This window comes from Abramis brama (genome assembly GCF_963993115.1).
Source record: "Abramis brama genome assembly, chromosome: 4".
In the NCBI taxonomy this organism is placed as follows: Eukaryota; Metazoa; Chordata; class Actinopteri; order Cypriniformes; family Leuciscidae; genus Abramis; species Abramis brama.
The window spans coordinates 38950001-39022089 of NC_139966.1; positions in this window are offsets into that span (position 1 = coordinate 38950001).

A 72089-nucleotide genomic window follows, 5' to 3' on the forward strand; every position below is an offset into this window, starting at 1 on the left:
TTTTACGTTTCCATGACTTCATTACATTGCATGATAAATTCAGCTAGTGTTGTCCAGTTATCATCTTCAGTTATTAAAATTAAGTAAATAATAATAGTAATAGTAGTAATAATAATGAATTATTATTATTATTATTATTATTATTATTATTATTATCATCATTTATTTATTTTAAAACAATATAAACAAAGTGTAATTTAAATTAGATATAAAATACTATAAAATAAGATAAATGTATATATAGTATATACATTTTATATTGTTAAAAAACAATTAATGTTAATTTTTACGTTTACATGACTTAGTGTTCTCCAGTTATCATCTTCAAAAAATATTCTCTTTTTAAAATGAATTATTATTATTTGTAGTAGTATATTTGAGACAGACATGTATATGTAGTCACACAACTGATATTGATTTTAATGTGGTTGGTATTGCATTTGACTGGCTATGGAAGTTCAAGTCAAAAGCATTGCATTTTGGGATACATGTATCTCATGCAGTGCTATGACCTTATACTGCACAAATAATGCTAACATAGTGGCTCATCAACATCTTAAACAGCATTTGCACACTGTGCACACACTGCACACTTTCTTCCCGAGTGAGAGTGAATGTCAGTGTGGCATATGTGAAGTATTCAGCAGCACGCTGTCTTAACACAACACGGCCAGTGCCTGTAAGCTATTCCAAATGCCTCTGGCGTTCTGTGGGTACCCATAATGCTTTGAGGTTGTGAGTGTGCCCGTGAGGTTTTAAACGTGTCTATGAGGTATTGAGCGTGCCCCTTGGCTATCTGGTGCAGTCTGGTGTCTGGGCACTGAGGGCTTTTGGGCAAGCCTGATTGGAAAATCCTTGCGGTGGGCAGGTGCCAGCGAGGGTGCCAACATGGTCAGCTGCGGTCCAGAGGTAATCCACAGCGAATTCCAGCAGCGGCGAGGATATTCTCTCTCTCTCTCTCTCTCTCTCTCTCTCTCTCTCTCTCATTCCCCTTTCCCAACTTGCTCTTATTTTCTTCCTCTTTCCTCTCCTTTCAGCATCTTCTGTGCATTTTTGTCTTTCCTCTAACTCTCATCTAGTTTTCCCTCTCTAGCCCTCCTTCGATTTCTCCCTGTCTCTGGAGCGAGTCCCAGCGTGTTGGAATAGAGGAGGTGCTCCATTCAGCCGGGGTGAAACATTTTCCTCTGCTCTCATTCCTTTGCCTTAAAACATTCGGCACTTTAACTAAAGGATTGCAGGAAGAAAGGATGAAAGAAGCAGCACGTGTCTTTTCCTTTTTTCGCAGAGCTATTGGTTTTTTTCCGCTTCCTCATTTCTCAATTTTTCCATTCCTCCCATCGTTCACCTGGGATGCAGTTCCTTTTTCTCATTCCTGTTTTAGGGAGGTAATATTGGATTTTGGATCCGGCCCACTTAATTAGATTTACAAAACATTCTGAAGTGTAGCACTATGTTTAGATGTCATGATTTTTTTTTATTGACCGCTGTGACCGGAGAGCAGGGGATGGAAATGTTCCCAATTTGTTGGGAACACCAAGCAGTTTATGATTTTTAGACAAATGTTTAGTGAAGAAATTAGTTTTTACAACTAAAAATGTTAAAACTGTTTATGCGTTTTGGCCTCTTTTTTACTGAAAATGCAAACTTTTGGAAACTGGTTTCAAAGTAAAAAAATTTGAAAACGATACCATTATTGTCTCTGTGTAAACTACAAAAACTTGAATTTGTGAAAACGGCACATGCGTATTACGTGTTGAGTCTATTAGGCGTGTAGTGTTTCATTGCAAAGTGACATCGCCAACTACTGGCCTGGCATGAATAGTATAGCGTTTTTAGTTGTTTTCGCGGATCATTGTGAACGGGGGATCGTTTTGACAATGTTGTCATCTGTTCATGGAAAAACGCAAAGGAAAAACTTTTTCGTTTTTAGTACATAATTGTCCTGTTATGTCTGTTAGCAAGAGCCTTTCCTAGTCTTATTATATTATAGTGTATAAAATATACACTAATGTTCAAAGTTTGGGGTCAGTAATATTAATATATTTTAAATGTATTCATATATTAATACATTTAATAATAAATTATTAATAATTTTATTTTATTACATTTCTTAATATACGTTAATATTAATATATTTTAGATTATTTATTTCTGTGATGGCAAAGCTGATTTCCACAGCCATTACTCCAGTCTTCAGTGTCACATGATCCTTCAGAAATCAGTCTAATATGCTTAAGAAACATTTCTCAATATCACAGATGGGCTGCTTAGTATTGTTTGTGTAAACCTTAAAATAAGGATTCTTTGATAAATAGAAAGGGCAAAATAATCACCTGTAATTATTTTTATAACAATGTAAAAGTCTTTCCTGTCAATTTTGATTTATTGAATGCATTCTTGCTGAATAAGAATATTAATTTACAAAAAAAAAAAAACTGCCCCTAAACTTTTAAATGGTAGAAAACATTAATTCATGAGTCTACACCCTTCCATGGTATACTGTAAAAAAATATTTTCATGCTTTATCGCAACTTTTTTACTTTTGTCAAATCAACTTCGATAATGAATGTGGTTCAGATAACATAATATTGAGTTTCTATTTGTTAGACCAATCTCCATTGTATTAACTAAAATTTTTAATTTCAATGAACTGAAAATTTTACAGTAGGGTAACATTTGCACTTTTTTTTTTTTTTACTATTTAAATTACTATTACTATTTTCTATTAAAATTTCTATTAAATATTTCTGGAAATGTGTGCACTGTAGCATGTTCACATCAAGTCCAAAGCAGCTAAACATGACAATAGTAAATATTCACAATTTTGTGCACCAAAACTATTCACAGCTTATTCAGAGTGTAATGTAAAGAAAATATTGTATACAACTAGGAAATGTGTTTGCTTTTATTCTTTATGTAGCAGTTTGGCAACACTATATTAACACATTTATAACACATTAGTTGATAGTTAACTAACCATTTATAACACATTGCTCCTTATTATTACATATACCTCCAGGAACTGTGTCTTTACAATTCCATGTCTACAATGAGTAGTACATTAGTGAGAGAGCACGATGGAATACGATGGATGGAGTTTTGTATGCAGTGGGTTTGTCAATCATCTTATGTAATAAAATGCTGTCGGATTCTTCAGAGATTATTGTTGGCAGTTTATAGACAGAAACCTGATCATTATTGAGTCTGGATGAGAGACCTCATGATCCGTTGTGTGTATAGACACAGTGGATGCTGTCTTGAGTTAAGATTCACTTGATTTGTATACATCTTCATCCGAACACACACACACGCACACACACACACACACACACAGTACTGCGATCTCACAAATGGATTTCATTTAACAGTATTTTAGATTTGAATGGAAGTTAGAGCTTGAGTCATTCTCGATATGAAAACCTGATCTCTGTTTTGTCATGTCTGTCCAGCATCCAACCTCTTCTGCAATGTGAAAAACTAGTTTATTTTGGATTTTGGACTGAGAGACCCCAGGAACCGATCTCTAAATATCCCATCAGTGAGCGTCTGACCATGATATGCTTCTATTGGCCCGGGGCATGACCTATCACATACACACACGACAAGCCCAAACACGGTGACGTAGCCCAGCTACAGGTCCGGTCTCTTGGCTTAGTCTTTTTCAATCATGGGGGGTTTGTATAAAATGTCGGCTAATGCAGTGTGTGCTGGCGCCAGCACAGTGTGTGTATGAGCATATGAGTGTGTGTGTGTGTCAGTACGGTCGATAATGTGTTTATATAACATCCTTCACATTCCTACACTAAGAGCCTTTCCATTCTCCCACACTCCTTCAACCTAGCGAGACTCCATTCTCAAATGACACACACACAATACACACTTCATCATTACATCAACCAAATACACACAGTCTCATTGCTATGGCACTGCTTAGTATATACAGTACATAGTGCTGTAATGCTGTATAGCTCTCACACACTTTCACTGTATTTACACTTGTGTACCTTCCAAAATGTGGTAAAATCTGTCGGCTCAAGAGGTGAGGACTGCTTGTTTTGTGTTTTAATCCATCCGTTGTTCCCTTCATCTGTCTTTGTCACATTCTTACTTTCTGCATCCTATCATCAACACCATTTCAGACTGTTCATAATGCTTTTGCTATATTTGTCTGATTTTTGGCTCACATAAACCATTTTTAAAAAAAAGATCCCTTTAATATCTAAATTATTTCTCAAAGAACAAACTTAAACCTGTTTATCCTGAGAAAAAGAGAATTCATGTATTTGTATCTGTTTTTAATATAATTAAGAGTTTAGAAGATCCATATGAGATGAAGGCGATTCAAAGTTGAATTGCCTCAAACTGACTTTTGATATTTTCTGGGAAAAAAAGTGATTAACTTATAATTGGCAAAACTTACCGCCATGATGCTAAGGTGATTACCAGGGTGTTGCTATGTGGTTTCTATAGGGCTAATACAATTTCTAGGGTTATTAAAATGAATCAAAGGATAAATGCTTAGGTTTAGGGGTTCATTCAAATTGATATACAAACTATTAAAGCTCCTGAACTTTTAAGCAATGACATTTTAGCTTGTATGGGGTGACTAGCCTAATATATTGAATTTCCCGTTCCTCCTAAATATGTTACTTAAAAAGTTGCAGATACACACACAGCAAACTCAGGATGATATACTGTATGGCCTTCTTTTTCGGATCTTTGCCGAAGGTACAATGCCACACGCTCACTGCCAGGTGCATCAAGCTGCGAGTGTCTGCGTAGCGTCAGCATGCGTTTCTCTGTGCTATGGAGAGGGTCCACTCTCTGCTGTGTGCTGGAGAGAAGGAAGAAGCTCTTTGTGGCAATGCCAGCATTCTACACCGCCCGATTCTGCCAACGTTTCTGCGCCATCTTGCCAGGGTTCCGCTTTGCTTTTCCAAAGCGCTGCCCCATCTGTTGCTTTGCAATGGAGGTCTTGCTCTCTTTTATTCACTCCATTTCAATCCCACACTCTCAGTCTCTGGCAGGAGGAACATTTTCGCTCCATTCTGGTTCTATGGCGGCATGGCAGTCAATGCTGACCCGATCTTAGCACTTCCTGGACTTTAGCCACAACAGAGCGGGAGCCATCTTGGATCATTGGCAGAGACACAAACGTTGTGTTTTTTTTTATTTTTTTTTATCTCAGAGTAAAAATGTTTATTTTATGTGTGAAAAACACCATCTATTCTTCTGAAATGGAATCTTATTTCATTTAGCAGTGATTCTTTACCTAGAATTGCTTGTTTAGTGAACAATTTCAAAGCACTGATCAGCTCTTTTATATCATGACTTATTTGAGTAATCTTTAGATAGCCTAGATAAACTTTTCTAAGAGCATGAAGTCCATGTGTCATACAATCAAGATGCTATGCTTCTGACCACAGGTCAAGAACGGTAGTTTCAACCAAACATCTTTGGGATGTTTGCAAATGTTCATTGGAACTATGGTTTCGGGAAACAGCAAATCGTCGAACCATATCAGTAACAACAAAACGTGCGACCACTTTGCTAATGATTTTGGGAAACGCAGCCCATTCCTCTTTATTTCAGGTGTGCGTTTTCAACATATCAACATAATTTGCTGCTTAACTACCGTAGTCTGATGCATTGTTGGAGAAATTAACTACTTATTTCCAGAAACAGTGCTATTTGTTGCACATCCGTAGTTCAAACCACATTGCTTTAATGATATAGAACTATCATTAAGACTGCCATGCAGGTAGTGGAGTAATAACTTCAGCTAATTGATGGGTTTGATATCAAATTAGCGTCACATTATTGCTGTAAATAATGAACATGGCACCTAAGGGTACGTTTACACGACAACAATATGCTTAAAACAGAAGATTTTCTGTGGAGTTTTTCACGTACAGACGACATCATTGTCAAAACGATCCCCATTCACACGAATCCGTTAAAGGAGAACTTGGTAACTTTTTTAACTTAATAAAACTGTCTAGAAATCATTTGGATGGTTAAACAACCTGTTCTGGTGATATTGGTGACTTTCCCCGCTCCCCCCAGCGTTCCCAGGCGGAAAACCAACCTTGCAACTTGGGGACTACCGTCCCGGCAAGATAGAAATTGGAAGTCTTGTGAGAAGCGAGAACGAGAACGAGCGCGAAACACGAATTGCTTTACGGCAATTCGACATAAACACACACGCATGTATGATGTATTACCAGATTACCCACCTTGGTAGACATAGCTCCACACATACAGTTGGCTTGCTCCGATCATAACAAACGCACATGAGCAGCGGTAGAGAGGGGGAGGAGGCCGCCGCAAGTGAGTTTTTTACGACCGTGTTGTGAAATATACACCCTCCCACAGCTGTAGGGGGAGCTCGTGGGGAAAACATGCGACAACAAAAGGGAAAATCAGTGAAGAAGTGACTAGAGTTCGCTAGAGTTGCCGAGTTCTCCTTTAAAGCGACTGCAAACCCTGTACTCTGCTGCCAGGCCACTAGATGGCGATGAAATGCTATAGACTGAACACATAATAAGCATGTGCATGACGTCATCGTCTTCAGAGATTAGCATTTTTTTTACAATAACTTTTTCAAAAACTTGCACTTTGAAACCCGTTTTCAAAAGTTTGTGTTTTCAGGCACCCAAAACAATATTGTCGTGTAAATGAACGGCCAAAACGCATACAAATTCTTCCGTTTTTTTTGTCGAAAACGGTTTCGTGTAAACAGCCCCTAAGGATCGCTATTTTGCTGTCCATCTTTTTACTTTTCGTACAGATGTTTGATTCCATCGCGGAATCAAATACCATAAGCAGGGCTTGACATTAACTTTTTGAGGCACTTGTCCTTCGGACAAGTAAATTTATGTTTTACTTGTCCGTGCACAAAAGTCACTTGTCCGGGTAAAGATTTATAATTTTATCATTTATTTTTTTGTGTTTTGCTAATGCAGAATTCGAACAAACCGTTGAAAGCACCCAAACACTATCAATATTAATAAAATTCAGTTGAAACAGTAGAAAGGAACGTGTCCCAAGAATAGAGTTCCCCTTCAACAATAAATAAGGATCTCCAGACTCCATAATACAAAGTAATACTTTGCACGCTGGTTTGCAGTGTATCACCAGAGGTAGTGGTGACTCTTGTAGGTATCCTCTAAGCTAGCTAGACTTACTGTATACTATATCTAAAATAATTTTGTAGACATAACAATTAGAGAGATGCACCGATTACAATTTTCTAGGCCGATTCCGATTTTTCATTGAGTTTGACCTGCTGATACCGATTTAAGCCGATTCCGATTTAAAAAAAATTCTAACCACTTTACAGCACACACAAATATTTATTTTCGATCTTTTCTTTAACCCTTTCACGCGTAAGTTTAAAATATTCTAACTGACACCCTCACCCCCAGAGTGAGTTTTTTCAAGGCGAACGTTCCCTTTAATGTTTCCATGGCAACGCGTCACGCGATACACCGCAGCCACAATAATACTGTACGACAGATGTGTCGCTTTTATTTCGCTTTTCCTTTTTTATTCAAAATATTCACAAACTTGCTTACCATGTCATCAACTAGCCTGTCTGATATTCCGATTCTCAAATACGTATGAGTGAGTGTGTTTGGTCGTTTAAAAACCTTTATAAATAATCTTGATCTATTCTATAACATGAGATGGGCGCCGCAATGTTGTCCTGTCAGTCGGATTTACAGCACGTGAATTCATCAGTTTCTCCCGAAATAAATGCAAGAAAGCGGCCGGTGAACTGAGAAGAATAGAGTAAAATTTATAGTTACTTCCACTATGTTCGTCTGATATGAATAACACATGTCGGCAAATTATATTTGAATAGATTGTTATTGCTGCTTCCACAGACATCAGTGTGTATTTTACAAACTCCAAATGTATTGTTTTACTCATGCTTATGTGTATTTAAATATCTGAAACCTAAAATAAACATTATGAGGTTGAAAACACTGCTTAGTTGTGATATATGACAGCGCTGAACGCGTCCGACTCTGGCTCAGCGCCAGGCAACGCGCGAAAACACAGTTTGAATCTGGCAGCTATGCGAGCGAGGGGCACATAACGTGAAGTAACATGGCATTTTATTTTGTTTGAAATGTAACTTGTCCAGTGGGACAACTAATTTTCTCTTCCACTTGTCCTACAAAAAAATCGAGCCCTGTCGAGCCCTGCCATAAGGAATACCATTCCTTCTTATGTCATACTTCGGGGCTCCAGAGCAGATGTGCTCTTTAAAAATGGCACATTCATTCTACTGACAAACTCATAGAATTAAATCTGCATATACAGTGAGGAAAATAAGTATTTGAACACCCTGCTATTTTGCAAGTTCTCCCACTTGGAAATCATGGAGGGGTCTGAAATTGTCATCGTAGGTGCATGTCCACTGTGAGAGACATAATCTAAAAAAAAAAATCCAGAAATCACAATGTATGATTTTTTAACTATTTATTTGTATGATACAGCTTCAAATAAGTATTTGAACACCTGTCTATCAGCTAGAATTCTGACCCTCAAAGACCTGTTAGTCTGCCTTTAAAATGTCCACCTCCACTCCATTTATTATCCTAAATTAGATGCACCTGTTTGAGGTCGTTAGCTGCATAAAGACACCTGTCCACCCCATACAATCAGTAAGAATCCAACTACTAACATGGCCAAGACCAAAGAGCTGTCCAAAGACACTAGAGACAAAATTGTACACCTCCACAAGGCTGGTAAGGGCTACAGGGAAATTGCCAAGCAGCTTGGTGAAAAAAGGTCCACTGTTGGAGCAATCATTAGAAAATGGAAGAAGCTAAACATGACTGTCAATCTCCCTCGGACTGGGGCTCCATGCAAGATCTCACCTCGTGGGGTCTCAATGATCCTAAGAAAGGTGAGAAATCAGCCCAGAACTACACGGGAGGAGCTGGTCAATGACCTGAAAAGAGCTGGGACCACCGTTTCCAAGGTTACTGTTGGTAATACACTAAGATGTCATGGTTTGAAATCATGCATGGCACGGAAGGTTCCCCTGCTTAAACCAGCACATGTCAAGGCCCGTCTTAAGTTTGCCAATGACCATTTGGATGATCCAGAGGAGTCATGGGAGAAAGTCATGTGGTCAGATGAGACCAAAATAGAACTTTTTGGTCATAATTCCACTAAATGTGTTTGGAGGAAGAAGAATGATGATGAGTACCATCCCAAGAACACCATCCCTACTGTGAAGCATGGGGGTGGTAGCATCATGCTTTGGGGGTGTTTTTCTGCACATGGGACAGGGCGACTGCACTGTATTAAGGAGAGGATGACCGGGGCCATGTATTGCGAGATTTTGGGGAACAACCTCCTTCCCTCAGTTAGAGCATTGAAGATGGGTCGAGGCTGGGTCTTCCAACATGACAATGACCCGAAGCACACAGCCAGGATAACCAAGGAGTGGCTCTGTAAGAAGCATATCAAGGTTCTGGCGTGGCCTAGCCAGTCTCCAGACCTAAACCCAATAGAGAATCTTTGGAGGGAGCTCAAACTCCGTGTTTCTCAGCGACAGCCCAGAAACCTGACTGATCTAGAGAAGATCTGTGTGGAGGAGTGGGCCAAAATCCCTCCTGCAGTGTGTGCAAACCTGGTGAAAAACTACAGGAAACGTTTGACCTCTGTAATTGCAAACAAAGGCTACTGTACCAAATATTAACATTGATTTTCTCAGGTGTTCAAATACTTATTTGCAGCTGTATCATACAAATAAATAGTTAAAAAATCATACATTGTGATTTTCTGGATTTTTTTTAATTTAGATTATGTCTCTCACAGTGGACATGCACCTACGATGACAATTTCAGACCCCTCCATGATTTCTAAGTGGGAGAACTTGCAAAATAGCAGGGTGTTCAAATACTTATTTTCCTCACTGTATATATGGAATGAAACGTATACATTGTACTGCATGTTATCTTTCTTATTGGGCCCTATTTTAATGATCTAAGCGCATGGTCTAAAGCGCACGGCTCAAGCGCACTTAGGTCTAAAAGGGTTGTCCTTATATTCTTACATGTTGCTCACATATTATGGTAGCCCTGTTTGTGCTGAATAGTGTAATGACACCTTTGCCATTAATATGTTTATAAGCAACTGAAAAAAGCACAAATGTCAGGGCATGTCAAAACATCTCAAGGACCCATGAGTAATGGGTGTGTTTTTGGCTTTACGTGCAATAAACCAATTAGAGTCTCATCGCTCATTACCTTTAAAAGCCGGTTGCGCTCGCGCCATGGCGGATTCACTATTTACATGGCGGAATTTGCAAGCGGAAAAACTGAACGCTTCTCTAGCGAGGAAACGGATCTGCTTGAGCGCAAGGTTAAAGCGCGCAAGCAGACCATCTACGGGACAAAATGTATGCGCGTAGTGGACCTGCCTATAGGTGCACATTACTAATGAGCTCTTTAAATAACAAAAAAACATTGCGACATTGACTTTAGACCAGGTTTAGACAATCACAGTCTATTTCAGTTGCCTCAAAATAGCAACACTCCAACAATGCGCCTGAACACACCTCGTTTTCAGACCAGCACGCCCATGGGCGCTCAAATGAGCGCAAATGCATTTGCTATTTAAACAATGTGGCGAAAGATGTGAAACTGATAACTGCGTCGGGCTGAAACTAGCAAAAAACATTTGCGTTGCGCCTGGCGCTGCAATGACAGGACCCATTCTGTTCAAGAGCCACATGTCATACTAATGAAAAACTAGGCTTCTAGCCACAGGCAGAGCGCTGTAGTTCCAAGCACACAACTTTGCAATGCAGTTTGCAATTGTTCGGTTGCAGTTAATCAGGTTTTGGAAAACACTGATTCATTGCTAACAACTGAAGTTGCTACCATAGTTTGCTAACGTTGCTTTTAGGAAACACACCCTAGTGTGGTGTTAAACAATTTAACTCAACAGAAAGGTTAATTCAACAAACTGCAAACACATAGCAGTGAATTGTAGGAACTGATGGAGTCAGAGAGAATGGTAGACATGTTCAGGATTGTTCAGTCACTCACACACACACACACGCACGCTCTAATCCTACCGATCCGCGGCAGGGTTTCGACAGAAAACAGGATGCCAACGTGCCAACCAGATCCACCTTTCATTCCCCCCCCCCCGCCCGATGTCTCAACAGCACTTCCCCGGATCAGTATTTCACCTGTCACATGCACAAATACACACACACATGGATCCCTTCACCCCATTGTACGTGTGTATTGTACGAACATCTCTCACACACACTCCTGTCGGCGTGCCTTTTGCCCATAATGAGGTCTTATTAAGCTCCTTTGCCGTTGAGAATGGAAGTTGTCACCGGGACGCAGGTAAGCCAGCCGCCACAAAGGCCGATGTCTGACGCTACACAAATGGCTGACATCGCTCGCGGCTCTGCTCAGCCATGGTGCCAGAATGAGCGTCACTTCAAGTATTTCTGACGGCGCATTTATCGAATACAACAAGAAAATGTTTTGAGCTGTTGGGAAAATGGAGTGAGAATAGAAAGGTATTTATTAGAAATCTGTTTATTCTATTATTCTGGCTATATCTTATTGTCACCTTGACATGCTTAAAATTCCTGTCAGTGCTGGAGTCAAGCCCACTGAAATGACGGTGGATGGATATGTTTACCTTTCCCAGAGCGCGTGGAATGAATAACCTGCTGAGGGAAAGGTGCCTTATTAAATTTGATGAGGAGAAAAGTGTCTTAACGTTTTATCGGAGACAGAGTGTATTTGTGCGCCACTATCAGCTTCGTTACAGATGCCTCTGTATCCCACGACACACTCGTTGCACCGATAACCAGGCTTCAGCGTGTGTATGCATACAATTTTTTTTGTATAAAATGACGATTGTGTGCTTATTGAATCAGTGTACGTGTCACAATGAGAAAAACGTGTCAGTCAGGATGATGGGTTTGTGGAAGGATGTTGAGAATATATTCTAGAGTAGTCTAATCCCGATTTTGATTCCCATTGTATTCAGGCAGGTAATGTATGGCTTTGATTGGAGAATTTAGATACATCTGAGGCAATTACAGACAAATATTTTGGCGAAACTTTGATTTAATTGACGTTTTTGTAAAAAGCACACAATTTGTGAAGATGGCAACAGTGCGATGACGTTAACTAGCTGAAGTTTAATTAATGCAACAGCATTTTTCAGTTGCATGTCAGTATCTCTCTTTGATGATTTTTAAGTATCTTACAGTATGATAACTAAAAAGCTTTAACATTGTTACCGACTTTTTGTTAGGAAAAGGGTTAGTTCACCCAAAAATTGAAATTATCCAATAATTAACCCGCACTCAAGCCATCCTAGGTGTGTATAACTTTCTTCATTCAGCCAAACACAATCAGAGTTATATAAAAAAATGCCCTGGCTCTTCCAAGCTTTATAATGGGAGTGAATGGTACAGTACATTAGATTTTGAAGCTCAAAAAAGTGCATTCATCCATCGGATCAAAAGTAATCCATACGGCTCCAGGGGGTTAATAAAGGTTTTCTGAAGCGAAGCGTTTCTGTAAGAAAAATACCCATGTTTATTACTTTATTCAATTTTAATGACATCAATACGCGAGTCTAGTTCTGGCGAATGAGTGACCTCTGACCCTACGCATGACTCATTGACGAGCGCGGAAGCAAAGAGGATAGCAACACAGTAAAACAAAACATTTGTTACGAATTAGAAGTCTAAAACGAGAAGTTTTAAAGAGAAATATGGGAGGAGCTTGAGTTTGTTCCCCAGGCCTATTTGTTTGAACTGCGAAAGGCGTTTACTCTCACCTAAGCTTACGTTGCTCCTACATCCTACGTCATATGTCGAAAACTCGACTATCTCGTGAATGCGCAGACGGCCGTTACCGTATTATTTTGAAATTTGCAGTCAATAGTGGAGGACTATTCCCTTCCAGGACCCAATGCTTTAAAACCTAAGCATTTGACATCAGCTAAAGACATGCTGATGAATCGTGCACTATAGGAACAAGAGCGTGCACATTCGCGTTCTGCGGTAGTCCGTATGACGTTATTTTCGTTGCATAATTTGCACTGTCAATATGGCGTAATTTTCGTCATCAGGAGGGTCTATGAATGCCCGCGCACACCAGCGCATGTGCAAGTGACTTGAGCGCTTGAAAACAAAGTCTACTGTTTGGACTTGTAAATTGTTGACTAACGCGTCTTTCCGCACTTACGGCCAAAGGAGTATACTTTGAAAAGCTTGCACGCTCAACTGCGCACGAGATGGAACGGATCGCGGAAAATAAAGAATATTTGAGCCTTAAGAAAGTAACCTTGGTAAACTATGTTTTCAAGTAACTTCTCCTACACTGGAGGTGGCCACATTTTTTTTACTGAAAAAGTATGGCATAACCTAAAACTTTGTTAGATTAGTTTTACACAAACTTAAATCACACCAGCTTTTAATTCTTTAATTCTCATTCCCATATGAAAGTGTTTTGGAAGCACACGTTCACCGACACAGGCATGTAAAAAGTGGTCAAGTTGTGTTTATGTAAAATGGAAAGAATTGACTGCCCACAAACTTCTCTTTATCTCAGGAAAACTTAAACTCTTAAAGATGGAAAATGAGAAATCGCAGACACACACTCGTTTGACGCGCACGGTTATATCTGTGAGATGCAGCGGCCGGGATTGTGTGTATGGTATATAAAAGATTAAAGTGTGTGTATGAGGTGATGCATTGCCATTGTCAGAAAGAAATCCGGCAGGGCGGCCCACCACTATCAGCTCTGAGATGAGAGAAGTCCTTAATCCTACACACACACACTCACACACACACACAGACACACACACACATTTACATCTGCAAACAACAAACAATACGCCCACATAATTCATATAGAGAATGACAGGAGGAGAGAGGAAGAGGAGGAACGGAACTCTATTTTTCCTGCTTCTGTCAGAGATTTACGGTTGAAGACTTTAACTTGTGATGTGCTATCACACAGTTTGTGTTTGTAATGGAGGGACTCAATCCCCCCAAGAACAGAAACAACGCCAGAGTGCTAAAAATAAACTGTTTAAACAATACTTCATAAATATACCTTGAACACCTTGAACCATTTTTTTAAATCAGATTTTTACTAGATTTTTACATTTTATAGAAGAAAATATGAGACAAGAAAATATATGAGTGTTTTTTGCCCAAGCTAAGAATTCACTCACTCACTCACTCACTCACTCACTCGAGCACATCCCCAAACTTCTATACCCTATGTGTGTGTGGAATTGCTGTTCAGCAATTCTATGAGTCCTTGCTGAAAAAATGTCCAGAATTAATTATTATTATTTTTTTTAATTAATAATATAACATCTTACTGACCCTAAACTTTTGAAAGGTTATGCATTTGATTCATGTTTAAAAGCATAGACAAATGTAGCAGTAATCTAATAAATCTCATTTCAAACTCACAAATATATAAGCATATTTAAAAATGTTTATGTAATTCATGTTTAAAATTTAAGTAAAATTAAACAATTCTTCAATTTTAAATAATACTTATTTAAATGCAACTTTTACATTGCAACTTTCTTTTTTTCCCCTTTTTTAAGTGTTGCTCAATCAATTTTATTAATTCATTTGCCAGCTGTTTTTCTTTATTCATTTGTCGAATGAGTTCACACTCGGAAGCAACCAATACACTTTCAACTGCATTTTAAGACAAAGTTTGGCACACAATAGAGATTTTTGTCCTAAAATCTATATAAACTGATCTACACACTTCAGAGCTGAATTCTATTAACATGCCGCTTCATGAGGTAATCTAATCATGTCTTTCATGGCTAACCGCGTTTATTTAGATCATTTTCCTTTAATATGCATCCTTCCAAACATATCTCTATCCTTGTTTACCCACATTGATCAGTCTTTCAACCCATACACAAACCCTCCAGTCCAGATTTTCACGTTTTCCATCATGTTGGACATAGTTGCCTAATTTTCACACTTTCTTATGCTTGACCCGCAGAGTACTGCATGTAAACTGAAACGTGACCAATCAGAAGATCTGATAAATAAGCCTATCACCATCATTCCATGTTATACGTACTGCAATCTACCTAGAACAGTGTGTAATGCACATATACGTTAACGGACACTCACATTTGACATACAGAGCATTCACGCTTAGATAAGAATGAGAGACATGAGTGACACACACACACACACACACACACACACACACACACACACACACACACACACACACACATAAATACATAGAATCGATAAGACTTCTTTAAATACACCTTGTAGATAAATACAAATACACCGGACATACCTTCAAAGTGCATTAATGGTCTTCCCGTGTGTGTGTGTGTGTTATTTTAATTCCCAGTCCAGACTGCTAGCTCGACACTTCTCTAATTAAAATGTCACTAGGCCGATGATTAGAACTACCTTCTGAAGTATGAGCCCACGTTACTGTGTGTGTGTGCTATTAACAGCGTGTTAGTTGGGTTGATCAATGTGAAATGTGTTTAGATGTAATTGAATTGAATACTAATGTCTTTTCAGGATCCTATCTTCATGTGTGGGCTCGGTCAGTTGGTGCCCACCTAAATCTCTATGTAAATGAAATTTTTCATAAGAACAATAACATTGACACTTTCCCACACGTATAGTTTACAAACCAGTTCCCTGTTTCTCTGAGTGGAGCATACAGGTAGTTGGAATCTGTCAATCAGAAGATGCTACCAGAATTTTCATTGGTTGAATTGCAGTGGCCGTGTCATCATACCGTCAGCCTGAAAAGCTCAACCTCAGGTCAAGCGTATCATAAATGACAGCTGGGAGATACTAACTGCCACACGTGAATGGTGGTTGTTCTACCATTAAACATTTTAATATACTTATTTATAAATTATTCAATAATTTTGTTTTAAATATTTATATAGTATATATTGTATACACAATCGTGTATATACTGTGTACATATACATATATAAAACAAGCTCAACAGAATATTCTTTTTCTTAATTATTATTGTCAAAAAACTGCAAAAAATAAAGCAACAACAAAATATTAGGTACCTATTGTGTTCATGTTGTATTGCAAAACACGGAAACACTTTATTTTACAATGTCTGTTACACATTACATTTACTTACTATAGCAATAACAGTAAATTATGCATAATCACAAGCAACTAACCCTAAACCAAACCCTATCCTTCTAACCCTATACCTATAAGTACATGTTGTTAATTAATATCACTCAGTAATTATTGTATAATTACACTAACAAGGACACCTTAAAATAAAGTGTAAGCCAAAACACTTGTGCTGCTATTGAGGTGTTATGCGTTAAGGTTAGGAACAGGTTTGGTGGTATGGTTAGGTTTAAGTATTGGTTAAGATGCAGGGTCCACAGTGTAATTATAGATGTAACTATAAAAATTATTACAGATGTAATTGCATGCAGGTATTTTTTAAATATAAGTATATCGTAAAAGCATGTATGTAGATAGTAAGTACAATGTATCAAATTGTCAAATTTATAATTGTCTTTAATTTGTATATATTTATGAATTACAGAATTTCTTTTGACTAATTTAATGTCAGAAATGCATTAATAAGCGTGTAAATCCAATCACTCTCTTGTTTTGCGTTCTCCTGCTACTGAGCCTACTCAAGATGGAGATATAGTATTTAACCCAGCTTAAAACAGCAATTTATACACACAATTCAGCATAGATTGCAACATGAAGAGATTATCATTATTTTTTATGGCTGAGGAAAAAAAAAGGGATTATTCAGAGTGATCAGTGGATGAACGCAGAGATAATTGAATATTAAGTACAGTGACTGATAAAGACACAGATTAACTGGCTCTGAAATTATATATTTGAACCGTGGCATTCTGTACGTGAATGGCGTGTTTTAGCTGTGTATCATAAAATAACTACGCAACTCATTTCCACTGACCCTAGGTTGGCCACTACAATGGCTGCGGTGTCGTGACAGTAGTGGAATGATAGTTATGTGATTTTCTACATGAGTGACATGAGGTGGATGAGGGTGTATATGTGTGACAATACTTTGTGATGTGTCCTTAGTAGAAAAGGCTTTCACGGGTTTCAGACGTATTTGGCAGTCTGAAATGGAACACATGTTTGAACTTTCACAGCCACCCGTCTTCAGTACTTTACCCAAATGTCTGTCATTCCTGCTTCACATGGGGTCATAATAAGGTGATCTATTCACTTTAACATCACTAAATACAGTACATGTTTGAACACGTCTTCTTCACAAATACAACGTCCTTTTGGACATTTACTTTTCTTTGCCCTGTTATGAAAAGTTATGCATCTATTAAGAGTGATTCAAAAAAAATTATACTTTTTTTTTTTTTTTTTTTTGCATATTTGATATTTTTATCAGACAGGAGAACAGGAAATATTGGGGGGAATGAGATCAGGAAATGACGCAAGCTAAACTCGAACTCGTCACCTGTAAGAGGACAATGGTTCAACTTGTCAGAGGATGTTCACTTGCCAGTACGATTTATGTTTCAACCCCTATGTTCTTTTAATTTTTACTGTCTTTATGTTTGGACTCCCACAGATACATTTTTTTTTAAAAAGTGCTAAATAGTAATCATCATTCTGAAATTATTTTCTCTTATTTTGCCTTCAAATTATTTTGTGGTCCTCTGACCAACCCGGCATACATTATCTAACCCTAAACTCTCTCTTTTATAACTAATATGACTAATACGACTGACATTGTTTCTGTTCTGAGTAAATTTTAACCCATCCGCCCAAAAGAAAAAAAACATTGTAGAGATGCAGATAAACATTTGGTAGGAGTTTCCATCCACAGTATGTACATCAATATGAAAATCAATCTAAATGCGTCACTCCAATTCATTTTATAACCAGGGTTTATGAAACCTATTAAAAGGGTCTCAAACATCAAACAAACATGAAGCTTAAAGAAAATGTTCACTCAAAAATGAAAATTCTGCCATCATTTAGTCACTGCAATGTCATTTATAACCTGACTATCCTATATGATGTCTTTTCTTTCTTAAAACAGAAAAGGAGTTATTTATAGCAGAATGTCTAAGCTGCTCTTTCCCAACAAAAGGACCATCATCAACCACCATACCTCAGGGCTCTGTATTTGGCCCGCTTGAATTCCAGTTGTTCATTAATTCACTAATTGTTTGACTACAGATAATAAGACTACAGATAGTGAGACTTAGTAACATTAAAAGTGTGCATCTTTAAGTTAAATTTATCACCAAGTAGACGATAAATTGTAGAAATATAATTTTTTATGTTACTGATAACAAATAGTGTGGTCGGTCTCTTTCAGCGGTTTCCTCTTTTTCCATCTATATATTGTATTATGTGACCTTTCCAGTTGAGAGATAAAGAGAAGGGGGGTGGGGGGATACAGAGAATAAAGAAGTGTCAGAGCCTCGCAGAATAGCACAAAATAAAATAAACAGTTTTAGCTCAAAGGATAAAATATCTGCAGCTTAGAAGAACTAAGTCGATAGGGGAGGGGGGATAAGCCATGTAAATATTCTTCTGTTTACCTGTCTGCATGTCGCAAATTAATCACACACACACACACACACACACACACATGTACATGCACACGCACACACACTGTTTACCTGTCTGTGCAGCCTACATTAATCATGGGAGTGTATGGAATAGCTTCACTGTAAACAGTTCTAAGCGCTACCAGTTGGCACCATTTTGTTTTGGTTAGGATACAGAATGAGTGATGGGCCCTTAACACTGCACTGAGGGGCTGCCAGCCATGATGGAGGGTTGCGGGATACTAGGGTGCGTGTGTGTGTGTTGTGTCTGTCTTCAGATATCAGTCATTGACTCCCAACTACTCTTGAGTTCAAAAGTAATGAGCACATAGTATGTAACGTGTGTTTAGCTGTGTTTGTGACATGTGAAACTTTCCAGAGGAAATTTCATTGCTTTTTTCATATCTTAGAGGTCTAAGCTATGGGGTACCAATTTTGTTACAGAATTTTAAATCTTTGCAAAAATCATTAGAAATATGTTGTAAATATTCAATATACTGTCCAGTATAGTGTTTTAGTGTTTAACAACTTTAGTGTTTAGTACTGAGACAATGAGATCTCAGTTGTGATTTTTCTTTCCAATAGTGTTTTTCGCATTAAGCTTTTGTAAAGAAGTGTGTGTGTGAGTGTGTGAGTGTGTTAAGAGAAAGTTAACTGAAATGAAATTAAAGCTGAACTATGAAAAGAAGTCACAGAGGGCCAAGGTAGTTAGTTCTGCTTTTTTGCTTTATAAGATTCTTACCTGCTGATTATTTTACATTTAAATCATTTGAATTTGGTTCGGCTTAAATATGCTTTCATATGTAGGGGTCTGGATTAACGCTCAACATATCTTTGCAAGGGGGGCATCTTAACTCGGCTCATTATCATAGCGTTTCTCCTACCTGCCTCATTAATTTCTCCTTTTTTGGGGGGCAGAATGGTTTAATTTAATATATTCTGCACGTGTAATCATAAGTCGCATGTACTTGCGGCTATGGAGGAGCTGGACGGATCGCAGGCCTTTTGATTTTCACAAATCCAACATCCCTCCGTGGGTTCAGTAGTGCTCATGAAAGAAAGATGCTCCGAAATCGGGAAAAAAGGGGGAGTTGAATAAGACAGGGAAGTGAAAGAAGTGTAAGTATACAAGATCACTCTTTCATACCACTTTTTAAACAGCGACATACTTTTAAGTATTTGAGAGAATATGCAACTTTGTTTTTATTTTAAAACATTTGCTGCATTGCTAAGATACTTTTCAGGCATTTTCAAAAAAAAAATATGCTAAGGATTTGGCATAACAACTGGGGTGTTTTCTTGGAAGACAAGAAGCCATTTGTATTTGTAATACCTGACAAAATGGGTTATCTTGTTAAAATTCATCATCTAATTAAAATTGAATAGCTTATAGAAGATATTAGCATTAAATATTGCTGATTATGCGTTGTATCTTGTGCATACTATAGGACAGTATAACCAGTTAACACTTTAAGCTAGTTGGCTAAGTGGTTAACTTGCTAACTGAAAACAAACAATTGGGACGTTTTTATTTACCAGCTTCGGTTATACAATGTGAAATTTTACAGTATATCTTATTTAAAAGCCATTAAGAAATTTTCATGAATGTATTGTTGCAAGGAAGGAGAGGTTAACTTTTTTTTATTTTATTTTTTACTTTATTAAACAAAACTTGATGCTGATTTGTTTAAAAAAATACATCCTTAAAATATAGGCCTGTCAATATAATAACAATCATGAGAAAAAAAAACAAACATAATTTCTGGCCAGTCTTTACAAAGAAGAATGTAACAGTATTAATGTCAATGTTAACTTTTTTTTTTTTTACAAACATTTTTTTTAAGGGATTTTAGGGAGCAGCCCTTGTTTGACAACCCCCTTCTTTAGATGATCTTTCCACTGAGAAAAATCAAGAATTCTTTCACACTTATTAAAATATTATGTTCATCCACATTTATCCACACAACCTCATTGTCATGAGCAATGGCATTTAATTCCGGTAATAACGTTTTCACGCAGGTTCATTATTAGCATGCGTGTCGGGTGAAGTTTCTCGGGTGAAGTTTATGAATTCCCAGGTCAGCACTTACATTAATGAGAGCGTCGTTGAGAGCTTTCCGCGCTTTTTTTTTTTTGCTAATTCCTCTCAAATTGTGACCTGTAACGTGTCTTCAACCCTCCTGTTTGAAACAGAGGCTTTTAACGCTTAGTGCATATGATAGATGGAGCTTAGAAGGAAGAAAAAAAAGACACTTCCAAAGAATGCAGATGATTAGTTTGACGAGTTGAAGAGTGGGAAAAGAAGTGCTCTGTGCTCTCATTGTGTTTCAATAACTTTAAAAAGAAACTAATCCAGTGTACTCTAATTGCATGCCACCTCCCAGATGGGGACCTCTCCTCTCCAGATTCATTGTGGTACAGAATACTGCCGCAACCTCTAAGGATCCCGCTTGCAGTATTCCTGTAGATCCCATAATGAGTTTTTAAAAGATATAATAGTGCTCTATTAGAGATTCTAAAACCCCTAAAAAAGAGGTTTGTCTTTGCAGGCATCAGATATTAACGTTGACGCTGGATTAAGGTTTCATTTCGCCGTCTTCGTCCATTATTCGGGCCCAGTCGGCAATCTGTCAGATTGACGGGAACTTTTAATTAAACCGCAGTAATTATGGTGGAAATCTCTCATGGAAAAGAAAGACTCCAAATTCATTTCATCTGACTAATTATCGGCCCACATCCTGATGTCGACGCCGCAGAAGTTTCGAAGCGGCCATCTGAGACGCCAACGGCGCGATTGGGCAAGAGAGGTCAGACAATAAGAGGCCCGATGTTCTTTGTGCAACAAAAACTCGTCGGTTCGCTGTCTTCATTAGATCTTTCGGTTCTAGCTAACACAATGAACGCAATCATCTCTTCCTGCGGTGTGGAAATGAATATCGTAAGTTACTTTGAATTTGGCCGAGGAACAATCACACGGAGGAGATAGCGCTGTTGATTTTGCAACCGTGGCTGAGCGAGTCAATGAATCAGAATGTTTGCTGACTCCGCCGAGGAAAGGACGCACGGGACGCTCGGTTTTCCATCTCAACCTCCCCCCCTCTCTCTCTCTCTCGCTCTCTCTTCCTGGGTTTAGGGGCGAAAAGTAATATAGGAATCGCTTTAGGCGGAAAAGAGCATTGCTATTTAGGCTTAGAGGCTCAATCAGTCTGGCTGGAATGATGGCGATGGTGAGTTACCATTAGGCTGACCTGATTAGGGCCGACTTAGGCACCGCAGTCATATGTGCCATTTCCCTGATAGTGCTGGAATCTGGATTTCCCGCTTGGCTGCGTCCGTACGGCTAAACTCAGCCAAGCGCGGTGTCTCTGAGCGCGCAGAGCGGGAAGGTAATTCTCATTTCAGCCCAGTGCTCCGCACACTCGACAGAATCTCACACCACGGAAATCCGGCGTGGAGGGAAATATGACGTTTTGCCGATTTCACAGAACTTTGGTGTAATGTTCAGGCCGACATCAATAATATTGTGTTGGGTGTGGTGGGGAAGTTATCTAGAAGAACGTTAAGAGTGTCTACCTTTTAGTACGCTTCAAAGGCATCCACTTTATGCCTGTAAACTGATGTTCATTCTGTGTTTGTGAGCCTGGATGAAGTTAGACAGATTTTTATTTTTTTTTGTATCAGACCTGTTAGGTGAGTTATTTGGATATTTGAGAAAAAATATTTCACACATTTCTATGAAGTCACAAGGGTGTTCTGGGAGGTTGCTTCCTTGTTAAAGTCGAAAGTCTTGATGTTCTGGTCTCTAGGCATGTCTCAAGTACCTACTTCAATGTACATTTAAGGAAGGTATCATTCATGTACTTGACAGTTTCAAATTCCATATGCTAAATAATAGTAATAACTGCATTAGCATTATCAAACACCACTAATAAAATGGCTATGGAATTTTAGCACGTGGTTCATTTTTCAGCATTAGCTGAAGTTTAGGCACGTTTTGTGATATACAGTTGCACAATGTGTGTTTGTGAAAATTCCAGTGGTTTCATCTCATTTTCAGACCTGCTTCAGCATGATGGACCAACGTTTCTGCTGGCATATTCTCTCTCTCTCTCTCTCTCTCTCTCTCTCTCTCTCTCTCTCTCTCTCTCTCTCTCTCTCTCTCTCTCTCTCTCTCTCTCTCTCTCTCTCTCTCTCTCTTTCTTTCTTTGTTTCTCTCTCTCTTTCTTGCAGTGTATGGTGTAATGTCAAGTTGGGCACAGAGCCCAGTTCTGCAGCAGCGATGCGTCCCGTACTGACACACAGTAACAGTTCCTCATTCAGCACGTCCAATCCTCATTTCAGCATTATTTCATCACCTGCGTGTGTGTGTGTGAGCGTTTAACTGCGGATGGTGACTACAGGTTTCTACCGATGAATCAGCACGGACACAATTGGTCTCTTCTCTTTCACATTCTATTCTCCCGTTCTGTCCGTCTGTCATCGGGCTTCACCCACCCTCTGAGCTGTCACTCCAGAACAGGATGCCCATTTAGGTTGGACACAATTATACACTTATGTGTGTGTGTAGCCCATGCATGCCGTAAGACATCGAGCAGGGACCTGGGCCAGTCGGAAATGTGATCCGCCCCATTGGCCGCCCCCTCCCGCTCCGGGTCTACCCGTCTGGGAGAGGGGAACAGTGGGAATTCTGTGTGGCTCTGGGCAGCCGAAGCCTCTTCCCAACAATTACCTTCAATTAGGGGAGCACAGTGGCACGCAGGCAGAGAAAGGGACCCCATTAGGGGCCAGGCCGGGCGACTGGAGCCGGGCCAGCCCTACTGTCCCCCTCTGCTCTCTTACACTGCCCTGGGGCTAGGGTTACACCACACACACCCTGTCTCTCCACCCCTACCTGTCTAATCTATCTCACTTCTTCTGTCTTCTTCGTCATCCTCATAGTCTTTTTTTCCTTCTTAGGCCTTTCGCTAGGGAGGAGAGATGAGCTAGGGAGGGGAATAAAAATAAATGTTTTGTGAGGACAACAAACCTTATTGGGGGTCATATTAATTTGTATCAATCAATATGATGATACATATTACAGTAGTCAACATTTGAAGTCGATCAAAACCTTTCATCAAAGTTATGCATGAATTTTGAACAATACCCGTTCTTGTCTTAGGACAACTTTGATTAGGCTAATTTTTTCGAAGATTTTTTCAAATGTTTGACTACTGTAATTGTATTGTAATTAATACCTTATGGGCAAAGCAAAACCTGTGCTGAAATGCATCAAAATATTTAGGTCAGACTAATGTGGTTAAGGACTTAGTAAACCACTTTTTCTTAACATTTGGATTCTTTGCAAGGATATGAAGAGGCTCCCCCCCCCCCCCCCCCCACACACACACACACACATCGTACACTTATCATTACTGGCTAAAATAATCTTCTTTTGTCGTTTAGGAGTAAGAGTATCTATCCTACTTCCTCCTTATTACCTCACTGTGACTGGTCAGTCCAAGTTCCTGAACACTGAATAGACATCTTTGATTTGTAAATGTGATGTTATATGTGATTTATGTGTGTTGTCACAACCATTAGGATTTTAAAAGTCTTTTTTGAGCATTAATTTGAATACATTCTGCATGTTGGAGGACATATTAAACTCTATTTTATAACATATAACACCGTGTCTTAACCAGACGCAATGCGATAAGATTCCAGCGACAAATAATTTGTCTGTCCACACTAGACACGACGCGACTGCGAGATTGGTCAAAGTCAATCAAAACCCACAGCCAATCAGAACAGCGTGTGGGGGCGGAGTCTCGGGGCAAGTGCACAGCACCAGAGAGTAATCTTGACAGCACTCGCAAGAAAATGGATAAGTACATAATCAAATTCACAAATGTTACACAATTTAAACATTATTAAAAATACATAAACTACTGAGTTACTAAAACAATCTTTGTCAAAGAATAGACTTGTTTATTTACAGTTTCAACCACCTTGTTTCCATTTGTTTAATTTCAAGATCTGAGGTGAATTATCCATTGTTGCTTTTACAGCTACAAAGCTGGGAGCACTAAATGATATTCAAAGTCATATTACACGCTTTTAACATTAAATAAAGCACATAAACAGTACCTGAGATTAGCATTGCCACACTTTTGTTTGTTGTTCCAACGCGACGTTGCAGAAAAATAGAAACCGTTTCTAAAATAGAATAGTTGTGTGTCGCTGTAGAACAATCATGAAATGATTCAGATTAAAAAAAGGAATAAGCTATGAGTTCTCTCATTTTTCCAAACCACCCACCTGGCCCAAGTGTGTTTTACCAGGAAAGAGGATCGATCAAGACTGTCATAAATCTGTAGTATTCTTCGTTCATAAGTGCATGAGGAATTCAGATGGCTCTCACCTGTGCATTTATTCAACTAAGATTTATGAACGATTGCATTGTGTAACACCAACACACTCAATAGATTATGAGGTCAGTGAATATGACAGCCAATAAATCAGAATGACACCTCACTCTCTTAGTTTCCAAATCTCATACTCATACTCTTTCAGCTCACTGACAGTTATTAGTCCTTTTTGCTTTCAACCATGTAATGTTCAACAAACACTTTGAATGTGACATTAAACAAATTTTGAAAGCGAAATGCCATTTAATAGCAGACTTGAATGCTATGTTGTATTTAAAAGCAACATAAAAACTGAGTGAAACTACCATAATTCACTCAGTTCTTGAAATAAGTATTTGAACATATAAGTATAACATAAGTATATTGCACTACTTATTCCATTGTAACATGGTTGAAATAATGTAGCACTTTTGCAGTACCAATAAATTTGCTAGCTGTAAACGCATATTAATCAGATATGTCAGCCATTTAAATACACACACACACACACACACACACACACACACACATATATATATATATATATACATATATATATAAAATAGAATTACCCATTTATATTCACTTTACAGCTTCGGCTTGGGTTGTATGAATATTAATGAGAATCTTCTAAAGAGATGAGTCTGTCTACTGCGAAAATAAACATTAAGGACACATTGTTCTGTTATGTACACATGGTTTAAAAAAATCCATCACTGGGGTCAGCTGTCTAGACCTTTGTGGGAATTAATAGTCAATAACAGTAAAGAAGCCAGAAAAATATTTATCTGTTTTACAATGTATTACAATGCGATCTGTTTGGTTTCTATGGTTATCATCAATATCATTTGTTAAAGCTGACAGTTTGTTGTTGTAACGCTGTATTTATGATTTAATTCTGCTTTTATTGCTTCACGGCAGGCCTCACCTCTCACCCTGACAGTCAGTTAATACAGATCACACACATTGGGGAAGAAGATGCTGAACACACACGCATACTTCTGCCTTGGGAAAGCATGGGGATTGTCTAGACAAATCAAATAAATCAATCGTATTGTCATCAATAAGGTCTCTGAGAAAAAATTCTCATGGAAAATTAATTGTGAATCTTATATCTAAGCTGAACGAGAGGGAAAAAACAAACTCCGTGCCCTTATGCATATCTTCCAATTCAAATACATTAATACCCAAACTATAAATCTGAGTTATTGCCTGCTAAAAGACACATCTTTAATTGAAAACGTTGGCCGCCTTTCTAGTCAGAATGCCAAATGGCTTGCAGCAATACGTTTTAAGCATCTATAAAGGTGATACCTGTGTTGACTTGAACCTGTTTGTTGCTTTCATCCATAGATGTCTATACAGTCATGCTTAAGTAATTTTATGCTCATGTGTTTCCTTGTTAGCTAACTAAGGCACTATTATTGTTACAAGAATTTAAGGTTTGGTATTAAAAAAAAAAAAAAAAAAAAAACCCTAACAAGTACTATGGTTGGGCGTGTTTTTTGTTTGCTTTTGCTTTTCTAAGCGATCGATTAGATCAAAACAAGCAAAAAAATCCAATTGACTTTCTACTAGCAACAGCCCAGAACAACCTTGCAATGTACCTAAACCTATTTAGAATACCTTAGCAACTGCATAGCAATGCCCTGGCAACCGCCCACAACACCTTAGCACTGTTCAGTTCTGAACAGGCATTTTCATCCAAAATGCAGAAATCTAGTCTATTTGGATGTCTTCCCCTTATGAAAATGTGCAATTAATTGTATTGAATGTGCACTTTTAGTGTACTTCACATCTTAAAAGCATATATATTTTTAACACGGTCTACTGGTAATATAATATTAAATAAAAGGCCACTTAAGTAACTTAAAGAGAGTACACTTTCATGACTGTTTAACACACTTAAGTACACTTTAAAAAAAAGCACTGTGTAATAATGTCAAATTAAAAGTTTTATTTCAAAGTACATGTGGTATCTTCAGGAGTTAAGTAATGAAGCACACGAGACAGGAGTAGTGAACTTAATCTTGTTTACTCATTCACTTCAGTTTTAACTTCCTCTTTAAAATAGTAGTCAATAATACCCACAAACACAACATTTCCCCCTTTTTCAAAGAACATAGTAGAACATCAAAGCCGTATCAACATCACTTAACCAACTAGGCTTCCGAACATCACGTTTACTGTAGGTTTAGTGGTATGAGTGAGATTAGTGAGCAGTGTTCGAGCCGGAGTTGTTGGTGTGAATGGAAATGCAGTTAGATGGGAAGCGTGCCATGTCTTTCTATTACTAAGAACGTATATATCCACCCCAAGTCATTTGGCAACCTTGAGAGGTTTAGTAAACATTCTGTGTCCCTTACTGTGCGTTCACACCGCCGCCGGCGAGAGCGTCAAAGTGGCCGGAAGTCATTCATTTTCAACGAGAGCCGGCGGCGAGCTCCGGCGCGGGGCGTCTTGGATGGTGAGAGCGGCGAGGAGAGTTGAAGTCAGGTCAACTTTATGGTAATAAGCTATGACGCGGTTTGGCGGCAACCAATCAGAATGTAGAAGTCCTGCGCCTGAGAGGATTCCAGAGAACGCAATCCTGTAAACATTGGTTTAAAAAGATCACGCCTTCGATCTACGTCAGAGCATCAGAGCGTCCCCTAATCTTTCTCCGGCGTCGTTGGCAGGGCGGCGAGAGCGAATTTTGCCGGTCTCGCCGGCGGCGGTGTGAACGTACAGTTAGGAACATGCAAGGGGTTCCGTACCCTAACTTTATCCCCCTCCTGGAAACAAGGAGTGTAAGCACTCTGCTTAGCATCAGTGCACTTTTTCATTTTATGTTGCAGGTGCGTAACCCTTTGGCATACAGTCAGTTGGCGGGTTCACAGGAGAGAAATGGCAACATTTGCCTGCCATAGATATTCCATAGAGGAGCTAAAAGTGTGAAATACCAGTTGCAGCATGTGACACCTACAAGAAGTCAGTTACCGCAGGTTTCCATGTAGCTGGATGGCCATTTGTGTTTGAGAACATGGTTGAAAGTCTCTACAGCACCATTTGCTGCCGGGAAGTAAAGAGAGGAACGATGAAGACGAATATTCCTTTCTTCCAGAAAAGCAACAAAAGCAGCAGATGTAAACTGAACACCGTTATCAGTAACAATACTCAATGGTTTTCCATGGCGGCTGAAGACTGATGACAGAAACGAAACCACAGAATCCATTATGACAGTGTGAGTAAAGGAGATCTCAGGCCATTTGTGTAATAATCAGTTAATGTTAATGCAATCCTTCAGTCTGATGCAGTGTCAAATGGCCCGACTATATCCACAGCCAGCAGCACTGGCTGGATGTGACTTGACAGTTTTGTCATTGAGCTGACACATGTGGCAGGAACGAACAGCAGCATTAACCTGAGCATCCATCTCTGGCCACCAATAGAGATCACTAAATCGTTGTTTGGTTCTCACCTCACCTGATGTCCTTTATGCGCTATGGAGACCAGCAGAGATCTAAGAGCAGCAGGTGCAATCGGCCGTGAGCCTGAATGATGAAGTTGTCCATAACAGACAGTTCCAGTTGCAGTTTACAGTATGGCAACAACTCAACGTCCAGTCCCTTGGGTGAAGGAGGCCAACCATTAGAAATATGTGTACAAAGTTTGTTTGATGCAGGGCAAGAAGCACATGCAGCATCAATTTCAGCAGCAGACAGAGAATTACAGGCAGCAGATAGAAAAGCAAAAAACTCCTTAACATTATCAGGAGCTGGAGCAACAGCATTATCTGCAAGAGAAGCAGGTTAAGGGCAAACGTGACAGATAATTAGCCGGAGCATTTTGAGTCAAGACACTTGTCTTTATTGAGCTGCAAGCCAGCAGCTTCTAGTCTCTGTAAGACTGCTTGAAGTGCTTTGCCATGCATAAACATGTCATGTCCGTGGATGATAATGTCATCCAGGTAATTTTCAACCCCTGACAAGCCAGTCAGGATGATGGTCATCATCTTCTGAAATGCCACAGGTGCTGAAGCCAATCCATAAGGAACACGACATAGTTATAAAGGCCGTGAGGTCATTACTGTCCTCATGCAGCGAGTAGTGAGCATTAGTCTGGTTGATGGTAGTGAACACAGTACAACCTTTTAGAGCAGAGAGTAGTTCATCCATGTGTGGCAATGGAAAAGAGACCATGATCACGGCTTTATTTTGCTCTCTGAGGTCAATGCACAATGTATGACAGTTTCATCCAGCTTTACATGGTGTATAAAGTTTTTATCACGTCCAAACTCAGTTGACTCTGACTGAAAGACGGGCACAGGAAAATTATTAGGAGGCAGGACTTGATTGTTTTCAATCCTCACACGCAGTGCAGACATTAGGTCCCTCCCCATGAGTGGTGTCCCTTTTTCCACAATGAAGTACATTGCAGAGACCACCGAGGGAAACGTTCGGTGACAAACATCCAACCACCGGAATTTGGGCTTTCGAATACGTCACAAACCTGGCTGTGGGTTGCGACAGCACAACGTTTCGGAAATGGCATGCATAAGTGCTGTAGGGCAGAATAGATACAAAAGACTCAGTGTCAACCACTAAATCCACCACACAAGTCTGTGAGTCAGAAGTTGATATAGTCACTGTGCTTGTAATGTTTGGAGTACGAGCTGAATATTCTGTGTACAGTAAAATCATTTCTGGTAATTCAATTTTCACGGACGTCGCACAGTTTAGCGTAGCGTCCAATCTTTTTACATTTCCTGCATGTTGCAGTTGGGCAGTTTGCAGTGTTCGCTAAGTGTGCCTCCGATCCACAGCGAAAGCATGATGACTTCTTGCTCACCTGAGCAGAATTGTTAGGTGCGGTTTCCACGGTGTTCTCAATTTACTGTGTGCTGCACCGCTTAAACGAGGGTGTTTAGTTATTAAGTTATGAATCACAAGAGACCGGAGTAGCGAACCTTATCCATCTTGTTTACTCAATTCACTTCCGTTTTCACACACTTTACACAATCATATGATGATATAATATTCATCATAACAAATGTGTAATGAAAAAAATATTTAATATTAATATATTATATATTATTATAATATTTAAATACATGACGTTTCAGTAGAAATGATAATAAAGTGTATTATAAAGTGGATAGTTTAGATTCTTGATTATGATTGGTATGCTGTCATGCCTAACAATGTCCCTTGGCTGTTCAAAAGTCAAAGTTAGTTTACGGTTGTCAGTTATTTGTCAGTCCACTTTAACCATATTTCAAAGACAAAATAATAATGAAATTACTTAAGAAGATGTGCTTAAGTCATACTTAAGTGGGTCAAAAGAAACAAACTCTAAAGTTAATCTAATTGCATTTAATATAAATTGAAACAATAATTTTCATTTAATTGCAATTGCAATGCTTACACTATACAATTGATTTGGTAGTAATAGTAGTAGTAATGGTAGTAATAACAGTAAATTATGCATAATTACATGCAACTAACCCTCAACCAAATCCTAATCCTACCCTAACCCTATAGTAAGTACATGTAGTTGCGTAATATTACTCAGTACTTAAATATATAATTACACTGTAACAATTACACATTAAAATAAAGTGTAACCATTGATTTTAATGTGTCCTTGTTATAGTGTAATTATACGTTTAAGTACAGAGTAATAAAAAAATCACTACATATACTTACTATAGGGTTGGGATTAGAGTTGGTTTAGGGTTAGTTGCATGCAGTTATGCATATTTTATAGTTATTACTACAGTAACTACATGTAACGTGTATAAGGGCACTGTAAAATAAATTGTTACCATATATTGTTTTAAATTATATTATTTCTGTAATAAGTAGGGATGTCCCGATCAGGTTTTTTTGCCCTCGAGTCCGAGTCCGAGTCATTTGATTTTGAGTATCTACCGATACCGAGTCCCGATCCGATACTTCTATAATACATAAAAAAAGAATAAAGAAGAGCAAAAAACAGATCCAGGATGTTCCTTATTTTTTATTTAATTCACCTTATTTTAACATTCAACAACTCTGTTAACAGAGCACTTCTGTGAGGTAGCTTGAACAATCAAGTAATAAATAACATAAATTCTTCACTTTTGGACTTAGTGCAACAGTAAATATAAAAAAAGTCTAATATATAAACAAATAGCACCTCAACTTAAAACACCCAGCAGGCATGTAAACAAATAAAAAAATAAAGTGCCACAGTGTTTGCAAAGCCAGTAATGTGCTTTTAGGAACTGCACTCGCCGGTTTCACACTGCAGAGCGTGCAGCGCGTATTTTTTTTCGGCGCCCATGTTAACAGATTAGAGCATTCACACCGCACGCAGAGGCGGCGCGGCAGCGCGTAGCAGAGCAGAAGCAGCAGTGCCGCGATCGTTTCGGCGCCGAGTCTATTTTTGCTGCGCCGCCTACGCTGAATTAAAGTGATATGCATTGATCATGGCCAAAATACACCGCAGTTTTATCCAAAAAGTGCATTGATGATATCTATTGTGTTTTAAACAGTCGATCAAATGACCAACATCAATTTAAAAAGAAAACAAATGTCCAAAAACAAACTTGTTGCCAGAACAATAAAAACAAAGATGAACCAAAAGTTATATTTATGAAATTATTAATAAAATAAGGTTCTTGACAAGTATTTTCTCTTAAATGTATTTGAAAACGAAATAAAGCAATGCCAACTTATCCATTATAGAGTAGGCTACTCTGTCTGTACACAACCCGCGGTTCAGCCGCGCGTGACAAACGCTGCCAGTGTGAAAGCAAAACGCGCGTGTCCTGCTCCTGCCATACGCACTGCTCCTGCGCTGCTTACGCTCTGCTAACGCGTGCAGTGTGAAACCGGCGTAACTCTGTGCCACCGCATAACTATGTGTTAAATAATAATGAGAATATATATACATATATATCCGAGTCCTGATCGGGAGGTAACGTCCGATTCCGATCGAGTCTGAAACCACGTGATCGGGCCCGATTTCCGATCACGTGATCGGATCGGGACATCCCTAGTAATAAGCACTTCTTGTTCTTTTTCACAAGGGCTTTTCTAGTTTTCTATGCTTCATTATTGTTTTATACTGAAGTTCTAACTTCACAATGTGTAATATTCTCGCAGCGTGATTGTATAAGTGTTGAGGGAATAAAATCTCACATTGTTATGGTTGTGTAAACATGGAGACAATGTATCGAGATATAACGGTATTATCAGATTTCTCATTGTGAGGCGCTGTGTTTGACTCTATCTGTGAAGACATGCCACTGATACCCAGAAAATACCCACAACTGCTTCTATGAGACGCAACCTTAGAATTGTATGTGTATTTGTGTGTGTCTGTGTGTGTGTGTGTGTGTCTGTGTGCTTGACTCAGTGAGTGTGTGAGCATGGCCTTTGTGAGTATTTGCACGCATCAGTGAGACAATGATAACATTTGTGCTGTTTCTAATTAGAAGTTAGTGAAATTGGGATCATTAGTTTTTCAATTAAATGATACAGCATTTCACAAAGCCACTGCTAACCAGTTTGTAATTAATACAGAGTTGTTTCTTCTTTTTAATGCAGGTTTACTTACTGCTGCTTTTAAGGTGGTAAGTATTGAAATGCTTTTGCAGATTATACATGCAGCTTCATTTTGTTTGTGTGTATTTATGCGTTAAGGTCAGATGTCTTCAATAGGGGGTCTGAGGTACAGCAGGAGGTTAAATAATACCATGTTTAAATTTAATATGAATTTATTTAAAATAATATAAGGTTAACTTAAACTTAACCTAAAAGTTAAACAAATTTTTGTATATTGCATTTAGCTATTCTATTCTATTCTATTCTATTCTATTCTATTCTATTCTATTCTATTCTATTCTATTCTATTCTATTATATTCTATTCCTCTCTTACATTAAATGTATTAAGTACAATTATATTGCTATGTACCAATATATGACTTTATTATTTTAATTGTTAATGAATTTTGCAACAATTTTTAAGTTAATATGAATTTAAAAGTCAGGATATTTCATCTATTTAATAGGCCATTTTTCCGTAGTATTAACATGCTAAACATACTGTGTGCAGATTATACTGCAGCCAAAGTAACTAGCAAAAATGACAGTGCTCTAATAACAGTTGTTAGTTGAATACATTAATAAATAACAATTGACATTGAACACGATATAAATGTAAGGAAGACCAAGTTCCAGTGAAATATCTTCACAATCCTCTATGATGTCTTTTCGTCCTTCATTATGTGTCTGTATTCTGAGTGGCAGTTTCTCTCTGCAGATGATGAGGTTATGATACATGACAGCACCTGAAATACACAACTGAGTTTAGAGTTACATTATGTCTCTTCCATTTGATTATGTAAAACAATTATGTTCATGAAGGCCAAAATGAGCAAAAATGGACAGTATGAGCCCTTTACCATGTTAAAAGGAAACAGTGATATAAAGTCATGGGATAGCTTTAATGTTTTTTTGTTTGTTTTTTTGTGACTGGGTATGTTTAGGCATACAGTAATAATTAAAAAAAATCAAGCAATATGGATTATACATTCCATATCTCTGATACTTACTTTGTGGAGAAGAGAAGATGAGTATGCTTAACTGAACAGAGCAGCTCACACTTGCATGCTCAGTTAAAATAAAAAGAGAAAAATACATGATTAGTAGGTTACATTTTTTAAATGTATAAACATTTTAAGAAAGAAATAATTTACCTCATGAGAGTATGTTGACAGTATGTGTAGTTGTATAGCTGAGCTACATCAGTAATGAGGAGGCTTTGACAGTTACAGATTTGAATAACAAAAAGGCGGGATTAAATTACCCTAAACTCTAACACAAATAACTATTTCTAAATAGAACTGTTACTACGTGTAAAGAACCTTTTAAAGAACCTTATTTTTAAATGTATGTTACTTTGACTAATTCTAGATATTTTTCTGCCACCGTACTACAGTGATTTAATGTTTAAAACAACTGTTTAACAATTAGAGACCAACTTTTAAATCTTTCGAGACTGACAGCGATTGAATACAGACGCACACACACAAACACAATAATCCATAGCAGTGTGCGTCAGGCTCTTGAGCGAGTGAGTGTGTTTGTGTGCGAGTATGATAAGATCTCAATGATGTCAGGAGATTATGCTCTTAAAACCAGGACTAATTATAAGCTCTCTGCACTAAGCACTGGAAAAGTATTAATTAAACCATCTCATTTATCAAAACCTTTTTTGGCACGGGGTGCGTAAAGATGGGGAAGTCAGGGAATGTGTTTATGAACTGCAGACTGTTCAGTTCCTCAGGCTACTTTAGCTAGCTAACGTATTGCTGACGAGACAGACCTTTTCACACAAATTATCAGCATTAAAGTAGACAAATGATTTTAGTAAATTTTCTGTTTCTATCTAGAAAAAGCTTAGCTAGCTGTTAGCATTGCATTCATCTTAAAGCTTGGCTAGCGCAGGACCCACTGTATGTATATGTTTAGCAAATGTTAGCCAATCACCTGATCCCATTAGCAGTTATCCTGCAATGTGACATCGATGACAATAATTGTACATTTTATGCTTTTAAGAGTCTTCCAAAAAGAGCTGGGCACTGGTAAAACATCTACAATAATGTAGCTAATAAAAAATAGCAATCGGATGCTAATATATATTAGCATAATACACTGAACAAAAGAGTGATACATTTTGAAGTAGAAAGACTGAAGTACTATTTTCTTGTAAAACACTAATAATATCATGAATAAAGTTATAGGATGACTATGGCTCTTTTTTCGATTATTTCATGGCTACACACAACAAAAATCTCTGCATTTTCGGCAGAATAATAACATTAATTTAGTAAGTCATAAGATTAGTTAACAGCTGACATGTGATCAACCTCTTATGTGATCAAGGATTGATCTAGTTTCCATATTACAAAACTGAAGAAGAAAAAACTACTATAATAATACTTTATACTAACCTCTTGTGAACGGTCCTTAACTCTAAACTTTCTAAACAACATTGAAATTTGAATCATAAAAGTATTTATAAGTTCTTTTGTAATAAGATAGAAGCAGTTTGCTAACTGCTAATGTTTTGTTAGCCTATTTGCACCATGGCAGCATTTCCCTCCCTATCTTGATCTTTTTATATTTTTGCTCAACCGTTGCAAACGGTTCTCCTCTCACTCTTTCTTGCACAAATTCTTTTCTTAATGGTGGAAAGTTTTACTTTGCTAACATTTTGTAGGCTTTACAATAATTACATCCATTTTTAATCTAGCACTCATGCTTTTCTAAGCTTGAACAGTACAACATACTGTTTGCTCTCATGTTTTAAGCTAATTTTGAACATGAATCAGAAACGGTACATCAGAGCTACACATCATACGTCCTATATGAGTTCTGTACACAGTGAGTCTCATTAATGAGCCGCTTGAGTTATTCTGCCTTCATTTAAAAATGCATAAATTCATGCTTTTCATATTCCGTGCTGGAATCCCATTACGCTGTGACTGTAATATTTCGGGTATTAAGCTCAGTGACTCTGCGCGGTAATGGCTGAGAGGGGCCTTGCGCGTCAACGCTCCGCGTTACGGACGATATTAATCAGGCTTTCCCCAAAGAAAAGACGAGCCGAGAAGAGAGAGAAGCAAGAAAGAGAAACATCAGAAAACCAATTCAGTGAACAAAGGCCCATGTGTTCCCTGGTGGCCCGGGATCGAAGAGCAAATGAAAGAGGGGAACGAGAGACAGAGAATGAAAGAATAGAGGTTTTATCAAGGTGTTGGGTGGAAAGACTTGGAGGGGTGAGGTGGAGCCATTGTGGCGCTTTGACTGAATGAGGAAACCCCGTCAGTCAGGTCAATTCATTTTGAATCTTTTTTTCTCTTTATCAGGTGTTTTTTTGAATAATTGAGATAGTGGGTAGAGGGCATTGTGTCAAGGGGTGTTCCCACTCACTAGCTCTGTGGTTGACGCCACCACACAGGTAATTTTTCTAGTGTGCATTGAAGCAGGACTAAGAATTGGGTATAAACGGGGCCAACTGGCATTGTTTTGAGTCATCATTGGCTCTTAACCCTCATGATCAGTTTGGGGTTTCAGAGAGCACTAACCCTCGCTAGTACATCAAAAACATATTCAGATGTGATTGATGGGCAGTGTTGGGGAAAGTTGCCTTTAAAAGTAATGCTTTAGGCTACAATATAGCGGTACTCCCTAAAAAAGCAACTAATTGCGTTACTTTCTTTTTCATTCTTTTTTTTTTCAAGTTTATTTATATAGCGCTTTTCACAATACAGATTGTATCAAAGCAGCTTCACAGTATTAAATTAAAATAATACATCAATGTTTGTTTCTAGTGGAAAACGTCCACGTTTAGTAATGCTGATCAATAGTATTGTTGATTGATTAATTAAATTAAATATCCCCAAATATCCCCAACTGAGCAAGCCAAAGGCAACAGGTTGGTTACTTGGTTACTTTTTATTAAAAGTAATGCATTAAGTGACTTTTACATTACTTTTTCTCATCTGGGCTGTGTATATATATATACACACACACACATAATATACATGCACATATACATGAAATGGCCTTTACATTTCCCCAAAATGTTTTATATATATATATATATATATATATATATATATATATATATATATATATATATATATATATATATATATATATATATATATATATAACATTTTGGGAAATGTAAAGGCCCTTTTACATCATAAGTGAAATGAATAAGCCTCAGTCTGAAGTAAATGCAAATTCACGCCTGTACAGTAGAGGTCAATAAATGGGAAAACAAATTAACTTGCGATACTTATTTGAAAAAAAAAAAACTCAGATATTTCTTTGTAAATTTAAATGTAATGTGTTACTTCAGTCTTTACTTTAAAAAGTAATCTGATTACGTAACTCAAGTTACCCAACATTGACTGTTGATGGGTCATTCTTTATTTGAGGTGGCAAATGTTCCTTAGCAATTTGTGTTGTGTAAAAAAATGTGGTTTACTTCAAAATGCATGTTTTACCAAGTTTGAGAAATATTATGTAACAAAATCTGCATGTAACGAGAGTAACATCACCCAGTGTAACGAAGTAATATATATTTTATTTCATGGTTCTATGAAAACAGGTCATTCTATTTGGACTAGTTTAGGTTTATAAAGGTCATTATAATTGGAGTTTTATTGATTATTATTATTTTTATGTGTCTTTATGTGTCAAATATGTGACTACTTGGTTAATATATACCTTTAAGAATAGCTTTGAAGGTGGGTTCGCAAAAAAAATGGTCTATGATTTACTTTGAAACCATTTTTTATTCAGAATTTGCTAGGAAATTTAAGTTAATGCATTAAATTAAACATTAAATTTTAAAGTAGAAAGACGGCAATAGTATTTTCTTATAAAATGCACTACAATAACCTTGTTCTATTTACAATTTCGAAAAAGCTTTTTTACAGTGTACTTTTTACTCTTACTTGAGTAAACTCAAGCATTTTTAATGACAGAAATGTACTTTTACTTTGGTACACTGGTCGAAGTTCTTCTCGTTACTTTATTTTAATGCTCCATTCTCAAATGAATCACTCTTTTGAGTCAATTCTTCTCAAAGAGCTGAGCAAGCAATTGGCAAAATGGTCCTAATTGGTTATCGAATCAGTTTGAATTATTTGTTCAATTGGAGTTGTGTGAAGTGGTTTCTCACTCATACAACAGTAACAGGAAACTTAAGAACCTGGAGAAAATAAAGAGCGCTGAATGAAGTGGACATGAGCGTTTCTGAATATGCGCATGTGAAGAGTTTTTGACAAGGGTGACTCTTGTGTCTCTTCTCTAAGGTTATCTTAGGAAGAAATGGAGAGGGAGATCTTGCTATTAATTTAAGATTTTTATCATTGTGCTGAAATGCTCATCTGTCGTGTTGCGTAAATGTCGCAATCATGGGAGATCGAACATGGATTAAACTGAAAAAGCAAGAGTGCATGCAGACCACAGAAGTGTTTGTGCATTAATCTGATGGAATGAGGCTGATTGTGATAAGATTGATATACAAAAACGTTTTTACAACTTCTAATCAATCTTCCCCTCAAGTTTCCGCCTCAACATCTCAGGCCAACATGCTTGACAGGAAAACAAGCACTTTTACGACTAATAATTGTTGTACCTATGGGCTCAAAAACTCTTTGGCTAAACACGCACTGGTTTAATTACAACAGTCACACAATTGTGCGAGCGTGTGACTGACTTTCTAAGTTATATTTATTTTTCAGTCTCTCTCTGTAAATTACGATTAAATGTACTCCACCTCCAGCAATCCCTCTGCTTCGTTTTCAAATGCTTTCTCATTTCCAAATTAAAAAAAATAATATATAACACTATCCACACCTCATATGTTTTAAAAAGCCTCCAATTCATGCTGTCGATAATGCAGAAAGATTCTGCTTAATTAAACTTGTATAGGCAGAGCAAAGTTTAAAGAGAGAGGCGAAATTCACTCATGTCATGCTATGAAAATGTGCAAATTATCAAATACAAATTAATTAATGTTTCGAGCCCATGTTCGGAGCAATGAATTGCATTTAGAAAATTAAAAAGATAGGAGCTGCTCAGCCTTGCTTCGCTAGTGTGTAATTTATTACTGCTAAGTTCAAAAAGCAAAATAAAACCATGTCACAAACACAGCCCGACTAATGTCGGAATGATTTTTATAATAGCTATACCCTAAAACACTGGTCTCTGCTGAGTTTTTAATTATAAGAAAGATGAACACAAGAGATGATATACATTGCTCTTTGACATCTGAGGGTGAGTGACCCTATAAGGATACACTCTCTCCTTTCTTCCCTGTTCTGTCAGCAAATTTACAATTACTGAAATGCTCTTTTCTTAAATTGTATTTCTAATTCTTAAAACCTGGAATAAATGTTCCCCAGTTTTAGTTGTTTAGTTTTCTACCATTCGTTTTTCAAAATAGCAACATTTCAACTCTGAAAGTAATGATGATTATGATAAAAAACATGTTTTTTTTTCTTTTATTTTAACACAATTGCACTATTCACTTTACTCCTTATTTTACCACTCATTAGCCCTAAACCCAATTCTTCAGCCCATAAATCAACATATTTATTAAAACATATATTAAAGTTAAGATGAGCAAAAATATACACATGCACCTTCAAAACCACTTGTCAATATGCCAGATATTTATGAAAACAAAGCAAAATCAAATTAAACCAAAATGTTGAAAATGTAGCTGCAGTAACCTTGTAAAATATATATTTTTAAATATAATTTATAATATTATTTACAAAGTACTTTTTTTTTTTTTTTTTAATAGCATTTTACTTGCTTATTTTTTATTTTTTCAGTCAAATTACATGTAAACTCCATCACCAAAATTGTAAATAGCTTCTAAAAAAATAAATATATATAAAGTGTGTGTGTGTGTGTGATACAATTATATTAATAAATTTTATTTGGATGTGTGTAAAAAAAAATAAAAAAATAAAATAAAATAAATATATATATAAAAAAAAAAAAAAAAAAAAAAAAAAAATATATATATATATATATATATATATATATATATATATATATATATATATATATATATATACATATATACATATGTACATACATATGTGTATGTATATTTTTTAGATATTTATATGTAATATATATGTATATATTTTTGTGTGTGTGTGTGAGAGAGAGAGAGAGAGAGAGAGATTGTCTAGTGAATAGTGTGTGTGTGCATATTTTATTTTGTCACTACCATAAGCTCTCAGATACATGATATTTTCATTATATATTGGTAATTTTCTCTAGGCCAAGGACAACATTTTTATTGGTGAGCTCCCTTTTATCCAAGCCCAATGAGTAGGCTGTACCATATAGGTTTTTACTGGGCTCTTAATTCTCATCAACATTCCAGGTTTTTCCCCCTTAAAGATGACGTTGTCTTTACCACAATGAAGGGCACTTTCAGAAACACTAAGGGCTTTAATCAAAGGGGACAAAGCCAGCCTAAGGGTCATCACATTTTGACCCTTGACCTGACGGGGACCCCTGCTCCTTGTTTGGTCCCTCAAGGGTCAGTTTGTCTTGAACAAAGCCTATATAAACACCAGGCTGTCAGTCACTTAGCATGCTAATGCATCTCAGTGGTCTGGATGGATTTTAAGATTTCTGAGGACACATCAACCTCATAGTCAACTGCACCGGCCTCAGAGACTCTGAGAGCTGTCACTAGATCAGCATTGTTGTTGAATCCCATATCAAAATGGACACTGAGAAACCTGATCCTAGATCAGCTTTCATACTGTTGTACTGAGAGTGAATGCAGGCCCACAGTTGGAGAAGCACCTGGATGGGTCAGCGTGGGGTAAAATGAAGCAGCTATGTGTTAGCGATGGGGGCGCATGCCCTTTGCCAATGACCTGAGACTAGATTTGCATTTCCTCTTACAATGAGCAAGGCCTGAATATATGTAGAAAAAGCCAGTGTCAGGTATCATTCAGAAAAGCACATATGCATAATGTCTGAAGGCCCGGTTTGGGTCTGATACGACTACACAATACGAGTCAAGTCTAAAATATTCACAAGCAACTTTTTGCATCAAAACTATGAGCCCAGTGACAATTTTCAACAGTTCTGTTGAGACCCGAATGAGTTGAATTGGCTTGTGATAAAAAAGGACCAAACTTACGAATGCCAAATAAATGTATAATAATCAACCATCAAAGCTCAATATATATTTTGCACAGTATGTTCACTGCAATCTAAATGCCTTTTTATACCAAGTCTGATCCAACCAAACAACACAAAGTATAAAATATTTGGTGTCTCAAAACTATCCACACCAATGTTTGTCAACACAACATTCTGTGTACTCCGTGTCAAGGTTGAGATTTCATTTTAAACTGCTGTGCAAAATATGGCCTAAAGCCTAATTATTCTTTCCTTGCCTCTTGTCCTGACATACTCTCTGTCCTTTTTAAAATCTGACATACATTTGCGTTGAACTCTTTTACTTTTATCTCCCCTTTTCATCATTTTCTACTCTTACTCACTTTCTCTTCACCCTCACTTGACAACTTCAACTGAACGGTACATCCGTGACTCACTGCGAGTCCACATCCATTGTTCATTGTGAATGAACGTCCGTCAGAAGAGAAAAGAAAGGACTGTGTGGTAAGGATTGGACGAAGGGGAACGCAAGTTAATTAAGTGTGTGTGAGAAACAGAGGGAGCCGTACACCTCCGTTAAAAAGACGACACTCAGATGAGAGGATAACGCATTAATTACTTCTCTCATTGCTACAATGGCGTCGGAGAGTTGAGAGAAGGTCATGGAGTCTTTGGAGTGGAGCACAGCTTTATTACAAGAAAGAGAGATTAAATGAATGGAGGGGGAATGGAAACTGGGAGACAGATGCAAAGGTGATGGAAAAGAGAAACTATGAAATTAAACCTGTGCCAATTAAAGCACTAGCCAAACAACAACTAAGCAAGTGTATGCACATTTTTAAACTTAAATTGCACTTTGTGGCCAAAATTTTAATATTTGAGGCTGAAATACTCAAAAGTAAGCTAAATCCAATGAAACAGTCCATACAGAGACTAAATTATGTCTTTATTACTTGTAAAATTGCACAAAGTAAATGTTTTAGGTGAGGGCTTAGATTATGCGATTTTATGTACAAGCTTATAATTGGTACTAGATTTATACATATGTTGAAGAAAATACAATTTTGTTGTATTTTATTTGTTTCCAATGGATTTAGAGTGCTTGTCTATTATTAGGCCAAGGTGTTCAAGGTGCTTTGTGGGTGGTTGCTAGTGTGTTATGCGGTTGGTAAAATGCTCTGAAATAGTTAACCAAAGCTCATTGGAAAAACATCCCAGTGACACTTTCAAATTGAAAAGTCCAGTTAGTATATAAAAAAGTGTGGTCAGTTGCAGTGGCAGTGGTGCTAAAAGATTAATGCCTGTTTCGTACCACCTACACTAAACCTTACCCTAAACCTAACCGATAGTGTTAACAAAAGGAAACGTGAGATAAAAACACATGCCCTTTTAGCTTGTTTCTACAAGTCTTTGAGCTATCGTGACTCGTGTATTATGTGACTTGTACCTAAGCACTCCACATCGCAAGTGCAATGCTGTACTTGGTGAGCTACCAAGTTTACTTGGCTTCAAGAGCTGGTTATGTGATGTAAACTACAAAGGCCTGGTTTTAGACTTAGCCAGGATTAGGCCTTAGTTAAATTAAGTAACGTGAAGTGACGTGAAGGTCAAGTATGGTATGGTCCTCTGCATTTAACCCATTAGTGCACTGCACACACATTAGGAGCAGTGAGTAGTGAGCATTTGCTGTGGCGCCCGGGGAGCGATTGGGGGTTAGGTGCCTTGCTCAAGGGCACCTCAGTCATTTCCTGCCAGCATTGAGAATCGAACCCGCAACATTTGGGTTACCAGTCTCTAACAATTAGGCCACAACTGCCCCTTAAATTAGGACATTTAAAGTAGTTTTTTTAAAACAAGCCTTAGAAAAAAAAAATACTGATGTGCATCTTGAGATAAAACAATGGCACTGACATATTTTAAGATATATCAGTGCAAGTTGCTTTCAGTTAAAACGGCTCAAACATGCATTTCAGTCTGGGATTTGGCTTAAGCCTTGTCTGTCTTGTCTGTTATTAGTTTACAAATCATACACTATGGGAAAAGTATTTTGAGGTCATAACATTGTATTGTGCAAGGAAATGCATGATTTTGTTTAGGTCAATAATCGGCCCCAATAATTTGTGTAAAAAAAAAGTACAAGTTGTTGTTTTACTGCCACTTGTGGCCATTTAAGCTGGAAACTGAAGTGAATTGTATGTTTTCGTAGTCTTGCAAACATTTAAGTAGAGCTGTGTTTTTTTTTTTTTCGGTGGTTGGTCATCAATACAGACAGAACAAATGGTGCAAATTACATGTTGCAACTTCCTTTAGTAACAGCTATGAGAGATAGCCGTTTAGATTTTGTCTTCTACATGTCATCTTGTATATTTCTTTGATTTGTAGATGCTCCTGTTATAAAATCAAAGCAATCCGCACACCATGAAATGGAGTCTCTACTGTTTTCCCTCCACACTTCTTCCACAAGTCCCTTGAGAGAGGGGCGGGCGGCCGTGAGCCGCGTATAATTACGTAGTGGCGATGAGGCCATCTGATAGGCGGGAGAGGGGGAATACGGCGAGATAATTAACACCGATACCCAACGCAAGACCAACGCAGGCGAAAGGTGGGCTCAGAGATAAAGCACTCATCAGAGTGCGAAACCGCCCCGCGTGCAGATAGTTCCTGGGTAAATAAACGAGACGGAGCAAAAGGGAAGGAGGAAGAGCCAAGGTTAACACAGTTTGAAATAAGGTTACGCCTCCATCAAAGAGCATTCAGATGACATTAAGAATGGGGAGGTGGGAGGTGAGCTATTTTCCAGAGCTGGTTAACGTAATGGCCTTGCAGTCGCCTCAGCGATTTGAACACCGCAGCATGGAATAGGCCTCTGTTACTAACAATTTCTGACATTCTACTGCAATTATTCAATGATTTTTGGAAAAGCAGAGACGATTCATTTAGGAAATCAACATGGACCCTGTTGACACATTTCTGGTGTTATTGTGTATGCTCTGTGCACTTTTTTCTAAAGAGAAAAAAAAAGTCTTCATAATCAATGTCAGCTTCTGAAACAACTATGACTTTTTGGTAGAGAAAAAGTTACATTAGTAGTAATTTATTTAACAAAACTGCCAACAGAAACAACTCTATAAGACCCAATGACATTTTACAGGTTGTAAAGTCTCATTTTTAAATATTATTACATTTTTTGGGAGGTTTTACCCATGAGTAGAACCCCTTAAAAACTTAATGATATTTAATAATCACCAATTCAGGGTTCTAAAAAAACAACACCACCTTTTTACCTTGAAAAATATCTTTAAAAAAACTTTCTACAGTAAGATATCTGCACTTACTTGTATTCAGTGTGTTAGAAAAATGTTATCACTTGATGGTTACACCAGATATGTTTTTTGAGTCCTTCATATTAGGGGTGTCGCAATATACAAGTATTGGTGATAATCATGATATTTAAAAATGAATATTGCACATGTGATAATATGACATAAATAATCCAGCTCCATGAACTATCTGGTGTGCGTTTACCAAAAGCATTGTTTGCCAACTATGGTCGCAAGTTCCGTTGAACTCTGTTGGTAAAGACCGAACATATGACCATAGTTGGGTTTGGGAAACACACCTCTGGTTGATGTGCACAACTACCAGAGATGGCCCTTATTATTGCTTAATTATTATTCCTTATAGCGACTTTGCAGCTACTACTACATGTCGTCAGATATTACAGATAAGACACACTACCCGCTCTGCTAAAAAAGTTAGCTCACCAGTGTAGGAGTTATTTGGATTTTGCTAAAATGTCCACAAGTGAGGCTCATAGGAGTAAATACATCTTATGGCATTCTAGGAAATACCTTGTACCATATGGACAAACACATTATCAGCTATCGGTAACAGTACAATGCAGATAGAGATGTTTTGATTGATCAAACATGAAGAGAATAAACACAGGATTGTGATTGGGATTGAAATCTTCAAGCCATCTCGGGAAATCCTTATATTTTCATAAGGATAGTGTATATTTATATTGCAATGCTAATTGACAGACCCGTTATCCCTGTATAGATACTATAAAATACTGTAATATAATTTCTGCTTCATTCTGTGATAAGAAGGCCCTTTAGTTCACAGAAGGAAGTTATTTCAAACACTTGACTGACGCTAGAGTAAAAATACGCTGCTATTCTCATAAATTGTCGTACTTTGACGCTGTGCTAAATGTTAGCATTATTGGCCGCATTTACGTTACATGGTTAATGGTTGCTGGCAAAAAACCCCCCTGGATTTCTATATTCTCAGATCAGTTTCAGGCCTCGTTCATATACGGAAATGTACAAACGTACATTTGCGTATGCCATGTAAGTGGACAGATAAGATATTTCCGTCAATGCTAATTGATTCTAGATGGGAAATAAAGTTTTGCAAACCTCACTTGTTTTCCATTGAATTGTGTAGTTACAAATGCTTCACATTAAGTAAGTAAAAGGGTTGTAAATGGCGCTTCATGGACGTGAGGAAAACATTTACAGCATTTACCGTATTAATTGGGTGGGTATGAGTAAATGTCAGGCAACCATCTAAGAGGCCTTGACGGTGACCTTCTAAGGAAAGGAGCCTTGAAGCAGGCAAGTAGCAAGCATTTATAAGTGTATTTGGATTGGAGATGATGAAGATTACCCGCCATCCCTTTCCCCTTCGGTTCATGTGGGGGCCCGAGATACAAAGCTGAGATACTCTTGGGTTTGGAGATAAAGAAGGCTTCTACGCCACATCCCACACAGACCTGGCACAGGGGAGATGGTTCAGATGCATTGGAACCAAAATGGAGGAAGCAATCTTATCATACTGCCGCAGAGATTAAACATTTCAACGTTACCTCCATTTTGAAGGGAATGTTGGCTCCCTCCTCGCCTGGGCGGACATGGAGATTGGTGCGGCACGGTTATTATTGATTCTGCAGTGCGCTGCGTTACGATAAGGGGGTTAACTACACCTAAGCACTCCGACAACCATTTGCACTTCGATGTTTAGCATTTGTGTATCGCAACTTGATATGGTGTAGATTTGCGATAACAATCAACATCCTTGCTCGTATGGGGATTTTGCTGATTGCTTTACCGATACTTTTGTGGTATACGCAAATTCTGGTTTCTAAAACGTCAATATGTGCCGTCTTCCTTCCGAGGGACGCACTTTGTGTGTCTTTGCACGTACCTACATGTGTCTGGTGATGACTTCGGCCTGTTTTGGTGGGGATGTTTTGGTTTGTGTGTTTGTGTGTAAGTGAAGTCTGGCAGAAGCGTCTTTATCTAAGATGCTCCATTTGATACCCATCAGGCAGGCTGTTCCACCAGCTCACATTCCTCCAGTTTGTCTTCTCGAGTGTGTGTCTGTGCGCGAGTGTGTGTCTGCTTGACCTGTGGCTTGATATCAGATATGTCTCTCTCTCTCTCTCTCTCTCTCTCTCTTGCAACACACTGGAGTTTTCTCTTATCACTTTCTCAGTAGCTTTCCTCTTTTTCTCCTTAAGAGTATAGATCAAACGTAAAGCTGTCAACCCAAATACACACTCTCAAATAGCTGACGAACACTCACAGACAGCTGAAACAACTACTTGTGTATGAGGTAAATGCTTAGTTTTGTTAAAAAAAACTAAAAAACTAAATAGATGTTAAAAAGTCCCTTGTATCTGTTAAAAAGCAGTCTGTTAGTCAGAGAATGTGCCTTTTTATTTTATGTGCATGATAACAAGGCATAGACTTATAGACTCTTTAGTAGGTGGAACTGTTAAGGATTATGTTAAATTGTAACATTTTTCATCATATTTTATACTTAATGTTCACGAAAAACAGCATTGAATTTCTGTATAAAACATTTGCATACATATTTTATTGTACATAATGTCAATTATATTCAATAAATCACAAGAGTGTGCGTAAGTTCGGAGTAAATGAACATATTCATACAGCTTGTTAACATACTAAATATTTCATATATATTTAATATATATTTACATTTTTAAACTGGGCCTTCATGTAACTCAATCAGAGCATGGGGCAACAATGATTCAGTTGATTCTCAAGGAATACATAACATAAAATCATCTATCTATACGTTGCATACAATGTACGGTGCTTTGGATGAAATCTGCCAAATGCATGTCTAAAGTTGACTTTTCCTTCACCATCAAAACCTAAAAAGTTTTAATTTTACCACACACCTGACTCAAAACCACCTCACGACTTCTAAGCTAGCCAGAGAGTTTCGCTTTGCTTTGCCGTATTTCATTTCTCAGTCAAGACCAATTCGGCGGTGAATGTATTCTTATCCGATAAAACAAATTAATTTATCAAACTGTCCTAAAATAAATGCGGTTGTCATGGCAGTGATGACGAGCTTTGGCGAGCGGTGATGTGGGATTTATTAAAAGCAGGAGTCGGCGTCCCTGCGCTCCCTCGCCTGCATTCATCTTATTGACGCAGGCATTATGACTGAGATGATAATCATAACTCTTCTGGCTTTATTGCGCTTTCCTGCAGTGTGTTGCGGTGTGGGCAGCGGTTTGCCGACCAGGTGTGTCGAACTCAAATAAATAATGTTTTTGTTCCTAGATATGTAAATTAATTTATTTCAGACCGTGCGGTGATTAATCATCACAACCAATGTGTCCTTTCAGAGATGGGTCCATTTAGATTAAAATGATTATTCATATAAAGCAGGAGACTGAGAAAATATGGATTGAACTCATATCTGCTCAAACGCAGAAGGGTTTGGATGAAGTAGATTGAGTTTGACATTGATCCAGTAGTTTTCTTCAAGAAAGATCATAGTTACTAGTCTGTTGACCTTCTTGTTAAACATTAATGTGACGCCGGATATTAATCTCAGAAAGAAATATTGCAACAGTACAGAACATGATATATGTAGACCATTCAACTTTTTTTTTTTTTTTAAACTATCTTTAGGAGTCACTATTTTCAAAGTCTTTTGAATAACTTTATGTGTGGATGGGATCCATATCTTCCCCTTTTCTATCCAAATTTCATTCTCAGTAACTCACATTCAAACACAGCATGTCACAATCTGTCACAAAAGTTGTGTATGGCAACAGGTTTTCATTCATGTATATTTTTAAATGCTGGGTTTAAATAAAGATGCAAATAAAATTCTAAAATATGCACACACAAAAAATGCACTCGCTTGAAGTGGATACATTTTGTTAAGAAGACCAGGGAACACATGGGAACACATTTACCAAATAAATTCTTAATGCGGGACAATAAAGTCATGTGAATTTGTCTCAAGTCACGTGACTGAATAATTTGCTTGAAGAAGAAAAGAAAAACAATCACTAATATAAGACATTTGCCCTGATCATTAGCACATAAAATTTGTCTGAGTGTTTTGTCTGCGCTCTAAATTGCAAGTACTGTATTACAATTTACAATTGATTTTGCACTAATTTTCCCCAGAAGGCAATATGTTTTCTTGAACATATGGGATGGAAAGCTGCTTTATTCACAACTTGAATGGAAACATAGGTAATGATGCTAAATTTGGTGCCAGTGACATGTTGTTTTTTCTAACAAGATTAGAAAGAAAGTCATAGGGATTTCGAATGACATGAATGTGAACAAATGATGACAGAACTTTCATTTTTGGATGAAAATTTTATTCATTTTAAAGACCATTGTGAGGCTCTAAAAGTATGTTTGGATGAGTTCCTGTATTGTTTGCTATATTTCTGAAAGAAGTCTTACTTTGTTGAAAACTTGAAGCATATGTGTGTGTCGGACCAAGATCATCTATTTATACGATGGATAAACATTGTGCTTCTGTGTGTGTCTGTATGTGATTTCCCTCCTTTTAACACAACCGGATATCAGGCCCAGATGTGGGAGGGTTTGAAATGTAAAATATCCCAACACACACCTACACTTTCATCGCATTGGTACTAGTGTGTGTTTGTGTGCAAATGGGTGTCTACATTTAAGTTGTCTGCAAATAAATTGAATTTCCCATGTTAATTTATTTGTAAACAGAGAGAACACACACACACACACACACACATTTTATTTTGTTGGTCCCTCAACAGACATTCTACTGAGTCTGACTATAAGTAACTTTACAACTACATGTAAACTTATTCTACTAACCCAAACTATACCAGTCTACTAACAATCTACTAACACTCGAATGAAAGTTAGTTGACATGTAGTTGTACATTAATGATAATTAGTTGACATGTAGTTACAACGTTACTTGTAGTCAGTAGAATGTCTAAAGTAAAATAAACCATTATTTGAACTTTTTTTTAAATATGCTAAAGTATACTTCTTTTTCACAAGGGTTAGGTCTAATTCACATTAGCCTTATATAAAAAGAAAAGAATGTGTAAATGTGTGTATGTGCATGTAGTGTGGGAAAGCTGTCATCTAGTCAATGCTAGAATTATGTGTGCGTGTGTAGGAGAGCATGTTAAAGGCGGTGAAGAAAACGTGTTGAAGGTGCAAAATCTTCTGATCTTTAGTAATTATAAGAGGCAATGAGTTTAATTCATTAACTCAAAATCATCCTCTCTCGCTTATTTCCATCCCTTTTGTTTCACTATCCTCTGAGACGTCCGCCCATACCTCTTTTCGGTCCTTTTCTCACTTGTTTTTAACATTGAAATGAGTACGATCATTATCTGTGGCGTAATTGCAAGCTAATTATGAGAAGGAATCCTCACGTGGCTCAAGCAAAGGCTGCAAGTGAAACACGTGTGTAGATGTGAAGTTTGTGCTAGTATGTGTGTGTCTTTGTCTAGATAAAAGAGAGAATAAAGGCTAGAAATGAATGCTAACAAGTGAATGTAAACGCTATAGTTATATATATATATAACACTTAATTTCGATGGTCCACTTAAGACATTCTGCTAATTATTAGTAACTTTTCAACTACATGTCAACTAACTGTCATTAGAGTATTAGTAGACTGTCTGCTCAATGTCCCCAATAGATATTATACTGACTGTAAGTAACTTTGCAACTACATGTCAACTTATTCTACTAACCTGAACCCTACCAGTCTAATAATACTGTAATGAGAGTTGGTTGACATGTAGTTGAAAAGTTACTAATAATTAGAAGAATGTCTTAAGTGGACCATCGAAATTAAGTGTAAATTGAACAGTTCAATACAAATAGGCTTAATTTTCTTAATTTTTTGATTTGCAGTCATATTTATGACATATTTTGTATGATGTTAATGTACCCTTAGTGTGTTATATATGCACAGATTGCAGGGTCAGATTTGGGTGAGGTACTTAGCACTCTTAGTTTGTTTACATGTCCCTTTTTTCCGTAGTGGGTTGGAAACAGGAGATTCAGTCGTTTACTTTCCAGTTCTACTTTCTCTTTCTGTTGCTTCCTCCATTCTCTCTCTCTCTCTCTCTCTCTGCTGTTCTCACCCCTCTTTGTCCTTTTCACTCTAAATTTCCCCTCGTTGTCTGGAGGCGTGCGTGTTGGGGAGACAGGTCTTTGGTAACGGTTACATAAAAGCCTCGGTATTGGAAGCGCCTTTTCGGCATGTGACAGCAGTTGCAGCACGTTATATATCCGACAGGTGCACAACAGGTGAGAGTCGCCCGTGGAAACAGTGTAACTAGGGGGCGGGCAGGAAGTTTAGGGATGACCACATCTCCTGGATAGGGGCAGACAGGGCTAAACCACATGTGTTTGAGGACGCATCTTTTTTGTGGGAGGCCCAGACTTGCTTTATGTGCTGGACAGACCAAACCACACCCAGCTCTTCTGCACCGCCTGTGGGCTCAGCGCTGCGTCTGAACCCCCCAGACTCATGTGCGGTGGAACGGTGGTACAACCGACTGCTTGTGCGTATGTGCTTTTATCAAAACCTGCCCTCTTGTAGCAGTTGCAAAAACGCCCACACTCGACCTGACACCTGCTCTGGGTTTTTTCTTTCTTCCTTTCTGTTGTTATTATATTAAACTGATTTCACTAGAAATTGTGTTATTTGTGCAACATATGGAATGGATAGTTCCCGTTATGGATGATGACTGGTCAGAATGGTTTTCCAGCCATACAACACTCTTTAGACATTTTTACAAAACAAGATGCAATAATGTCCATCACTACTATTTTTTTATTTATTTTTTTGGTTGAATGACAAATAAGAGAGTAAGTGTAAGAAGCCTAAAGCCGCCTTTCCAAACGACAAACGACAGCCATTGGACCAAAAGTCATTCATTTTTACTTTATCTATCTGTATAGGATCTGTGTGGAGTTCCGATCATATGCAGAAAATTTGGATCCGATTTGAGCTAGACCGTATGTGACCAGCCGACCGGATGTGATGTATTCTAAACAAAATTATGAGCACGAAGTTAGAATCACCGATATTTTGATACTTTAACGTTATTCTGTAAACACCATTTCTGTAAAAAATGGCGGTTATTAATAATTATGGCAGAAATAATTATTTTATAATTATTAAATCAATATTTATGTTGATTAGTTCTATAAAATCTACTATGTTTTTATTTTATATGTATTGAGGGTCATTTGTTTTGTGTGGATATATTCATACATGCATTACATTCATTACAATTATTCATTTTACCATGGTGAATAAGCTTGAGGTAACGGTTGCCTCATGAACAATTTCAAAGTTCTGTACATGCCATGTGGTGTAACAAAGTCAAAAGCAATAATATTTTCCCTTAGACCTTGAATAAATGTGAGTGTACAATTCTTAAAGGGTTAGTTCACTTTCGTTCATCTTCCGAACACAAATGAACATATTTTTTTCATAAAATCTGAGAGATTTCTGTCCCTCCATTGACAGTCTACGCAACTACCACTTTGACTACTCAAAAAGTTCATAAAGAGATCATAAAACTAATCCATATGAATTGAGTGGTGGTCTGAAGAGACACGATAGCTTTACATGATGAACCGATATAATTTGGGCTTTTATTCGTATTTAAACATTGAATCAACTCATACATCAGTTGTGGTAAACGGAAGCTCAAGCATGTTCACTTGACGTGCAAGAACCAATGAGGTTCATTCTCGTGTGTTATGCAGCACCTTTGAGCTTGAGAACCAATGAGGTTTGTTCACGTTACGCAGCACGTTTGAGTTTCTGCAAGAACCAATGAGGTTCATTCTGGTGTGTTACGCAGCACGTTTGAGCTTCTGCAAGAACCAATGAGGTTCATTCTCGTGTGTTACACAACATGTTTGAGCTTCTGCAAGAACCAATAAGGTTCATTCTCGTGTGTTACGCAGCACGTTCGAACGAATGAGGTTCATTCTTGTGTTACGCAGCACGTTTGAACCAGTGAGGTTCATTCTTGTGTTACGCAGCACGTTTGAACCAGTGAGGTTCATTCTTGTGTTACGCAGCACGTTTGAGCTTCAGCAAGAACCAATGAGGTTCATTCTTGTGTGTTGCGCAGCACGTTTGAGCTTTTACGAACCAATGAGGTTCACTTGTGTGTGTTAAGCAGCATGTTTGAGCTTCCTCAAGAGGTTTGTTCTCGCACATCAAGCAGGTTCGGTTGAGCTTGTGTTTGTTCGTTGATCAATGTTTAAATGTGAATAAAAATCTACATTAAATCTGTTCATCATATAAAGCAATCATGTCTCTTCAGAAAATTTGGACTAAACCACTCAATTCATATGGATTAGTTTTACAATCTATGTATGACCTTTTTGAAACGTAAAAGTGGTAGTTGCATAGCTGCCAATGGAGGGCCAGAAATCTCTCAGATTTCATTACAAATAACTTAATTTGTGTTCCGAAGACGAACAAAAGTCATATGGGTTTGGAATGACGTGACGATGAGCAATTAATGACAGAATTTTCATTTTGGGTGAAATAACCCATTAATATTTTATAACATAATTTAATTTAATTTAATTTAATTTAATTTAATCATTTTTATGTAGCCTAGATTTTTCAAGGTATTGTTTTTTTTATTTTTTATTCAAAGTAATTGGGGCATTTTTTTGTTGTTGTTGTTGGCATTTTGGTTGAACTGTATGACTTTATTAGCAAACCTGAGCACACAAAATGATTGACAGGCAGAGAGAGATTTCAATTCGCTAAATTTTCTAATGGGCTAAATAGGGAAGGGTCGCTCCATGACAATGTTTACAGTTTTTTTTAGTTTTTTTTAGGACTATTTCAATGATATCACTCTGTTAATGGGGACAGTTTACATGTTTCTTACAGCCAATTTTGTGTATCATTTCCTGGTGGCAGACATATGATGTGGTAGAGGACTTCCTGAGGCCACATGCATACGCTTTGTTCTTTGAGCGACGTACTTTCCGTGTGTGTGAAAGATCTTGGCAATCTACTAATGATTTTGAACCATTTTGATTTTGAACCGATCTGATCGTCAAAATGTCACCATCAAAAGAATCGGTGGTGAATTGCGCTGACAGTCCCTGCTGGAAACTTTGAGGCTGCACTGCCTCCCCAAGCTGTGTTTCTTCGTATTGAAGAAGGCATAATTCTTAGAGAGTGTCTTTAGATTTTTTGGTTTTTGACATGTGAGAATATATAGATGAGGTTATTGCTCATTTAGGGAGACTGAGAGGTCAAATTAGCAGAAAAGTGAATACTGAGAAATCTTTGAATCTTTCTCATTCTGACTGGCCCAGGTCGGCAATGCCAGATCATTCAATGAGAGTGAGAATGAGAGTGTTTGACTTTTTTTTGGTTCCCAGGTTAGAAAAGCTGTTCTCATGGTTCCTTTTTCTATAAACTTTTTGTGCCCCTTGCTCCATCTTAGTTCAGTGAGTATTCTCACATTTATTGGAAGCTGGGTAAATCCACGCATAAAACAAATGCTGTGGTTCTCAATCCAGCTGGCAGCATGATAGGTTGATGATTAGTAGCAGATTGAGTGTGGACGATGATTATGAATAAAATAGAAAGTGCACAAGTTCTGTTTTTGTTACATTCTCTGTGTGTAAAGGCTGAGTAAGTAACAAGGTGGATGTCTAACGTTTGTCCAACGTATTTCTAATGTATGCTTAGATTTAATTTTCATATTTCTGAGATTAAAGTTAAGTTGTATGTACAGTAGTTAACATTTGAAATGGATCAATAAAGTTAATCAAAGTTGTCCTAAGACAAGTACGGGTATTGTTCAAAATTCATGTATAACTTTAAAAGGTTTTGATCCACTTGAAATGTTGACTTCTATAATTAAACTGATTTAGATGCATTATTTCATCAACTATTTCTTATAAATATATGGGTTCTTCACAGGTAATGGTGCCATTTATGTCTGAAAGGTATTTATTTTATTTTATTTTATTTTATTAAATAATTATTTAATATTTATTATATTTCTTTAATTTTCTTTAATTATTTTATGTATTTATTTATTTGTATTTTATTTTTTATTTTAAATTTTTTATTTAATTAAAAAATAAAAAATAAATATATATATATATATATATATATATATTAAAATTGATTTCTGATTGTTCTGAAATCAACGTGAAACTTGAAAAACAGCAGAAATGGCACAAATTATTAGTATATTTAGTAATAATACAATAATACATACTAAGATTATCATTATTATTATCAGATTTTGTTATAACATTATAATTAAAAACATGCTTAATAGTTTACTGCTAAACTTTTAATCACATGACCCTCTCAGGCGCAAGAACTGATGATCATGGATGATGAATCACAAATGATACCATTTCCTGAGAATTACCCATCAAATTTGCTGCCAAATAAGCTCGAAAGCTATATTCGCCTTCTACACAATATTGTGCGGATATGTTCTTCTTTTTATCTTAAATATATTTATAACAATATGCTTTAAAAATCAGGAAGTGTAGGATCATGCACATTTCGTATCTTTCATGGCTTCTCATCTTCATAATTAAATATACTTGTTTTAAATATTTCACACTTACTCTTATACAAACAGACACACTCATGGTGGATTTGCTGCTAATAGAGATCTTTTAGGGTTTTGTGCTCAATTGCAGGAAGTCATTGTTGACCTAGTTTAGTGACATTGGTAAGATGCTCTGCAGGCACTGTGCATCAATAATTCTCTGCTTGTGTTATCAATTGGACTAAATAAATACATTACTTAACATAGAAAAATAACAATGCGTTGCATTACTGAATAAAAAAAAAAAAAAATCAATTTAATAATTGTAACATATTTAGCTTAAAAAAAAAAAAAAAACGGTTTTATAGTTTGTTACAATTAATTGACAAAAATGAAAAAAAGTCATTTTTAACTCAAAGAAGCACAAAGACCTACGCAGCAAACACACACCTTCACACATACAGTAAAATGCCATGATTTGGACATCTCAGCAGATCTGGGCCAATGCACATGATATCAGATGTAGTGCACTGGTTTTAGTGTTCAAATGACATTACAGAGACAATAGCTGGCCTGATCTAGTTTGAATCTAAAAAAAAAAAAAAAAGAAAAGAAGAGAAGAAGGAGAAAAAGTCAGTCTCCAATGTTACTCTCAAAAACATGCATATGTAACACTATGCCAACAAGGGAATATCAGTAGATTTTCCTGCCATATTTTTACATTTCTGAATAACAAAAAATAAAATAATAATAATAATAATACTATTTTATATATAACAAGACTTAAAGGAAATGTTCACCCCTGTAATTTCAAACCAATTTGCTATTATTAAGTCCTTTTTTTATTGAACCTGTATGCATAATGTAGATTACCACGATATATATCCAATAATATTCACTGTTTCAAAAGTATAGGTGAAAAATAAATAAATCACATACTAACATTTTCTGTGTACAGTTATAGAAATAATGACAACAGTTTTATAGCTCAAATAGTACAAACGTTTTAAACAGAAGAATTAATGTATGCGATTTATACAATTTATGATTCACATTTCTGCTTTAAATCCTCAAAAGATTGGCCCTATTGACTAGTGCTGTCAAATCGATTAATCGCGATCAATCACATCTAACATAAAAGTTTGTTTATAGTGTGTGTGTGTGTGTGTGTATACGGTATATCAACATTTGAAGTGGATCAAAATCTTTCATCAAAGTGAATTTTGAACAATATCCATTCTTGTGTTAGGACAACTTTGATGAACTTTTTTCAAATGATGAACCACTTCAAATGTTGACTACTATATATATATATATAAATATATATATACACACTACTATATATATATATATATATATATATATATATATATATATATATATATCTATATATCTATCTATATATATATATATATATATATATATATATATATATATATATAGTAGTGTGTGTATATATATATATATATATATATATATATATATATATATATATATATACATACATACATACATACATACATACATACACATATATATATATATAATGTTGACTATTCATGTATGACACTTCAAATGTTGCTTGAATATTCATCAAAAATTCTCCTTTTGTGTTTCACAGAAAAAGAAAAGGATCAACATACGGGTTAGGAAAGACACAAGGGTGAGTAAATGACGCTATCCTTTTCAATTTGGTGATATCCAAATGTGTGCTGCCATTTGGTGTGTGAGGTGGTCACCTTACCCCACCCTGACCCTCTCCTCTCCTCTCTGAAGGCCTGTCAGTCAGAGGAGGATCTCAGGTGCGCGCTGGTGTCGCCGTATCCCACAGGTGAGATGAATATCACCGCTTTCTCCAGTCAGGCATTGCGACTGACCCCAGCGCTCAGTGATCCCCCCCCAAAACACACACACACACACACACACACACACACACACACATGGAGTCGCTATCAGGGTACGTGTAAAGATGCTTCACCCCCTCCCCGCCCCACGGGGCTGCTCTCCTCGCTGCTCTTTGTCCCCGTAAATGAGCGAGAGAAACTTGAGAAACTTCTATCCGTCCTCTCTGCTCTTTCTTTTCTCTCCAAGGCAGAATCTGTCCCTCTATCAGGATCTGTTTTCTATTGACCTTTTAATTCACTTTTATTCTCCTGCCCTGTTATTTAAAGCCTTTCAGCTTCAGGATTAGAAGGTTTCAGCAGTTCTTTCTCAGTTTCTAATTTGACATTTAGTCAAGACTGTGTGAAGTTTATATATAACAAGTATATTTGCAATTCTAAATATCCATATTTAAACCCCATGTATGGATAATCTTTATGTTGGGTCTCGAAGTTGTTAATTTTGTGTAAAATGACAATGATGATTTCAAAATTAACCCCCAAAAAACACCCATTTTGCCAGCTGTTATTTTAATTTGAGCAAAAACGCATTGTAGAAAAGTACAAAAATAAATAAATGTACATAGACAATTGCCAGTAAACTGTTACAGTTTGTACATCGATCAGAAAATACTGGAAATTTCTTGCATTAAGTCATGTTTTATGTCTCTGAGACCACAAAGGGAAGTAATGTATTGTTTTTCACGGAGGTTTGATGAATGTCATCAAGTGGATATTTAGTGTATAATCAGCTGAATTAAGTAAATTATTGTGTAAAATATTAAGTGTTTAATTGTATTCATATTTTAATGTTGCAAGAGCATTGATTTCAGAATACAGTCAATATATTTTGTGTGCATCATATTTTAACACCCTTTTCCCTTCCTTTCTAGTTCCTTTGCTATAGATATGCGGTGTGAAACTATTTTTTAAAAGTCAAAATAGTTATAGTATCTCAAATAATATGAGGTCATAAAAGCTGCATGCATAATAATTATACAATAAAGATCAGAATGCCATTTCAAATATTTTTAGATAGAGTTTAGCATGTCACATCATCAAGGACTAAAGTATTTGTATGCCAGATACCCCCTTTCATTTTATATGCTACACTCTAAGTATATTTTAGTCAATTTTTATGATCTTTGGATCACCTTTTAAACCAGAGGTGAGTTTTTTTTTTTTAAGTATCAAGATACTTGCTACAGTTATCTGACAGGATCTCAGCCACTGTTTATATCTGTCATATGTGTAAGCCCACTCTAACCATACTCTTTATGAAACTCATGACACTCTCACACACAGATCAACTCCGCTGTTTTCAACCCATTTTTCACAGAAAATTACTTTGCAACTACTTTACTTTTGTTGCAAAAATCTACCACATGTATCCTGTTATTGTTAACTCTGTTCAAACCATTAATTTATTTTTTTCTTTATATATATATATATATATATATATATATATTAATTTCCCATAGGTAAATCAAGCAATCCCCATTTAAAATCCTTCAAACAAGCTTGTCATCTATTAAAGCGAACCACAAATTTAGTTAAACTCTTGAAGAAAAAAAAAAGTATAAAGTTCTTCACCTCAAAGACCTTGATGAGACATTTCACTTTGCACAATAAGTCATCAAAATCAGACGGTTTTGAAATGTGGCCGTATTTCACATTTCTAAATAAACTTAAACTTCAACAGCCTTTCTTTTAATGTAGCGATTTGCGTGCAGATTGTTTGATACAGTCTAATGCACACAGACACACACACACTGAAATGTACGCACACACGAGTTGATTTCAATAGATGGAAAATAGTGTGATAATGATCAGACGAGCTTTTGGGGTAGCGATGTGAGATGTGATATGTGGTCATGCATTTCTCAGGGCTCTTTTGCTCACATGCTGCAAAACAATGACACAAATGTCACAAGTTAACCTGACTCTCACAGCCATCTTATTAAATGCCTGATCATAACAATTTCATTTGCAAAATTAGCTGAGAGAACCTAAAAGAATCTAGCACACTAAATTAAAGGTTGATTATTATTGCTGACTCAGCTGTGTAATTACAAAAAATTACGACATCATCGTAGGCCGTACCCACACGGAACATTTTGCATAAGACGCAGCAAAAAAAAAAAATTGCGATGTAACCCGTTTAAGGTAACACGCCAATAGAATCCAACGGATGCGGTAAATGTTTGGTTTAATATTCCGAAAACATCCCACGTATGCAAGCGTGTGTGAATGTGTACATGTTTTTGATAGGTGGTTCTGTGTCTAGGCCGACCCTGTTTAATTAATGGGTAAGAATCCCTGTCGTTTTAGCAGTAGCTTGTTAAAAGAGCATTCACCCCTCTGAAAGACAAGTCTGATTAATCCCAACTAATCCGTAGGATGACAATATCACCCCCACCCCGTTTCCCCTCTCTTTCTCTCCAACTCTCTTTCCTTCCATTTGTCATTAGTGACAAATATAATGAGTGCTTTTATTATAGCGATTTTAATCCTAGTCCCAACTAAATCCACTCAACATCATTTTACAGTATATTGTGTGCATATTTAGTCCAGTTTCGCATTGCTATTACACCGTAAAAACATTTTGTTTCATGATTTATCACAACTTTATATCTTTTGTCAAATCAACTTAGATAATTAATGTGGTTCAGATAACATTTTGAGTTTCTGTTTATTAAACCAATCTCCTTTATTGTATCAACTCAAATTGTTTATTTCAATGAACTCAAAATTTTAAGGAAACCAAGTAACTTCCTTTTTCTTTGCTTTTTTAAGTTGAACCAACATTATTTTTTACAGTGATTTTTTTTTTTTTTCTTAATTAGTAACTTAATATGACAAGTATTAGTAATGAATAAAATGGTTGCTTTTATTATAGTGATTAGAGAGAGAGAGAGAGAGTATGTACCTGCTTGAGTTTCTCATCACTTTGTAACTTAAATGAAAATGCAACATTTGCAACCTAAATTTAAATGAACAAAGAAACGATTAATGTAATTCTCACACTTTTTAGTTAAATGCATTCTTTGAAGATTCGCTCGGAAGGGCAGGTTGTTGAAGTGTGCCACAACGGAAAATGTACTACCCGTGTCTTCAAACAGACTTTACGCTGTCAGATTCAACTGATGTGCAGTTTCCTTTTAAACTTTCTTTTACAAAGTATGCTACAAAACGTAAAGCATATATTGTGGTTGTTGTGTCTGAGTTCACAGGAAAAAAATAATGCTTTACTTACCTTACGACAAATCTTTTTTTGGACCTGACGGGTTTGTTATCTACAAATACATTTTGTTTCCTGTGCACCTAAATAGAACGGCTGGCAGTGTGAGATTTTTTTTTTTTTTTTTTTTTTTTCCTCCAAATATTCTTTTTTTTGTTGTTGATTCTGCTTGTTTTCTTTGTGTTTTAATGATAAATTAAGTCAATAAAGATATTTTATGTTAAGCTTCCTTTTTTCATGCTGCATAGTCAATCAGTATATTAATTCTCAGTATGACTCTTGAAGTGATACTTTTGAGGAAAGTTCTAATGAAATTACTGACAAAAGGTATTTCTGAGTATGCATGAGATGCACGTTTCGTGTTTCACAAAACCTGAAATTTTGTCAGCTTGCCCTTTCCACTTCTCCACCTCACGTAGCATTAAAATATATGTACTTTTTGTGAGGTTGCATTTAACCACACTTTTTTTTTTTTCTCAGACTGACTGAACTCTTCAACCTTCAAGTTGTATTATTATTATTACTTATTTTTTAAGACATTAAATTATTAAATAATAAGTTGCTGAACAACCCTAATCACTCGATTATAATGCAACCACAGTAAATTATTCATTAGACCAGGCCTTATCTCACAGTTGTTGAAACTGATACCAGATGCAGTTGTTCTGAAATTCACAGTAGGATACATATCTGTTATGAAATGTACAGTATACGTTAAGAACCTACAGTGAGTTCTTAGAGAAGCAAGTGCACTGCGTTTGTTCTCGTATACTGTTAAGTTCCAGGCACAGGTACCTTTTTATATTTCGTTCATTTATTTTTTTAAGAAGCAGCGGATTGTGTATAACTGACGTGAATATGTTACAATAATGTGTGCGTTATATTAAAAAGGACCCTGAATAATGGTGGAGCTCATTTAACTTTGCACACGGTAGTGTAGATGTCCTGTTTGGCTTGCTTTACCTCCACAGATATTGAAAGCAGACATGCTGTGTGTGTGGGATCTTATCTGTGCTGTAAACATATTTTGGGGGTTTGTGGCAAATAAAGTGATGGGCAAAATTCCAGCTTGTGTGTGTGTGCGTGCATGCATGCATGTGTGCGTGCGTGCGTGTGTGCGTCTGTGTGAATGTGTTCATTCGTCTATTCTCTCATTAAACACTTTTTTCCCCCCGGTTGCCTGAATAAGAATTTTGGTAACACTTCATTTCGATGGTCCACTTTAGACATTGTACTAACTACAAGTAACTTTGCAACTATATGCCAACTAACAGTCATTAGAGTATTAGTAGACTGTCTGCTTAATATCTGCTAACTCTTTATTTTGATGCTCCCCAACAGATATTATACTGACTATAAGTAACTTTGCAACTACATGTCAACTTATTCTACTAACCTGAACCCTACCAGTCTAATGAGAGTTAGTTGACATGTAGTTGTAAATTAATCAGAGTTAGTTGACATGTAGTTGTAAATTAACAAGAGTTAGTTGACATGTTGTAAATTAACGAGAGTTAGTTGACATGTTGTTGTAAATTAACGAGAGTTAGTTGACACGTTGTTACAAAGTTATTTGTAGTTAGTAGAATGTCTAAAGTGGACCATCAAATTTAATTGTAACGAGAATTACTTATATATAATTAATATCCCTCACCGTTTATTTATTGCAAAGTAATACAGCACATAAATGGATACAATAAAATGTAAAATATTTTTTTTTTTTGGAATTCATACATTTTTTGGGACATTTATTATGAAACCTAATTTCGTCTCTGTATTTCTTCTATTCCTTTCTTTCTAATCTAGTTGTCTAATAAACCTGGCATTGTATATAACGAACGTTGCTGGGTCTTTGACATTGAAATTTTATTTAAAAATTAAACTGAATTTAAAATAAAACTAGTAAATAGAAAAGAGCAAGGAAAAAAAATCAGTAACATCCTGGCAACTTTGTCAGTCAAGAAAGTGTCTGTAAGGTATTGCTTTGCTTCTGTGAGAAACAGCTCAGCTTTCGTGACTTTGGTTAGCACCACAAAGCTGCACACATAGCAAAACATCGGGCCGCAGCGAAACACACTCACACACACACTTTCAGAGCTAGTGTCCTTTCTCAACCACATCAAGGGTCCACCACACTAGCTGACCTTAAAGGACAATGTCTGCATCTGTCTAAAGATTTGTCCACCTTGAGATAAACACTCTCTCTTTCCTATTTCTCTCTCTCTCTGTCTTTCTCTCTCTATCTTCAATATCTGATTATCTTTGTTCTTTTATTAGCAAGGCGAGTGAGAATGGTTCGAGCTACTTGTCGCCATGGGCACTCTGATTGTATCTTTGCTCTGTGGCTTTAATAACGACAAGAGAATTCATGTTATTTTCCGCTCAGATATGGCCCCACATGATGTACTTGTGTCCTCTTCGTATGTGGTCTTCCCAAGGCAGCCTGTGACTTTAGAGACAAAGGACATGTGTCATTAAAAAAAATAAATCCCAAGGCATCTAGAGAGATGGACACCTTGAAACATATGGAACCATCAGATAATCATCAGATCTTGTCTAACACAACCAAACCAGTGGGCAATATGGATGTTAGTTTTTTTATTTTATTTTTTATAAATCTCTGGAAAGAAAACATAATCTAAAATTGATTTTATTTGCTTGTTTAATGGTTTGTTTATTTATTTAGCTCATTTTTATATAGCTTGGATTTCATTGCTTTAGATTTTATAGATTTTTGTTCTTTACTATTTCAGCTTCAGAAGACGAAATCAGCATGCATTTATTTATTTAGTTTGTTTTATGCAACTTTTATAAGGTCAGCTTGGATTTTATGCAGATTATTTTTAACAGATGCATTGATCTCAACTTTACAAGATGAAATTAGCATGGACAATAAATATTAATTAAATAAATAAAGTGTTCAATGGGAAAAATGCGCATGTACGAGACATGCTTAACTTTACATATTCTCTAAGATAAAAAATTCCATTTTTGTCTGTTCTCACAACATTTAAAGGAATATTTAGGGCATGAACACATATATACATACATATTTTATACAGATATATTTATGCACACACTCATACACAAACATATACATTCATTAGTGCCATCTAGTGCTCAGTGGCACCCTAATATTCAGTACTATATATAAAGCTAAAAAGAGTTTGATGATGACATTGGAGAGCCCTTTTTAGTTCTACTAGCATTAGTTAGTTCCCGAAAGCAATTTGTGGATGTTACGACAGAAACAGGATAGATTACGGATTGAACACAGCTTGATTCATAAATTTCAGTTTGTGAAAGAGGAACATTGTGTAGGTGTGTTGTGGAAATCGTACCATTCTCACTTTTTTGGGTGAAACATTGTGTTGGTGCGTGTGGTTACCTGTGATGCAGTGATGGCCTTTACTAAGGATAAAAATGAATCATGTCACTCAATACCAAGAACGGAGTGAAATATTGAAAAACATTCTTGGAGCTCAGTTAAGACGACGTGTTTTTCTGCAACGTGGGGGAGGAAAAGTCAAAGTGAAACAGGACAATCATCGAGTCATTCTGATCTACTGCTTCACTTCCTCTGAGTTTGTGTGTGTGTGTCTGTGTGTGTCGTATAGGAAATATCAAGGCATGTAACAGCACATGTATTTGAGGTTTAAATCAGTCACTCAAGGTCTTAATCTTCTCCAATGTTTCCAACAACTGATAATTAATTTTCAATTAATGGTAGTAAAAACTGATTTTGATATTACTATGTGTAATATTTAAATAGTAAAAGCAGTTTAAAAAAATAGTTTTTAGTTAAAATTTTATTTAAATTACCAAAAGCATAATATTTAGCTATGGCCCACATTTTTTGTTCAACCCTGTCACTGCATTTTTCCCTTTGACCAAAATGAACATTCCTTTAAATTAGGGGTGTGCAATTTCACGGTTTTTGATCATGGACGATTAAAATGTCTCCACAATCTGCTTTTGAAGAAATATCGTAGTATCGTGCATTCTATCAGTTGCAGTTCTGGCGCCACCGTCTCAACATACTGTAGGCTACAACGCGACGTATATTCACATCAAATGTTAACGCAGAGGAAAGGGACACTGCGGTTGACAAAAGTTCATTATTTGCATGTGCTTTAATGCCTTGCTGGTTAAACATGTCATTCATGTGCTGATGTGCTGTTCTATCGTGTGCTTTTCTGAGCGCATACACCCGAAGCGCACATGCACTAAAAGCCTGTCTGACAGCGCCTGGTTACTGGACTAAGTTATCTTTTGCGTCTTATTGCGCTAATACTGTCAAATACACACGAGGTTTACATAAACAAAGTTGGTTATGTCTAAAGTGAAAGCAAACAGAGAAAATTGAGAGAAAATCTGCTTGTCAAATGAGTGTATATTAGATGCGTCGCATGCAGATCTTAAAGCGACAGTATAGTAAACATGCTGCTGCTTCGGTTTCTATGCAAATTTTAGTGTGGACTGCATTGTTCAAACCATTCAACCCTGCTACCGGAGTTTTTGTAAGAAAAAATGATTAAACATATATATTTCCTTAATCTATCAGTAGTACCAGTTTTTCAACTACATTTGATCCCAAAATAACTAGCCCTAATTATAAATTTAGACCTAAATTTTGTTAACAGGGTTGAACATTTTCCAAACCTTATAGCGAACAATCGTCATATATAATCGTCATATGTAATATTTTCTCAGTTTAATATAAATTTTAAGAAAAAAAAAAAAAAAAATATATATATATATATATATATATCAAGAGTTCTAGGGTGTTGGGGTTTTTATACCCAACAGTGGTGTAAAGTATTTTAGTAAATGTAGTTAGTAACTGTACTTACTGACTTACTGTAAGTATCTTTTTGGGTACTTTGTAGTTTTACTGAGTATCAATTAGCAACTTTTACTCTCTACTTGACTATACTTTTGAACAAGTACTCTTTACTCCAATACATTTGTAATGATAAATGCAATTATTCATTGCAACTTTTTCTGCAGCAGTTTATTTCTGCTACAAAATAAGTGATATCACCATCTACAGGGCGTTGAAGGTACTATATCTTGTGTGTTTTGCCCTTACCTACCCAAACTTATCAACAAGGATTATTTACGTGAATGTGAAAGCATAAGAGAACATGTGAGAGCTGCTGAATCAGAGGTGTTTCATATATGAGATGAGGACATGACTGCAGCCGGTGATGAGGCCAAAGTGAGTGTTGTGCAATTTATAAGCGAAAATGAGTTTTTATGTGCATATGATACGCATGGGTAGGTTTACGGTACTTTATTAGTGGTGTGGGGTATGTATGTATTATACGTTTGGTTAGGATTAGTGGTGTGGGGTGCGTGTGAATTACACGCAATAAAGTGCGTATCATATGCATGCGGAAACTGCGCATCATATGCACGTAAAAACTATTTTCAATGAACACAATGCGTGCTATAGAGATGCATTTTCATGAGATCAGGCTGTAGACAAGGCTGTTGTGTCGATTGCAATATTGAGGTGTTCAGTTTTATTTCGATTTTAGAAAATAAACATGTGGTTGCTTTCCTCGCAAATCAACAGTTTCTTGTTTTTCACTGGCATGTCTCTTAAGTGTTGAGGACTAGTGCATCCTTCAGCCTACATGCAGTGTGAGTAAAATACTTAAGCACTTTCATCAGACTTTTACTCAAGTCAAATTGGATTTGGTGACTTGTAATGGAGTCATTTTCGCTTTAAGGTATCTTTTACTTAAGTACACTCTAAAAAATGTTGGGTTGTTCCAATCCATGTTTGGGTCAAATATGGGCAAACCTAACCGTTGGGTTAAAGGTTTAATTAAAAATTGTAAACCAACGGTTTGGTTTGTCCATATATTGAACCAAACATGGGTTGAAACAACCCAGCATTTTTTGGAGTGGTTTTCATGGACTTTTCATACCCAATTAGTAGAATGTACCATCTCTTTTTTAACTCTGATTCTCTTTTTCCCTGTTTCTCTATCTCTGCATTCTTGAAAGGTATAGTCAGAGTCTCTGGTTAGGCCTGGTTCCACTGGTCCCACAGGATTTTACCGTGGTGATGGTGGTTATGTCACCACTTAGCGAAATAAGTGACACTGATGGGTTTGAAATGCACTCTGGGTCCCCGTAGACCTCTCAGCCGCCCATCCACTCCCCCTCCGTGGACCCTCAAGAACCCTCGTAGCCCCTCTGTCATTCAACCGTCTGCTCGGGCTAGTGTTAGGTTTCCACATGGCGAGGGGAAGGCCAAGTTCATCGTCAGGAGCACAGCTTGCGGTGTGTGTGTGTGTGTGCATGCATGTGTGCCACATCCCGTTTGCTTTACGGTGGCCACATTACCACCATCAAAACCTCTTAATCACATTTTAACAACTCTGGCAACACAGGCAGGATCACCTTTCATTCTGATCAGAAAACCAAACACCTTTTAAAGCAGATACATTTACCAGCCTGTCTTATAAGTTTGCTACATATGTTTTACCCTAGAAACCCTGGAAATAATTTCTTTTAAGGTTGGGAAACAAACAAAAGATTTGAGTTCAAACCCAAACTATGGAGTAGAAAGCCATGTGAGGAATTTGGTCCCTAATAAATAAAATTTCGGTCACGCTTTAGATTAGGGTCCAATTCTCATTATTAACTAACTATTAACTATGACTTTTGCCTCAGTAAACTCCTAATTTCTGCTTATTAATAGTTAGTAAGGTAGTTGTGAAGTTTATGTATTGGGTACGATTAAGGGATGTAGAACATGATCATGCAGAATAAGGCATTAATGTGTGCTTTATAAGTACTAACAAACAGCCAATATCCTCGTGATAATATGCATGCTAATAACCAATAGTGAGAACTGGACCCTAAACTAAAGTGTTACCAAAATGTCTTGCTCAAGATTAAAAATCCGTCTTTCAATGAGACGTGTCATTTGACAATTTTTAAGATGGTGACTAAATCTAAAATAACTGTGTTCCGAAGATGAACGGAGGTCTTATGGGCTTGGAACGACATGAGGGTGAGTCATTAATGACATAATTTTCATTTTTGGTTGAACTAACCCTTTAAGCTTAAGTAAATTTTAGTAAGTTTTAATTAAATATATATTTTTAAATATTTATATTTAGCATTAATATATTTTTATGTCAGTTTTAGTTTTGGTAATTTTACTGCTTCAGTTTAAACTTTTGGAAATTTTATTTACTTTTGGAAATTTTATTTCAGTTTCTAATTTTCATTAAAAAAAATATAAGCTTAAGTTTTTCATCTTTTATTTTATTTTATATAAGCTTTATTTTAAATAACAAAAACGATAACAATAACAGCTCTTGATGAAATAGCATGTTTTAATATCCAAGATATAATCATTTAATACACATTTTTATTTTGCTTTTACAGTTTTAATATTTGTGCCATAACTGGCATAGGACAACTGGCATAATGGCTTTTTTTAATTTGTTTACATTCATCATGTACAAATGACCCACTTTCGATTTCATCTGGAAAACATCATAAAAACCTCTCGGAACATCTTAAAGGTCCCGTTCTTCGTGATCCCATGTTTCAAACTTTAGTTAGTGTGTAATGTTGTTGTTAGAGTAAAAATAATATCTGTAAAATTATAAAGCTCAAAGTTCAATGCCAAGCGAGATATATTATTTAACAGAAGTCGCCTACATCGAACGGCCCGTTTGGACTACATCCCTCTACTTCCTTCTTTAATGACGTCACTAGAACCGTTTTTTGACTAACCTCCGCCCACAGGAATGCTCCCTCAACTCTACCGAAATTCGTTTATGTACTTGCGCACTTCTTATAACTTACTGTGTTTACTCAGCTCTTACGGTGATTTTCTGAAGTAAAACTGACGCTTCATCTTTTGTGTGATGTACAATAAACTTTATTAAACTCATCAGTATATGTTTGATCATCATTCAGACAGCAGACTTGTAGGCTATTAATAAATAATGGATACATACAAGCAGATGACAAATACGTTATAATAACCGTAATTAAACTACTAAACTATACCCGTTTCATCTCTATACAGCACTCTGACTCTGTAGGCATTATTGTCCGACTCGAAATGAACACCGTTACTGAGAGTTTCTGATATTATCATCATTCCGTGAGATGAAATTGTCCTGAGAGACTGAGCGCGACTCACCTTGTGGTGATAACCATAAATAGCATGGGAAAGGACTTCACACATTGTTACTCTAACCAAAGTAGCTGCTCATTTCCCCCCCGATGATCTTTGATCTTTGTGGGAAGTGACAGTCGATGGGGTCCTCAAGGAGCTGGAATCCCCATGAGGTTAGGTGGCCTATGTGTGGCTGTCCCATATTGTCATTTCCCATTAGTGTCATTAGATACACATATTAGTGACAGATCCATTATGAGCGGAGAGACTGACAGAGTGAGAGGGAGACATATGTGTTTAGTCTATTAAAAGAGACGGAGGGCTAGAGGCTGGGATGTGACCTCAATATCGGCTTACACCAACACATGAGGGCTGTGCGTCACCAGGGGTCTCTCACTGCAACCTTCCAGGACCATAAGGGGTCTCCCCTTAACGCCACCCAAAGCCCACCTGAACAGCTGCCTTGGCCTTTACATCTCGCACCAGTGCAGAAGGGACAGGCCCTTGGTATCTGTTTGAACAATATTAAAGTTAAAATTGCTGCATAGTGGGAAATATGAATGCCCCCTTAAATATCTGTGATTTGAAGGAATCATTCTGCACATTATTTTCTCACCCTCAGGTTGTTCAAAAACTGATTTACTGTGGAAAATAGAACATTCGAAGAAGCTTTAAAGTTCATTGTGAACACATCTGTAACAATCCATAAGACACTTTGTGACTTTTTTAAGTACATTTTTTGATTTGTTCGTCACAGAAAGTGGACTAATAAATTATTGAAAATATAGAAATTCAGTATAATATCATCGCTGTCTGGCGGAAACCTCGTATCTCCTTATTTCTTTTATACGTATATGTAACCCTGGACCACAAAACCAGTCACATGGGTCAAGTGTTTTAAATTGAGATTTATACATCACCTGAAAGCTGAATAAATATGCTTTCAATTGATGCATGGTTTGTTAGGATAGGACAATATTTGGCCGAGATACAACTATTTGAAAATCTGGAATCTGAGGGTGGAAAAAAATCGACATATTGAGAAAATCGCCTTTAAAGTTGTCCATTTATGTTCACTGACAAAAATAAATGTTTTATATTTTTACGGTAGGAAATTTACTAAATATCTTCATGGAACATGATCTTTACTTAATATCCTAATGATTTTTGGCATAAAATAAATAATTTTGACCTGTACAATGTATTGTTGGCTATTGCCACAAATATACCCGTGCTACTTGTGACTGGTTTTGTGATCCAGGGTCACATATTTTTTAAGAAATCATTACTATTGGTCACCCTTTATGCCTGTCTGTAGGTTTTGCAAATATTTAACCAATGAATAGTAATGAAAAGAGCTAGTGACTAAACCTCAAAACTTATATCCTCAAACTTTTGGTAAAACCCTGCCATGTCTATCGTGAATTAAGTGCTGTACACAGTTTTGGACCTCTTCTGCTTGTTTGTATTGTTTTTGAATAAGAACAATTTCTTTACCCTAGAAACACTGTATATAAACGCTAATGTTTTTATGTATTTGAGGAGCCAAGAAGAGTGTCAGTTGATGATACCATGTTACTTTGGTGTGCATTATTATACTGAATTGCCTTATGCTTGTGCTATGGTAATTATGTGGTACTTAATGGTTTATTAAAGGGTTAGTTCACCCAAAAATGAAAATTCTGTCAGTAATTACTCACCCTCATGTTGTTCCAACCGCGTAAGACCTTCGTTCATCTTCGGAACACAAATTAAGATATTTTTGATGAAATCTGAGTGCTGGATCACTTCTCCATAGGCTGCTAGGTGACCGAAACTTGCTGGCCCAGAAACATTATTAAAGAGATCGTTAATATAGTCCAAGTGACTACAGTGGCTCAATCTTAAGTATATCAAGCGACGAAAATACTTTTTGTGCGCAAAAACAAACAAAAATAACGACTTTATCCCACTATTCATTTCCTTCTCTCTGGGCCTCTAGTTGGTTCACGTAGTGTTTTTGCGCTGCGCCTCTGTGTTACACGTCACCACGTAGGCTCACAATTGGCCGACGCTGGTCATGTGTGTGATGCGTGTTGACGTGCAACACAGAGGCGCAGCGCAAAAACACTACGAGGCCCAGAGAGAAGGAAATGAATAGTGGAATAAAGTCATTATTTTTGTTTGTTTTTGCGCACAAAAAGTATTCTCGTCGCTTGATATACTTAAGATTGAGCCACTGTAGTCACTTGGACTATATTAACGATCTCTTTAATAACTTTTCTGGGCCAGCAAGTTTCGGTCACCTAGCAGCCTATGGAGAAGTGATAGAGCTCTCAGATTTCATCAAAAATATCTTAATTTGTGTTCTGAAGATGAACGAAGGTCTTACGCGGTTGGAACAACATGAGGGTGAGTAATTACTGACAGAATTTTCATTTTTGGGTGAACTAACCCTTTAACTAATACCATGGACATTACCACCATAATACCATTGTGAATATTATCTGGTAACACGTTTTCAAATATTATTGTATTTAAATAAATCTTATAAAAATCACATTGTTTTATAAGAGTAAGTTGTCGTTATTTGTCCATGCAGGAAATAAGGGATTTAGGAAGTTGTCACATAGACAAGATGGATATGAAAAATATACGCTCACTTATACCCCAACAGACACACACACACACACACACACACACATATACATACACACACAAAGTATTGAGTGACAGGATTAGTGGAAACACGCTGTAGACATGAAGCAATATAACGTTTTTTTTTTTTTTTTGTCTTTCAGTCCAGTGCTGAGTGATTTTCATAGATTGCTGGCCTGTGTGTGTGTGTGTGTGCGCTGTGAGTTCATGTTTAGATTAATGTTAACAAGAGGAGATTGCCCACAGTGGAACCTCAAGGATCATTTAACGGGGCTACAAACATCAATGTCCATCAGCGACTGCCTCACAAAAACCTGATGTACAGATATATGCTTATTTATATAAGTAAATAGGTTTGATATAACAAGTCAATAGGTTTGATGGAGTAAAGATGTCCAACCAAATGCTTTTCATTATATCTGAGCATCAGCACTCTAAATATTCAATTATAGTTATGACTCATACAGTATTTAGACATTACGTTTCTGCAAAATGACATCATTGTTGAACCCCTGTTTCATCTCGGACAAAATTTGTAGACTAAAGGCCCGTTCACACCAAGAATGATAACTAGAAGGATAACTGTATTAGCGTCCACGACTCCACACTAATGGACAATAAATGTTTGTTTATTATAAGTATGCTTAATTGCTACTTTAAATGCTCAAGCAGGATGGATTCTGATTGGCTGTCAATGTTTTTATCGTTCATCAGCTGGAGAAAATTGTTCTGAAAGTGATTCCAATGATAACGTCGTTAACGTATAGCTAGGGCTTCACGATATTGCGCGATATGCGATAACTCATTAAATAATGCGATATTCAATATGTGATACGATAATGCTTAAAGTGTGTAAAATAAATTTAAATTATCTTTAAAATATATTCAAAATTATATAACCTACATATGTGTTTCACATTCTTTTTGTGACAAGAAAACATCCCTTCAACTTCTGAAAGTGAACATCAGTTTTTTACTGTAGCATAAGAAGTGTTATTTTAACATCAGAGTAAACCACGGGGTTTAGGGTTTCAGGAAGGCCTACATTAGGTTTATTTAACAGAAACTGAATAATCAAATATAAAAATAAAACACTACTTAGTTTTCACTGTATGAATTAAATATATATTGATTCTTATTAAAGCTACAGAAGTTATTCAGCCAAGAACAGTGAGTGATTTTCTCTGTCTTTTGTTCATGACCCCAGTTATTGCAAGCCGCTGCGATATGAATATCACAATATATACATTTGCGATATTTCGATAATTTCGATATATTGTGCAGCCTTAGTGGACATCCATATTATTATAGAATTAGAACAATTATTATAACTTCATTGTTATAGTTATCATTGCTAATTACAAAAAATTCACAGACTGAATGAATAAACTTGGTTTCACTCCTACTACATTTTTTTGTAGACATTTTTTGTACTTTATACATATACATTATTTATTCATATATTGGATAAAAAAATACATTTGCAAAATAAAAAGTTTAGGAAAATAACTAACAGTAACTAACTAAAATATATGGAATTAATGAAATATAGGAT